At 55.2% G+C, this 66,431-nt stretch overlaps 6 protein-coding genes across 7 annotated transcripts; 4 read left to right on the top strand and 2 right to left on the bottom strand.

Moving 5' to 3' along the window:
- Positions 1-7,817: 7,817 nt before the first annotated feature.
- PLTP (phospholipid transfer protein) lies at positions 7,818-18,574 on the top strand. Of its 2 annotated transcripts, none has more exons than XM_032218890.1 (16): positions 7,818-7,841; positions 10,026-10,146; positions 10,381-10,480; positions 11,432-11,560; positions 13,197-13,352; positions 13,580-13,643; positions 14,136-14,199; positions 14,298-14,389; positions 15,990-16,166; positions 16,293-16,352; positions 17,229-17,393; positions 17,590-17,657; positions 17,765-17,807; positions 17,962-18,025; positions 18,201-18,277; positions 18,365-18,574. In XM_032218890.1, exons 2-16 carry the CDS (start codon positions 10,038-10,040, stop codon positions 18,470-18,472), a joined length of 1,476 nt encoding a protein of 491 aa, XP_032074781.1. In that variant the 5' UTR covers positions 7,818-7,841; positions 10,026-10,037; the 3' UTR covers positions 18,473-18,574. The 2 variants fall into 2 exon arrangements, with proteins under 2 accessions (XP_032074781.1, XP_032074780.1); XM_032218889.1 differs by lacking the exon at positions 7,818-7,841 and adding an exon at positions 8,674-9,044.
- A 1,359-nt stretch (positions 18,575-19,933) lies between these two features.
- On the bottom strand, positions 19,934-25,959 carry CTSA (cathepsin A). Its single transcript, XM_032219023.1, has 15 exons — positions 25,855-25,959; positions 25,554-25,723; positions 25,370-25,481; positions 25,054-25,104; positions 24,825-24,911; positions 24,583-24,738; positions 24,092-24,183; positions 23,910-23,994; positions 23,722-23,813; positions 23,514-23,592; positions 22,643-22,788; positions 22,483-22,558; positions 21,702-21,791; positions 20,841-20,945; positions 19,934-20,343 (listed from the first exon to the last, which is right to left on the bottom strand). The coding sequence occupies exons 2-15, from the start codon at positions 25,721-25,723 to the stop codon at positions 20,260-20,262; spliced, it is 1,425 nt and encodes a 474-aa protein (XP_032074914.1). The 5' UTR covers positions 25,855-25,959; the 3' UTR covers positions 19,934-20,259.
- Positions 25,960-26,074: 115 nt separating this feature from the next.
- On the top strand, positions 26,075-44,751 carry NEURL2 (neuralized E3 ubiquitin protein ligase 2). The gene is made up of 2 exons (XM_032217243.1): positions 26,075-27,324; positions 43,765-44,751. Exons 1-2 carry the CDS (start codon positions 26,652-26,654, stop codon positions 43,878-43,880), a joined length of 789 nt encoding a protein of 262 aa, XP_032073134.1. The 5' UTR covers positions 26,075-26,651; the 3' UTR covers positions 43,881-44,751.
- Positions 44,752-45,057: 306 nt separating this feature from the next.
- On the top strand, positions 45,058-47,188 carry SPATA25 (spermatogenesis associated 25). The gene is made up of 2 exons (XM_032218652.1): positions 45,058-45,118; positions 46,383-47,188. The coding sequence occupies exons 1-2, from the start codon at positions 45,058-45,060 to the stop codon at positions 47,186-47,188; spliced, it is 867 nt and encodes a 288-aa protein (XP_032074543.1).
- Positions 47,189-54,111: 6,923 nt separating this feature from the next.
- ACOT8 (acyl-CoA thioesterase 8) lies at positions 54,112-57,638 on the top strand. Its single transcript, XM_032218859.1, has 6 exons — positions 54,112-54,263; positions 54,888-55,024; positions 55,506-55,731; positions 56,111-56,268; positions 57,009-57,200; positions 57,294-57,638. Exons 1-6 carry the CDS (start codon positions 54,133-54,135, stop codon positions 57,413-57,415), a joined length of 966 nt encoding a protein of 321 aa, XP_032074750.1. The 5' UTR covers positions 54,112-54,132; the 3' UTR covers positions 57,416-57,638.
- Positions 57,639-57,726: 88 nt separating this feature from the next.
- On the bottom strand, positions 57,727-60,555 carry SNX21 (sorting nexin family member 21). Its single transcript, XM_032218857.1, has 3 exons — positions 59,845-60,555; positions 59,145-59,302; positions 57,727-58,744 (listed from the first exon to the last, which is right to left on the bottom strand). Exons 1-3 carry the CDS (start codon positions 60,113-60,115, stop codon positions 58,073-58,075), a joined length of 1,101 nt encoding a protein of 366 aa, XP_032074748.1. The 5' UTR covers positions 60,116-60,555; the 3' UTR covers positions 57,727-58,072.
- Positions 60,556-66,431: the final 5,876 nt, after the last annotated feature.

The following is a 66,431-nucleotide window of genomic DNA, read 5'->3' as shown; positions in this document are numbered from 1 at the left end:
ATGTGCCCTACCAATGACGCCCAGGATTTGACCATATATAGACAGAACTTCCCTGAGCAGTAGATTAGAAATTGTACTTTTACAGGCTGTTTTTAACCACATGCTATTATTGCTCCTCCTGCCTTTGTCCTATCTCAATAAAAGGGGCTCTCGGACCCCCAATCTGGGTCGTCCCATCCCGAGAAAGATCGTGTCCTGTCTTTTCTCCACATTGGCCTCATGGACGAACCACGGGAATGTTACGCTTTCCCCTTTCTGTTAGCCATTTTCTCTTGGACGCTGAAAAATTCCACTTTTAATTCTTTTTCTTCTCCCCCTTTCTCTATCTTTCTTTTTCCTATTTTGGTGGTTATTGTATCTTTTCTTCAGAGCTTTTACTTTAGTTATTATGGTAGCTTTCCCCAGGGATTTCCCTCTTCTCCCTTCCTGTTTTGTGGTTTCTTTTTGGGGAATTCTCCCCTTTGTCTGCTTTTCTTTTTGACTGTAAATCCCAATGAAATCTTCTATCTGCATTTTATTTTCAATTTTTCTTTTTCCCACTCTTTTATCTTCCTGTACCTCATTTGTGCAGCCTTTCACCCTTTTTCTTCTATTTCTTCTTCTGCGTGTTCCCTTTGTTTTTTTGCCTTTTTTTTAGCAATTAACACTTCACAGACACTTTTCAGCATCCCAAATAATTCATCATACATCCAACTCTCCATTATATAAGTTTATTGTGACAGATTTTTAATTTTTTGGATTATATCACATTTAACTACAAATTTAGGATCTTACAAATTCTACTGCTCAATTTTAGAATTAGTCCAGTCCAAATTGGAGTTTTCTTTCTCTTCCACAGCTATAGATAGTTGCATTCAAAACAATATTGTAGAAACAGATACCCCTTAAACAAATCTCAAGGTTTCAAAATATATTTTCTTGTGGCCAAGAAAATGAAGTGTGGCCAAAGTCACACTTCACAGCGGCAACTCTCCCCCCCCCCCCCTTTCATTTGCTGGTGTTGTGCTTTCTGCCGGCCGCTAGATGGCTCTTCCCAAACCGCAAATACAATCCAACAGCTGACTGTCAACGGGTGTCAAAAACGCATTAATTCCACATAAAATAAGGAGGAAAAAGACTCCCCTCCCCCGGGCTCTTTCTTTGGTTAATTGATTTCTTCCCTTCCAAACGGCAGAAGACAAAATCATCTGATGCTTTGGTGGTTTAATCTTCGCTGCCTCTTTTTTCTTCAATAAAATTCCCCGAAAGCCAGTTAACTGCTAATTTACACTCCGGGACTCTCTTGTTTTAAGATCAAAATCAATTTTTCTTTTTCTCTGTGAGTTGGTCGATCGCTCACCCGGCGTCCGTACTCTCTTCTAGCACCGCTCCAGCACAAGTAGCTTAGTCCGGATGCCCCAGGGATGTAGCTGTTGTTTAATCATGCCAGTTTGGAGGGCTTTTCTCTGACCCACCCGGGAACTACGCAGGAACTCTTGGTTGGCTGAGACGTCCCTCCTCCTCCCCCGTCCCTCCAGGACAGGTCTCAGTCCGAAGGCCTCTCGACAGCGGTTTCTCCGGCTGGGTTTCCGCAGGGCTTGAAAGAGCCACTTTTCCCCAGCTGGTCTTCCTGCGACGCCTCTGGCTTCCCCTCCAAGCACCTGAGTTTTGATCACATGACCATGGGGGGGGGGTGCTGCAACGGTCATAAGTATGAAAAAACCTGCCCCTTTTTCCCCAGTGCTGCTGTGATTTCAAACGGTCACTGAGTGAACTGTTGTAAGTCAAGAACCGTCTGTAGTGTGAATGCACAGGGACCGCGAAGGGCCCCCAAATAGCGGCCAGTTCAGAATCCGCATCCCAGTTGTGATCCTGCTGCTCGACTGGGGGCTCTTCCAGGCCAAGGAAAACAATCCGGGCGGAAGACTCTGCTCTCTGCTTCTTTCAAATAAATTCTGCAGCTCCAAGACGTTACAGCGGCTGACCTACAGTTGGGCCTTCTGAAGTGCCTGGCTGGGCGCTGAAGAACAAAGGCAGGAAAAGATGGTTTGTTTGCTACAGGAACCTCTCTTGCCTGTGCTTGTTCTGTGGATCTGGGGGGAGACAAATCAAAAGAGACCCACATGAAACAACCTCACAGAGGAACAAAGGAAGCCCCACAGGTGTTCCAGCCGATAAATTCCAAAGTCCTGAGTAAATATTACAACTTGTTGATGCAAAAAAATAATAATTGTATCTGGTATTTTTATTGCTTTGGGACATTTAAAAAAAACACAATGCAGGTAACACTTAATCCAGTAGATTTAAGGAATCTTGTCAGGAATGTTTTAATTTGGAACAATTTAGAAAGGGGGAATTTACCAAATTTGCGGATAATACTAAGCTGGCAGGAATAGCTAACAACACCCTAGAACAGTGTGTTTCTCAACCTTAGCAACTTGAAGATGTCCGGACTTCAACTCCCAGAATTCCCCAGCCAGCGATCGCTGGCTGGGGAATTCTGGGAGTTGAAGTCCAGACATCTTCAAGTTGCCAAGGTTGAGAAACACTGCCCTAGAAGATTGGCTGAAGATCCTGATGGATCTGGACAGACTTCAACACTGGGCTCTATCTAACAAAATGAAATTCAATGCAGAGAAAAGTCTTAACACTTAGACAAGAAAACCCAAAAGAACCCACATAGACTGGGTGGAACCAGGCTTAATAACAGTGAGTGTGAGAGGGATCTTGGAGTCTTAGTGGACAACCAGCTAAAGAGGAGCCAGCCGTGTGCATCAGCTGTCAAAAAAGCCAATGCAATCCTAAGTTGCATTAACAGAGGGATACAATAAAGATCAAGGGAGGTACTAAGACCACGCTATAAAGCCTTAGTAAGGCCACACCTAGAGTGGATCCAGTTTTGGTCCCCACACTATAAAAAAGATGTGGAGACTCTAGAAAGAGTGCGGAGGAGAACAACAAAGAGGATAAGTGGGCTCGAGACTAAAACATACAATGAAGGGTTGCAGGAACTGGGCCTGGCTGGTCTAATGAAGAGAAGGACCAGGGGAGACAAGAGAGCATCTTCCAAGACTTGAGGGGCTGCCACAGAGAGAAGGTGTGTGTGTGTGTGTCAAGCTATTCTCCAAGGCAAGGCCAAGCTATCTGCCCAGAACCCCAATGGGAGTGGGCGGCATACAAATTTCATTAAACTTTCATTTCACCCGAAGGCCAGACGAGGAATAATGGATGGAAACTGATTCAACCTAGAAATAAGGAACGTTTTTTTGACAGAACAAACAATGGAACAAAAGTTGCCTTCAGAACTTGTGGGGGGCTTCATCACTGGAGACTTTCAAGAAGAGACTGGACTGCCATCTGTCGGAAATGGTGTAGGGTCTCCTCCTTGGGTGAGGGGTTGGACTACGTGACCTCCAAGGTCCCTTCCATCTCTGATAATCTGTTAATTTAGGATGGAATCCTCCAGGTGGGGGGGTTGTCCTGGATGACCTCAAGGTCCCTTCTCACATGAGGCTAGGACATTGGCTGATGCACATATTGTTGCTCTGCGTCCTGTGCAGGGAACCAGGATGCTGGAGCCAATTTCTCCTCCTGGGAAAATGTCTCTCAAGGGTCCCGGTGGGGGGCTGATGTCCAGAGACAGGCTAGCTGTTCTTTTCAGGAGGAAACGTCTGACCTGACATAAAGCACATAAATGTATTTATGTATTTAAAATACATAAATGTACTTATGTAGTACATGAAAGTATCCGCTACAATGTCCAACCTGTCAATGGCTGCTTCAGCTTCAACCGCAACAACACAGGAGCTCCCAATAGATTACAAACTCAAGGTAAACTGCTCCAAATTTGACTGCAGAAAATATGGCTTCAGCCACAGAGTGGTCAGTGCCTCGAACGCTCTACCTGACTCTTCCCCAAATCCCCAAAACTTTAACCTTAGGCTGTCTACTGTTGAACCTCTCCCCCTTCCCCAGAGGTCTGTAAAAGGGGCCTGGATAAGCGCACCAGTGGGCCCACCGTCCCTGTCCTCCTTTCTCCATTTATTCGTACCCATTTACTGTGTTCATATTTGTGTTTATACTCATACTTGTTATCCTTTACATGTTTGACAAATTAAATAAAATAATAAATAAAGTAGAGATTGGGGGGGAGGGGGAAAATGGCCACCCTCCCCTCCAGAAGGCAGCAAGGTGGGATCCTCCCCCCCTGAGATGCCAGTCCTTGAGTAGCCCCCGAGACAACCGGCGTGTGTTGAAGGCGCCCTGCGCAAATCCGTTCCAATCTGGATATGGTTGGTGTGGTGTAACAGCCGCACAAGGCACCTGGTTAAAGCGCCCAGAGGTTGGTACTTGTGCCAAGGCTTCGACGGGGGGGGGGGTCAGGAGCCCCTTGAGATAGTCCTGCTCCAGCAGGCCACCCTCTGTATTTGAGAGGCTGCCCTGTGGTTGCAAACCCTTTCAGAGACTTCCTGAGGACTAGAAGCCCCAGCAGAGCCCAACTTGTGCAGGCAAGAGAGGCTCTTGTTGGCCCTGGTGCCTCTCTGTCTGAGATTCTCCCTCTTGCTTCCGTCCCGGGAGGCTGGGGTGAAGGTGCCAGGGATCAGGAGATTTCTCTTGTGCCAGGGCTGGGATTCAACCCAGAGCCCAAAGCAGAGTTCTTCCAATGTGCTTCAAACCACCTGGGGAAGGGGCGTTGGCTAATTCCCTCCAGAAGGGATCAATGAAAGCTCTGGGTGCTCCAGAAGATTCATCCTTTGGGGTGAGGAGCGACTTCCAAGCCAAGGACCGGGCAGGGGGTGGGCAAGTAGGCAGAGGGAGGGCACAGCTGGTAGGGAACCAGAGGCTTCCTGCTTGAACAGGGGTTGGACTAGAAGACCTCCAAGGCCCCTCCCAACGCCGTTAGTCTGTTTCTTCTGCTTGGGAAGGGCCTCAGGTCAGCTGAGGGTTCCCGTAGGGCTGTATCCTGAGGAGAGGCTCCGAAAGCACCCTGCTGGTCTTCCCTCCAAGGCCGGAGCCCCACAGCTGTTTCCTCCAGCAGAGCCCAGCCTGCCAACAGGAAAGGGCCAGGGGTGTGGCAGTGGGTGCAGGAAGGCCAGCCAAGGGGAAGGCTTGTCCCTCCAGGTGTTTGGGTGAAGCAGCCTCCTCCTCCTCCTCCTCCTCCTCCTCAGAAGCAAACTCACAGCTGCAAAAGATTGAGGGACCCTCCTGGAGGATTGCCAGGCCATGCATGAGGTGTGTTGGCCCCCCTTGGCATGCTCTGAGGGGCTCCCCACCATCGGGAAGCTGTTTTGGATTCCAGCAGCACATGGGAGAGGGGCTGACCCTGAAATCTGAGCAGTGCCTCAACCCCCCCACCCCCCGCCCCAGCCCCCCTGCCCTTGGCTCTGCCTGCCACTGTTGCAGGCAGTTCCCCCAGACGGGCCACGTGCTGTGGGGAGAGACTTCCACGTGCAGCGGCTTCCTGGGGGGCGAGAGCTCTGGTGTGGCCAGCACTGCTTGCTCTGAACCTGCTGAGGTCAGCTTGGCTGCCCAGGCTCTGCAGAAGGTCCGGCCGCTCAGCCCCGAGTAGCCTCCAGGCACGGAAAAGCCGGGCCTCCCTCCTGCCCGCAGCCCTGCGGTCTTCCTTTCCCAGAGGGGTCCAATATTCAGAGGGAAACTATTTTAACTAAAAGGCAGGATAGGTGTGTCATAATAACAACTGTGCAGCCCAGTGTGGTTATGCTGGGATGACAAGAGATTACAGGGAAGCTCCCTGAAAATAAAGGTTTGGTGCAGCAGCTGCAGCTTCTAAACTCCTGAAGTGGCAGAAACGGCTCCCCGGGCAGAGAGAAGCCGCGAAGGGTGTGCGAGGGAGGCCAGCCCGGCGGAGGGTGGCTGTGGCCCAGGACTCTGGCAAGACCCGGCCGTCCAGGCCTGGCATCCTTGGAGGTGGGAGCCAGGGGCCTGCAGGGAAAACCTTGGAAACGGAGCCTGTCCCGAGACATAATCCTCAACTTACAACAGTTCATCCATTTTCCTTTTCCTTTTCAACGTGCCCATCACATGTGGGTAATCTGTCCCTGGTCCCATATGTTAAAACAGCATACGGATTATAAGCCAGACGTATTTTTGTTAGACATAATAATAATGCCAGAAAAATATGAGAAAGGGAATTTATGTTTAATATTACATATATCGACAGCAGCAAGAATAGTATTTGCACAGTACTGGAAAAATGAGGAAAGGCCTACGGAAGAAGCAGTAATCAAAAAACAACATTAAGACTCTGCAGAAATGGACACAGAAGGGAAAAGAAAAGGAAGAACACGGAACTTCTTTTGCAAAAACAGCAGAACCTAGAAAAATAGTATTAGGGAAGCAAATTAACCCAGGCAACAGGCTGTTCACAAAGCACTTATGTAAAGGGAAAATGTACAAATAATAATAACTATAATAATTTCATTGCTGCCGTAACTTTTTATTATTATTATTATACAACAACTGGCCGCTGTGATACAATTGTATAATAATAATAATGAAAAGTTACGGCAGCAATGAAAAAAGAGACTCATGACCATTTTTCACACTTAACGACCATTGGAGCATCCCCACGGTCAAAATGTTGCAGCAGATTTGAGGTTTGCAATCTACTTACGAAAGACCAGGACTCGAGACCACGAAGGTGCGAGAGAAACAGGTTTATTTGATGCATCGAGTTCAGCATGTTCACACCCCAAAATCTGAACTGCCTGGGCTCTGCCCAGGATCCTACTTTTATGCCGTGTTCCACACTGTGCATTCTCAAGTCAAGTCAACATGAGACAAACAGGACATTTCAAAAAGGAGAAGTTCACTGTGGAATGTTACAGCGAAGTACATAGGAGAAATACAAAAAAGAGAAGTTCCTATAATGTCTTAAGCTGTCAGCTGTTTTACCTCTGTTCTGTCTCTCACCCACGCCTGGCTTCCTGTGCCCCTCCTTTACAGGGTCTTGCCTGTTCAGCCCTATTTTTAATACTTATGAGGACGTTGGAGAGAAAAGTTCACTCCAGCTAAATGTCAACTTTGGAACTCCAGGACACTAGAATGAAAAGCCAAGCTAATATGAATTTATAAGGTCCATTCTATTAAGGCCACCTAACCTGGCCAGCCACTGGTGGGTTTACCTGTGCACCCCCTCCTGCATCAAAATGATCAAACTTCAGGCACTTGGCAACTGACTCTTACTTATGACGGTCGCATGATCTCCTTTCATGACCTTCTAACAAGCAAAGTCAACGGGGGACGCCAGGTTCACTTAACAACCACGTTAGTCACCTAATTACTGCAATGATTCACTTAGCAACGGAGGTGAGAAAGGGGGCACACGGGGAAAAACCTAATGATTTCTCACTTAGCAACATAGATTTTGGGCTCAATGGTGGCCGTAGGTCGAGGGCTACCTGTAGCCCCCACTGTGGGTGGCTGAAGAGCTGCTGGGGATGAGGGCGAAGGGAATCCTCCCTCCTGCTCTTCCTCCCCAGCAGCTGCTCCTCCGAAAGTCAAGTGACCCCCCCTGGAGTTTGGGGGTTCCAAAGACCCAGCTTGACTGGAGTCACCGAAGGGCCCCTTCCTCCTCTCTGAAAACCGAGGAGCCTCCTGCCAGCCAGCCCCTCCGACGCAGGATTTCAATTCCCTTGCAGGGGATGGGAGCCACGTCCAGTCCCCTGTCCCGTTCCCCCCCCCCCGTCTGTTTCTCTGGAGATTTTGTGATTTAGTGCTGGGGGGGGGGCAGGAGAAACTCTGGGTCGCCCGTATCCTGTGGCTGCGGAGTGTCCTTGGGACAAAGAGGAAACCATCCAGCTCAGAACTGCTGAGTGGCAGAATTTGGAAGGAGGAAGTTGGTGAGTGAGAAAGCAGATGGAGATTCCCCCCCCCTTCAGCCATGAAGCCCCTTCCCATCCACCCTGTCTGCCCTCCCTGATAGAGTTGCGGAGGATAAAAGGGGGGGCTTTGGGCCTAGAAAAGGGTAGAGGTAGGAAGGGGTGGGAGGGAAGAGGACCTCTGGCAGGGCTCCCCCCCCGCCCATGTTGTGATGGGGGAGTCCAGGAGGGGGGGGACAGAGGGAGGCTTTGATTCTGCTTTCATCCTCCCCCCCCCATCAAACGGAGGTCTTGGCTCAGCCTACAATCCCCCCCCCCCCACCCACCTCAGGGCAACTGGATCCAAGCAGCTAACAAAACAGAGGGATTTCTAGCAACAGCCTCCTAGCAGGTGGGGAGGGGGTGGCACCATCTTGGTTTTCCGCACAGGAGCCCCCCACCCTCCCCTCTTGCAGGAAAGCGGATCTCTGGAGACAGGATGTGGAGCGCATTTCCTGGGGAGATCAAGGAAGGCGGCTCCTTCTAGGCCTGTAGCCAAGGGGGGTGCAGGGGCCCTGGAAGGGGGTGGAAGCCCACCACGGACGGTCAGGTTCTTCTGGCCCCCTGGCTGGGCTGCCCCCACCCTGGAGGGGGGCAGCTCCTCTCCTCCTTGTGGGTGAACAGGCCTTCTGCAACGAGTGTGGACCTTTCGCGGGGTTCCCTCCGTCCCCTGCAAAGGCCTGCAGCTCCCTTCTCCGGCCCACGGGTAGCCCCTTCTCAGCCCTCAGTGCGCAGGAGGCATCCCGCTTGGGGGGGGGGGGAGAGTCTGCCCCTCCCTTCCCAGCCACAGGACTGGACGGCAGCAATCCCACCGCGGCCCCCTCGCCATTCCCGGACAGAGGCCGGGACCCTCCGTGGGGGCGGGCGAGGCCAGGGCTCCCCTCGGCCACGAGGGGGGCGGCTTCTCCCTCCCTGCCAGACACAACCCCGGGCTGCCGTCCGCGCTCTCCTCGCGCCAACTTCGCCCCGGGTGCGGAGAGACGCCGCGGCTGCCAGCCCTTGCCCAGGCGGCCCAGCCCCGGCATCCCGGCTAGCGACGACGAAGCCCCGCGCGCCCCTGGACTCTCCCTCCCCTCCCTCCCCTCCCTCCGTCCGGCTGGGGCGGGCTCCGGAAAGCCGCCGGGAGGGAGTATAAAGGCGGCTGGCGGAGCGCGAGGGTCCGCAGAAGAGAAAGCGGGAATGCCGGCAAGTGGGCACGAGGCGAAGGCGGCTCTGGAGGGCGGGCTGGGGGGGATCCCCTTTCCTCGCGCCCCCCGCCCCAATTCCTGTCCCCGGCCCCGGAGAAGCCGCCCCCCTCGGCCGCCGCTCTGCCCTGCTCCGCTCCTTCGCGTCAAGCGCGTCTCCCGGCCGGAGCCAACCTCGCCTTCCACACTTGGGACCCCGCGGGAGCAACTTCGGCCGGCGCGCTGCCTCTGCCGCGGGCGCCTCTCGCGGGGTCGCTTAGGCGGGCGGGCTCCGAACTCCCAGAAGCGGCTGCTGGGACCCTCCCGGCCCCGCACTGAAGGCCCAGTCCCAGCCGCCCCCTTCCCCGCAGACGGGACCCGCGCAGCTCAGCTCCCTTCGGGCCGCGCAGCGCCTGGATGGGGGCGCCAAGGGAGCCAGTCCTGAGTCCTCCCGGGTGGCCGCGGCCTTTCGGGGAGGAGAGTCGGGCTGGGGGCCTGGAGCCGGAGCTGCTTTCTCCGGGGACCGGAGCGGATGAAGCTGCGGCTGCGAGGTCTTTGGGAGAAGCAGGCGCTGGGCCGTCTCTCTGCGCCAAGCTGCGATACTTTGCCTACCTCGCTTGGTCTCTGCCCACCGACTCCTTAAAGCTGTGGAAAGGAAATCCTGGCGAGGGTCCCCAGAGCCCCAGCAGAGAGACGCCCACCTGTGGCCTCACCTGCCCTGAGGACTGGCTCCCTTTGAAGCCCTGCACTGCCGCCCTTTGGCTCTGCCTGCCTGCCTGCCCCGCCTTCACATCTATCTACCTATAACTATATCTATCCATCCACCCATCTTTCTCTCTCTCTCCCTCCCTCCCTCCTTATTATGCTGCCCATCTCAGCTGGAGAGGGCCTTCCATCCCACCCAGATGCCCCAGGGGGTGCTTGCCAGATGCCATCAGGACTGGGCCAGCCTGAGGGGAGCCCCCTGTGGACCCTTCGGAGACTGACCTCTTGCCCCTTGCAGGAAAAAGCCGCCATGCCTCTGCACTGCCTCCTGTTGCTGCTGACCTGGCTGGGCACAGCCTCTGGGGCTGCCCACACCCCTGCCTGCAAGATGAGGATCACGGACAAGGGCCTCGCGCTGGGTAAGTGGCGGGGGAGGGGCTGTAGAGGGGGGGAGCCCAGGCTTGGGGATGCCTCCCCTTCTGGCTCCAGCAGAGGGATCCCCATTCCCCCCCACCCCCGCTGGTTTTGGCTGGCACTGCCCATTGCCCACCCAGGCAAGAGGGACGGCCTCCCTTCCCTGGTGGTTTGGGCTGGGGGTTCCTTGCCAGCAGAGGCGCTGGGGGTGATGCCTGTGTGGGGGGTGTCTCTTGCAGTGAAGGAGGAGGGTCTGCGCTTCGTGGAGCAGGAGCTGGAGAGCATCTCCATCCCCGACCTGCATGGCAAGCAGGCCCAGTTCCACTACAACATCAGCAAGTGAGTCAGCTGGGCAGGCTGCTTGCAGGCCTCAGGACCTGGCTCCCCGCAAGAGCCCTTCGGCCCCCCTCAGCCCGCCTGGCCTGCAGCTCCCCAGGGTCTGCTGGGCCCCTCAGCTGGCAGATCCATTCTGCAAACTGGGGGTGACCCAGACAGCCAGCGGGCCAGAATTCGCTTCGGCCATGGCAGCCCAGGGAGGCGCAGCCCCTCTCCCCCGTCTCCCACAGCCATTCCCACCTCCCACCAGAGGGGACCAGGGGAAGCAGCCGCAGCTGCTGATCAAGTTGGGTTAAGGCATTAATGCAGGGAAAGGGTGCTGCGGTCGTAGGAGTGTGTGTGTGTGTGTGTGTGTGTGTGTGTGTGTGTGTGCACGCACGTGTGCGTATGGAATTGTCTCTCCACCATCCTAAAATAAGGAGGCTTCTCCCAGGGATTTATCAGGGCCCGATCAAATCTGGATTGATTGCAGGAGCTCTTCAAATAAGGCAGGGAAGAGCAATGGAGTTTACCCCTCTGGCTCTCTGACAGCTTATGCAAGGGAAAAAAAGCACATGGGTTGTGTTGCATGACTGAAGAGATCAGCCTGTCCCTGCCCGGGGCTGGGCTGGGCTGGGCAGGGCAGGGCTGGGCAGGGCAGGGCTGGAACCTGGCCCAGGGTCGCCACAACAACGTTGGTGCCTGTGGAAGCGGCCAATCAGGAAAGGCTTCCAGGGTCTCCAAGCCCTTTCATTCCAGCCCCCCACCACCACCCAGACTCCCCATGTTCCTCTCCTTCCTCTCCCCCATGGCCCTCGATGCACGGTTCCCACACAGGCTGAGCCTGGGGGGGGGGGGGGGCTGGCACCAGGGGGGCCGATAGCAGGGGAGGAGCAGGGGGGAGGCAGGGTAGGGGGCAGGGGCCTGGCCCGAGAGGGGATTCCCCCATCCCCAGCTGACTGTCTCTCCCTGCAGCGTGAAGGTGACTCACCTGCAGCTGAACTTCTCGGAGCTCCGTTTCCAGCCGGAGCAATTCCTGGCCTTCCGGATCAACAACGGCTCCATCGGGGTGCGATTCCGGCGGCAGCTGCTCTACTGGTTCTTGTGAGTGGCTCCTTCGCTCGTCCGTCTAAAACGGTTATGTAGCCGCCCTTCTTATTCAGGTAGTCCTAGACTGGAAACGATTCATTTAGTGACCATTCGGAGTCACAACGTCCCTGAAAAAAAAGGGTCTTGTGACCGTTTTACGACCATCGCAGCATCCCCCTGGTTGGTCACGTGGTCATAATCCAGATCAGTGTTTCTCAACCTGGGCAACTTGAAGATGTCTGGACTTCAACTCCCAGAATTCCCCAGCCAGCATTCGCTGGCTGGGGGATTCTGGGAGTTGAAGTCCGGACATCTTCAAGTTGCCCAGGTTGAGAAACACTGATCCAGATGCTTGGCAATAGACTCGTATTTATAACGGTCACAGTGTCTCAGGGACACGTGATCCCCTTTTGCGACCTTCTGACAAACAGGGGAAGCCAGGTTCACTTAACGACCATGTTACTATCTTAACCACAGCAGTGGTTCACTTAACAACGGTGGCAAGAAAGGTCATAAAATGGGGCAAAACCTGTTTATTAAAACAGGTTAACTTTGCAACATGGATTTTGGACTCAATTGTGGTCGTAAGTTGAGGAATACCCGTAACAATCCCTGGGATAACAACAATAACAACAACAACATCATTGTCGGCTGTGACCAGGGGGGCATTTGCCCAGGTTCGCCTGGTACACCAGTTGCGTCCCTACCTGAACCGGGAGGCCCTCACAACAGTCACTCGGGCCCTTGTGACCTCTAGGCTGGAGTACTGCAATGTGCTCTACATGGGGCTGCCCTTGAAGAGCATCCGGCGACTTCAGCTAGTCCAGAATGCGGCCGCGCGAGCGATAGTGGGTGCACCTCGGTTCGCCCACGTAACACCTATCCTCCGCGAGCTGCGCTGGCTACCTGTTGATCTCCGGGTGCGCTTCAAGGTGCTACTTGTCACCCATAAAGCCCTTCATGGTAGTGGATCTGGATACTTGAGAGACCGCCTCCTGCCAATCACCTCCACCAGACCGATTCGATCGCATCGATTAGGCCTCCTCCGAATTCCATCTTCCAGCCAGTGCAGACTGGCAACTACCCGGAGGAGGGCCTTCTTGGTGGCTGCTCCGTCCCTTTGGAACGAACTCCCCGTGGAGATTCGGACCCTCACCACCCTCCAGGCCTTCCACGCTGCGTTAAAGATCTGGCTGTCCCGGCTGGCCTGGGGATAAGATTGTAGCCCCACTCGAATTGTGTGATTGTTGCGTTTTCTTTTTTAATATGCTGTATTGTCTATTGTTTGTCTTCTCCCCCTCCCTCTTTTGAATTGTGAGCCGCCCTGAGTCCCCCCAGGGAAAAGGGCGGCATACAAATAAAGGCAAAAAACAGAAAAAAAGACAAAAACAAACAAACAATACAGAGCGTATTAAAACCAACCGCATTAAAAACAAAAACCGGATGCCAATTCAGCCTCCTAATTATAATAGATTCCCCACGCCTGTCCGGCAGTCCAGCGTTTCGAACCCAGGGCTGGATGTGACCCTGGAGCCTTCTGTACAGTCTGCAGAGGGAGGGAGGGAGGGAGGGTGTGTATGTGAGGGAGGAAGAGGGGCGTCTGAAGCCCCCTCCCTCCCCCCCCCCGCTTCTTCCACCGCTTTCTGCCCAGCTATGACATCGGCTCCATCAAGGCGTGGGCCGAAGGGGTGAACATCCACACGCAGCTGAGGCTCTCCCGGGACCAGGGCGGCCGGCTCAAGATCGCCAACATGAGCTGCAACGCCTCCATCGCCCGGATGCACGCCGGATTCAGCGGCACCCTCCGGTAACCGGCCCCTCCCTCTCCGGGGGAGCCCATTTTGTCAAGGGGATTCCTAGGAAGGGCCTTGTGGCGGGGGTGGCATGCCAGGGCCCGGGGCTGCCAAGAGGGTGCCAAGCAGGCTGCCTTCCTCTGCCAAGGAAGAAAACGTTGAGATTGGCAGAAGCAGCAGCTGGGGAGGGGGAGACACTCCTAGCTCCCCCCCTTGACCAGCCTTTCCCGACTCTCTCTAGAAAGGTCTATGAATTCGTGGCCATACTCATCACCTCAGGGATGCGCTACATAATCAGTCAACAGGTGAGCAAAAAAGGCACAGGTGGGCCCTGCTGGGCCACGGCGAAGGGAGCGGCGCACAGGTGGCAGGTGTGCCAGTCTCCCCCGAGTCCAGGGTAGAGCAGGGAAACCCCGATTTTGGCCTAGAAACCCTTGAAGTTTCCCCCCTTCTGCTCCTCTGTCCCCGGTTTCTCTCAGTGGCTCCGCTGGGCTTCCGACCACAGAGGGAACTTTACTACTTGGAGTAGCCTTAGGGAATAGACTGGTGGGGGCACCCGGCAGCTGTGGGAGTTTGGAGCCAGCCTAGGTAAAGAACCCGCTTGGACGCCCCATATGTGGCGTTTCGTGGAATCATAGAGTTGGGAGGGACCTTAGAGGTCTTCTAGTCCAACCCCCCTACCTAAGGCCTTATACCAGGCTGTCCAGTCTCTCTGGGAAGAGCTCCAGCGACGGAGCCACCGCCACTCCCGGAGGGAGGCTGGTCTCCCCTTTTCCCACCAGCTCTCTGCCTTTCAGATCTGCCCTGCGCTCAACCACGCTGGGCTGGTGCTCCTCAACTCCCTGCTGGACACGGTGCCCGGTGAGTGGTGGGCAGCATGCCCTTTCCCTGCCAAAGAGGACGGAGGGAGGACTCTGGTGCGACGGGATTCCTCCTCACCCTTTCCTCCTCCTCTCCAGTGCGCAATCCCGTGGACGAGTACGTGGGCAGCGACTACTCCCTTCTCAACGACCCCCGTGTCACCCCAGAGAACATAGACCTGGATTTTAAGGTACCCGCCAGGTGCCCCTTGCGGAGGGCTCCCTTATGGCAGGGCTCCCCAACCCCAGGGGCCACGCGAGCGTCCATCCGCAGCTCCACTTCCTTGGCTGGCGGGGCGCCTGTGTGTGAGTGTGAAGCTCCGTCACACACACGGGAATGCTCATCGCTTGTGTGAATGGAGCTGTGCATGTGTGCACATCTGCCCCTCGCACAAAACTGTTTCCTCTCCCCACCCCTTGCTGGTCCGCAAAGCTGGAACGTTTGGGGAGCCTTTATGGGATGTGGGGGACCCAAGAGATTTTGAGACGGGCGGATTAAGTCACCCTCAGTGGTGCCAGAAGAGGAGGAGGAGGAGGAGGAGGAGGGCAGCCACGTTTGAGGGCCGGTGGGACAAACCCCTGCCTTGCTGTGGGCTGCCTTCCTTGCAAAAGGCTCAGAACAGAACATGGGTAGGGCCACACTGAGCACCCTTGAAACGTGGAGCCAGAGGCGGCCTCTCCTTGGCCCCCTCAAGCCCAGCGCTGCTGCTCTCCCAAAAGGCCCCTGGACTTCCTTGCCTTCCTGTGAAAACGTTTCCCTTCTCCTTCGAGGAGCTTCCTCGGCTGCCACTTACGGAGAACCAAAGAAGACGACAAAGGAACAAGGAAATCCAGTCGTCTTTTGGGAAAAGGGCCTTGAGCAGCCCCACAGGCCTCTGCGGGGAAAGAAAATGCAGACAGGCCTCGACTTACGACCCCCATCCAGCCCAGAATTTCTATCTCTAGCTGAGAAAGTTGCTAAGCGAATTTTGACCCCTTTTATGACTTAAGGGACGAGGGTGGCTCAGGGGCTCAGACGCTGAGCTTGTTGATCAGAAAGGTCAGCAGTTCAGCGGTTTGAATCCCCAGCGCCGCGTAGCGGAGGGAGCTCCCGTGGCTTGTCCCAGCTTCTGCCAACCGAGCAGTTCGAAAGGACGTAAGAAATACAAGTAGAAAAATAGGAGCCACCTTTGGTGGGAAGGGAAGAGCGTTCCGTGCGTTGAGTCATGCCGGCCACAGGACCACGGAGACGTCTTCGGACAGCTGTGCTGGCTCTTGGCCTTTGAAAGGGAGACGAGAGACGCCCCTCGGGAGACGGTGCTCGTCCCTTTCACGCAGACTAACGCACTCGAGCGAGGGGAACCTTGACCTCGTGACTTTTCTAGCCAGAGTTAAGTGAATCCCTGCAGGCGATAAGTGAGTAACTTGGTTGTTAAGTGAATCTGGCCTCCCCCATTGAGTTGAAGGTCGCAGAAAGGGGATCAGGTGACCCCAGGAGACGGCAACCGGCATAGGTCCCTGCTAGTGGCCAAGCCCTTGACTTGTGACCCCCTGGTGATGGGGCTCATGCAAAGGTTGGGTGGGTCATCAGTCCCTTTTTTTCAGTGCCTTTGTAACTTTGAACGGTCACTAAATGAAAAGTTGTAAGTTGAGGACTACCTGTACAGCAAACATCCACACACACACACACACACTGATCCTGACCCCTGGCGTGTATTCGTGGCCCGGCCTTGTCCCAAGGGGGCAGCCATGAGGGGAGGGGACCCCTCTTTCCCGGCGTGACCCGGGGTCTTTTTCTGCTGCTGCTGGCAGGGCATGTTCTTCCCTCTGCGGAACGAGAACGAGACCCTGCCCAACGCAGCCCCGGAGCCCCTCCTGAGGGAGACGGAGCGGATGGTCTACATGGGGCTCTCCGAGTACTTCTTTGACTCCGCCCTCTTCTCCTACTACCGGGCGGGGGTCCTGAACATGGAGTTTGCAGGGGACGAGGTAGGCCACGCTGGGCAGGGGTCTCTCTGGGGGGGGTGGAGAGAGAGAGGGCTGGCAGGGAAGGTGCGGGGAGGGGGGGGGAAGCTGCTGCCTTGCCCGTCTTATGCCTCCCCCCCCCCGTTGCAGGTGCCAAAGGATTTGCAGGTTTTGCTGAGAGCCTCTTTCTTCGGAAGCATCGTGCTGCTGGTAAGGGGGGGGGAGGGGGCAGCTTGGAAGGGGATTCTGCAGGAAGGACCCCATTGTCCCCCCCAGGAATCGTCTCCTTTGGAAACCAGATGGGGGGGGGGCAAATAAATTTCATCATTGCCAGTATAACGTCTGGCTGACTATGCAGCAGCCCATAATAATTAACAGATTTGGAAGGGACCTTGTGGGTCATCTAGTCCAACCCCCTACACCATTTCTGACCGATGGCAGTCCAGTCTCTTCTTGAAAGCCTCCAGGGACGAAGCTCCCACACCTTCCGAAGGCAACTTCTCTTCCATGGGTTGATTGTTCTCACTGTCAGGAAAGTTCCTCCTTATTTCCAGGTTGAATCTCTCCTTGGTCAGTTTCCATCCATGATTCCTTCTCCGGCCTTCAGGAGCTTTGGAAAACAGCTTGGCCCCCTTCTTCCTCTCTGGGGCAGCCCCCCAAATACTGGAAGATGCTCTCCTGTCTCCCCTGGTCCTTCTCTTCCCTAGACTAGCCAGGCCCAGTTCCTGCAACCGTTCTTCCTATGTTTTAGCCTCCAGTCATCATCCTGGTTGCTCTTCTCTGCACTTTTGAGCGTCATAAACTTCTCTCCAGATTTCTGTGCTAAATCTTGCCAGTTTTGCATCTTACAACCCCGATTTATCTTCATCCGCTTCCCCTTTACAGTCCTCTGAAGAAGCCCCCCCCCTCTGTCCCCCTCCCAAATGTGGGAGTCAAAACCAGAAGTTTTATTTTCAATTCCTTATTACGAGGGAGCCAAAAGTCACAAGGCCGTTTCCGGTTCCTTTTTAGCCAGACTTCTTCTCCAGAGAAACCCAGCAGGGCCTGCTTGCCCCCCCCCCAGCTGACCCTCTGTCCTCCCCCCAGAACCCCGATGTGGTGGACGCACCCCTGACCTTAAAGCTGCAGGTGACCGAAGCCCCCCGCTGCACCATCCGGACCTCCGGCACCTCCGTCTCCGTCTCCGCCCTGCTCAACATCTTCTTGGCCCCCCTGAACCAGCCCCCCGTTCTGCTTTCCAGCCTGACGATGGTGAGCCCCCCCCCAGGGACTCCCCCTGCCCTGGGGAGGGGTTTTCATCCTCCTGATGGCCTTGAGCAAGAGGCTTCCTTCCTCCTGGGCTGCTCCTGGGATCCGCAAGGTCTGATGGGGGGGGGGCAGAGCTGAGGGAGGGGTCTGCAGGCCATGCTCCAGCTGCCCCCCCATTGTGGCCTCTCCCCCCCCGCAGGAATCCCGCTTAAGCGCCAAGGTGGTCCTTCACGGCAAGGCTCTTCGGGTGCAGCTGGACCTCCGAAGGTAGAGCTGGGGGTCCCTGGGGTGCCCGTGTGTGTGGGGGGTGGGGGATGACCAGTGGCCTCAATTTGGTAGCACTTCTACCACCACCCCTCTCCCCCCCCATTCAGGTTCCGGATCTACTCCAACCAGTCAGCCCTTGAATCCTTGGCAGTAAGTCTAACTTTGGGGTCAGGCGAGGGAGGGGCAGAGGCAGGGGCCCAGGCCCTCCTGACTGATGGGGAGGGGGCTCCCGGTGCTTATCCCGCCCCAGCCAAACCCCTTCTCTGCAAGACCAGTCCCAACCCCTCCCCCTCTCCCCCTCCAGCTCCTCCCGCTGCAAGCCCCCCTGAAAACCCTCCTACAAATGACCATCATGCCCTTCATCAACGGTAGGCACGGGGGGGGGGGATCATGTGGGCAGCTCTGTGGGGGCAGGGAGCTGGATCCTTGGCCTTTGGGTGGGTGGGTGGGCTGCAGAAGAGTGGCCGGGTGACGCCCCCTTGCCCTGAGGATTCAGCCATGGGCCAGGCCAGCGAAGCCCCTCCCTCCTCCTCTCCCTTTCAGAGAAGACCATGAAAGGGGTCCGGATCCCCCTCCCCGAAGGCATGGACTTCACCAAGGAGACCATCCGGAGCCACTTGGTAAGTAGGAACCCTCCCACCGGGACCCCTGGCGCTGGGAGGCTCTGCCCCACAAGCCCCCCACCCTCCTCCTTGCCTCCTCCCCAGGGCTACCTCACCATCGGAGCAGACCTGCACTTCAGCAAAGGGCTACGAGAGGTCATCGAGAAGCTCCGGGCCACACCGGGCCCTTCTCTGGCCTCCAGGGCTGCCTAGGGCCCCGGATCCCGTCCCTCACCTGGCCCCAACCACACCCTGCCGGACACGAAGGTCCTTGTAAGCCTCTGGGGCAGCTGAATAAAGAGCTTCGCTGCCCGACTCTGGCTCCTGTCTTAAGGGAGGGGCTGCCGGTGGGGAGGGCTCCTCTCCCACCCCTACAACAGCCCTGCCAGGCGGGCCTGCCCAGGCCACATTGGGAAGAGGCTCCAGCTCTTTGTCTGCCTCTGAAGGCAGCTGATAACCGGCAGACGGCCCTGGCCCCCTCTCTGCCTCCGGCACGGAGCCCTCATCCAGGCCTCCCCAGACTCCAGGACTGGCCCATCCTCCTCCCCAACCTCCCCGCTGTCCGAATCAGCTCTGCTGACCGCTGGTGGGCCACACCGTGGACTCAGAGACCGCTCTCGGCCAACACCCTCCCCCCAGGGCTTTGAGCTGCCCCCCCAGCAAAGGGGAGCACCCCACATCGCACCGTAGCCCACCCCCTCCTGCCCAGCAAATGCAGATCGAGCCAAAGTCTTGGTTGTCCATCCAGGCTGGGCAAGAGGCTCAGTGCACCACCTGCACCACCTCTGGGTCTCAAGCCAAAAGGCCTCGGCCCTTCCTGGGCTCAGGAGCCTGGGGGGTGCTGAGCTCACCTTCCCCCCCCCCCCAAGTCAGGGAACTTCGGGATAGTTGCTCAGAGAGCCCAAACTGCTCTCGGACTGAACCAGGCTCCACCCTGGCACAAGCTCTTCACCCGCCTAGTTTGGGGGTTCACCTGACAGCAGCAGCCCAAAATCTGGAGCGACTCACTCCTTCCTCAGCCCTAAAGGGAGCCCTGAACCGTTGCCACAACTCGGCTGCAGTCCAGCCCCCTCCCTGTCTCCAGGGCTTAATTTAGGGAGAGGCAGCTGGCGGGTGGGTGGGGCACGCAGAGCGAAGGCCCCCCTCCCTGCTGCAGCTGCCTGGGCACCCCCTCCTCTTTCGGGAGGGGCAGGCTGCTGCAGAACCCTGGGTGCGGGAGCTGCAGGTCCCAGAGGTTGGCACCACTGCTGCCTCCCGGAGATGCTCAGCTCTGCAGAAAACACCTCCCGGCTGCTGTCCCCCCCCCCCACCAGCGGATTCTGGGGCAGCCCAGAGGACAGGGCTGGAGGGGGGAAGGACGGAAAGAGTATAATCACAGAAGAAGAGGGTTGGAAGGGACCTTGGAGGCCTTCTAGTCCAACCCTCGTTCAAGCGGGAGATCTGAGACCAGGGGCGCCCAATTTCGGCACTTTTAAGACTTGCAGACTACAACTCCCAGAATCCTCCAGCCGGCACAGCTGGGAGTCCACAAGGCTGACACTTTTACCATAGAGACCATTCTGGCCACAGGGCTGTCCGGTCTCTTCCTCCAAGCCTCCGGCTCTGCTTCAGGAAGACCCTCAACCCCCAGACCCAGCTCCAAGGCAGCCCCTTCTCCACAAATCACTCCGCTCCTTTTCCATTAGAAAAATAACCGTTTAATCGCTTGCTTGGACCAGAAAGGAGAAGGCGGCTGCTCGTGACCTCCACTTCCTCCTTCAACAGCAGCCAGGACAAGGCTGAGAAACGGCCCCCCACCCCCCACCCCCGGGGGAGGGCAGCGAGAGGACCTGCTTCCTCCCTGAGGACAGTGCAAATGTGCAGAGAAGGGTGGAGGGGAGACGGGGCCCTGCCAGAGGACCCACCCAGGGCCCGAGACCCTCCAGGCGTCTACCAAAGGCCAGTCAGGAGCGCCGCAGTGGGAGGGGGCCGGTCTCCCCAGGAAAGTGCTGTTCCTAGGCTTAGAAGGGCTGCCGGCTGAGGAACCGCTGTATCATGTGGAAGGCCGCCCGTGCCTGGTCAGTGGGCACCATGTGGCCGGCACCCTGCGGAAGGGAGAGACGAAGAAGCGATGGGAGCGTCACGGCTGACTCGCCACGCACCCCTCCCCCTCCTTGCAGCCAGAAACAGAAGCTGGGAGGGGGCAGGGAAAGCAATGGAATGCATGGGAGGACTTGGCCTGGGGGGGGGGGGGATTGGGGAATGCAAGGGAGCCGTCTGTAGCCCGGGAGAGTCCCAGCACCCCAAGGTCAAATGCTGGGGAGGGGCTCAGATTGTTCCCAAAACAAAATGAAGGCAATTGACTGGTGGGCAATGGACCATAAGGAGGTCTGGGGGAAAAAGGGGGTTTCACCTACACTGGTTTTCGCGCGAAAACCTTAGAACTGGCTTTGCTACAACTGTGCCTCTGTGGGATTATCAGTCAAGTGATTCTCTTGGTTGAATAACAACCCAGGAGTTCCAGTGGGACGGCTGACAGGTAGCCTCCCTGGGACTCTGGGAGGGCGAGCTTGGCTCCCGCAAGACCCCTCCCCACTCTTACCTTGACGGTGAGGAAGGCAATGTTGGTGAACTCCTTCACGAAGCCCCCGATCTGATCCTGGCCGTCCTCATCCGTGAAGATCCAGGCTCTCCGGGCCACCTCCACCTGCCAGCAAGAGGGCCCGTGGGGGCCAGCCGTGAGGGTCTCTGGGCTTCCGGAGGGGAAGCGTGATGAGGGGCAGGCAGCACCCAGCCCGGCCCAATGGGGAGGGTCACCGGAGGAGTTTGGCGAGGCAACCCCAGCGCTGGAGGCTGTGCCCCCCACAATCCCTGAGCCCCATCACCTTCCACACATCCCCCGACCCAGAGGGGGGAGGAGCTGCTGGGTGGAGAATCTGTTTATGCATCATTTATTAAGCATCTATGCTGCCTGTCTCCCTGCAAGGGGGCTCTACACACAGGTAGTCCTCGACGTGCAACAGTTCATTTAGTGACCATTCAAAAATTGCAAGAGCACTGAAAAAAGTGTGACTGCTTTTCACACTTATGACCGTTGCAGCATCCCCCGTGGTTATGTGGTCAAAATTTGGACACTCAGCAACTGGGTCCTATTTATGGCCTGGCTTCCCTTTTGACGACCAGAGTCCACGGGGAAGGCAGGTAGCAGCTTAACAACTGCATCGATTCACTTAACGACCGTGTCAAGGACGGCATAAAATGGGCCAAACCTCACTTAACAACTGTCTTGCTTAGCGACAGAAAATTGGGGCTCAACTGTGGTCGTAAGTCGAGGACTACCGGGAGGAGGTGGACCCGAGGGGCCCAGGAGACAGCGCAGGGGAGGCCAGCAGGGGCTGCCTGGAACCAGGGGTGCAGAGGGGAGGGGGGCTTTCCCCTCAAGAGCCTCCCCAGCTCAGCCCACCTTCTGCTGCAGGGACTCCACGAACCATTCGTCCCCCAGGAAGTTGCAGGCCATGTCGACGTCCCCGTTGTAGAGCAGGACGCGGTATTTCTGCAGGGGAGACCGGGGGGGGGGGGGAGTTAGTGCTGCTTCATAAAACCCTCCTGAGGCCCCACCTGGAATCCTGCAACCGATTTGGGTCAATCACAAAAGAGATGTTGGGACTTTGGGAAAAGGAGGAAGAGGAGAGCAGCTGAGGGCATCCAAGGCCTGGAGAGAAAACCACAGGAAGAGCGGCAGAAGGATTTGGGCGTGGCCAGCCTAAGGAAAAGAAGGACGGGGGGGGGGGGGACACACGGGGGGGGGGCAGCCTCCCAGTGTTGGAAGAGCTATCACAAAGAGGAGGCTCGGCCTCTTCTCCAAAGCGTCTGAGGGCAGGGCTGGGGAACCGAAACTAAGGAGAAACTCCCTCACAATTAGAACAACCAACCAGCGGAACAGCTTGCCACCAGAAATCGTGGTCACTCCATCGCTGGAGGTTTTTAAGGGGAGACTGGACAGGCACTTGTCCGAAGTGGAATAAGAGCTCCTGCTTGAGGGCTGGACTAGAAGACCTCCAGGGTCCCAGCTGTATCCTATTCTAGAAACCGCCCAGGATTACAAACTCCTGGAGGAAGGGCCAGCCTGGTTTCCCCTCCACTGGGGGTGGTGGGGGGGGGGCAGGGCAACAAGGAACGTTGTCATCCCCATCCCCTCTCCCTTCCCCCACCCAGCAACCCCACTGCTGAGCCCAGCAACTCACCCCAGTGCTGAGCAGCTTCAGGTATTGGTCGTTCATCTTGGAGTAGAGCCGCTTGTAGCCACGGCTGACGTTAAAGCTGCAAAAAGGGCCTCGATTAGGGGGTGGCCTGCAGAAGGCCCCCCCCCAATGCACCAGGAGCTGCCCTGTGCTCCCCCCTCACCTGCAGATCTCCCACGCGGGGGCCTCGTCCTGAATGTGCAGCGCTCGGCGCACTTGGGGGTCATTGAGGTAGCGGGTGAGGCCGGTGGTGTTGATGCAGGGGGGGTCCAGCTGCACATGCTTGGTCACCCCCAGGTTCAGCAGGTTCTGAGGGATTCCAAGCACAGTGGCTGCTCCAGGAGATTTCCAGCTTCATTCATTCATTCATTCACTTACCCATCCACCCATTCATTTATTTACTCATTCATTCATTCACTTCATTCATTCACTTACCCAACCATCCACCCATTCATTCATTTACTCATTCATTCATTCATTCATTCATTCATTCACTTACCCACCCACCCACACATCCACCCATTCATTCATTTACTCATTCATTCATTCACTTCATTCATTCACTTACCCATCCATCACTTACCCACCCATCCACCCATTCATTCATTTACTCATTCACTCACTCACTTATTCATTCATTCATTTATTCATTCATTCTTCCCTCCCTCCGTCAGCTGCTTTCAGGCCTTCAAAGGGCAGAGGAAAGCTGCTGAGATGCATGAAGAGCCTTCCCTCCCTCCCTCCCTCCCTTCCTCCTCCTCCTGCTCCTGAAGAACGGGCTGAAATCCATGGCTGCCTGAGTTGGGGGGCCCTGTGGGGGGAGGGGGCTGCACAGAAGCCCATGAAACCTTCGCTCTGCTTTCTCAGGCCGTTTCAGGTGGGCCTTTCTAGCAAGATGGCTCTTGTCCCCCGAAGAAGTCCCCCACCCTGAGGGAGGCCCCTCTTAGGGGTTTCCAGAGCCCCCCACCACCACCAGTATAGGGCCACCTTTGAGGCCCCCAGCGGGGCTCATGTCCCAAGCGGCCTCTGCTCACCTGCCTCCAGAGGCTGCGGAAGGGATGCCAGAGGAATCTGTTGCCCAGGTCGTGGGTCACGATGGTCCCGTCCAGGTAGCTGCCAGGGGGAGAACGGCTGAGCTGCCTTCCGGGGCCCCTCACCCGCTTCCTCCACCCAGGGGGATCCCTGCCCGCCACCACAGGGGGGAGGAGGAAAGGGGGCCACTGCAAAGCACCAGGCGCTCACCTGAACTTTCCCGGCACCCCCCCAGCACAGGGGGCATAGAGGTTATAGATGTTGAGCCCGGAGTCGTCCACAATGTGGATCATCTCCACCATCTGGAGGAACAACAAGAGAGCCGGATGACCTCAAGGGGTCCCCTCCACCCCATCCCCTATGGCCCTCCCCCCCTCCCGCCAGTTCCCCCCACTCACGGCAGCCGTGCAGTTCAAATTGGGGTTCTTGTGGAAGTCGCACTTCCCCCCAGAGCAGCAGAAGCGCTGCAGGTCTCCCCAGAGCCTGTGGAGGAGAAGCAGGGGGTCTTCATCAGCCGCCCCTGGGGCCGCAGCGCCAGCGCCCCTTCCCAGGATCCCCCCTCCCCCCGGCAGAGGCTCACCGGTTCCCCAGGAGGCCGTGGTAGTAGGCGAAGTAAACCAAGGAGTTGTCGTTGGTCTCGTAGGAGGAGAGTCCGTTGCCCACCGAGAGGCCCTGAAAGGCACGTCCTCCGGTGACCTCCGGCAGCCCCTCACCTCCATTCCCCTCCCACCCACCCCTAATGCCCCAGACAAGAGGAGTTGACTGGCTGTTGGCAGTCAGATCCTCCCCGGTGCTTCCCCCCACTGATGTCAGGGAAAGGGGGCAGGCGTTTGTCCCAGCCCTGGTTTTGCTTCCCCAAGAGAGCAGCTGGAGGGAGGCTCAGGGAGGGGCAGCTGCTGCTGGTGGGGGGGGGGGGGGATTCCGGTTTTGCCACTCTCTGCAGAGCTGTCCAGTGCCAGGGGCCATGCCCTGGGCACCCCTGTGGCCCCCACCCACCTCCGTACCTGCCCATTTAATGCCAGGCTCCCGGGAGTCTGCTCCGGGGCCACAGGGCCCTAACGACACACCCACCTTCAGGTTGAGGCTGGTGTCCTGCATGACCCATTCTGCCAGGGTTGGGATGTAGATGCCGCCATAGCTTTCCCCAGCCAGGTAAAGGTCCTTGGGCAGGTGCTCGGGAAAGAGCTTGAAGAACTCTTTCAAGGCCAGGTAGTTGACGCGGGCCACCTGCGGGGGGCAGAGAGGGCACATGCCAGGCACCAGCTGGCTGGGCAGGGCACGGGGGGGGGCAGGGGCCAAGGGTCAGCACCCACCTCTGTGTCATTGGTGTGGTAGTCTTGGCTGTCCGAGTAGGAGTAGCCGACGCCAACGGGGGACTCCAGGTAGAGGATGTGAGCGAGCTGGAGGGAGAGGAGGAGGAGTGAGGCTCCATGGGGGGGGCAGGAGGTGCTATCTTGCCCCCCTGCCTCTCCTGCCCTCTGAGTGGGGGTGGGCAGGAGATGCTCCAGCCAAGCTTTCAGGGCGGGGGGGTGGGGGAGTCACCTTATTCCAGGCATATTCGTTGTAGGTCAAGGTGGCCCCGTCTGGCTGGACCTGAAGGGAAAGAAGGGACCCTCCTCAGTGGAGACCCCGGGATGCCCACAGCCTCTCTGCCCCCCCCCCCGGCAGCTTGGAAGGCACAAGAGCCCCCCCCCCAAGGGAGGCAGCAGCTGCAGGGGTGGGTGTGACCTCACAAATGCCAGAGCCACAAGGGCCCCCAGCACAGCTGGAGGGAAGCTGCCCCAGGGGCACGGGGGAGGGGGCCCACGGCCTGCCTCCCACCCCCACAGGGGCCCCAGGCGAGGGGGGGGCTACTGACCCTGAAAGGCCCGTGCTCGGTCAAGAGGCCGGCGATGGAGCTGCAGCCGGGACCCCCGTTCAGCCAGAGCACCAGCGGCGTCTCCCCGTCCGCCTCCTGCGCCTCCACGAACCTGCGGAGAGGAAGCGGCGGTCGGAGGGGGGGCGTCCCGTCCCGCCACCCGCCCCGCCGGCCGCCAGCCTACCAGTAGTGCAGGTGCTTGTCGCCGTCCACGCTCAGGAAGCCCGTGTACTGCTCGAAGGACGCCTGCTTGCGCAGCCCCGGCAGGAAGTCGATGGCGAACTTGGACGACGGCGGGCCGGACCAGGCGGCGGCGGCGGCGCCCAGCAGCACCAGTGTCGGCAGCAGCGGCATCTGCGGGGAAGGCAGCGCAGGGCGGGCGGTCAGAGCGGAGGCTCCGGCGGGGGCTCCGGCGGGGGGAGGCGGCCCCCAACCCTCCCCCGCGGGGTCCCGGCAGCGTCCCTCGCGCGCCCGCCGGAGCTCACTTGGCCACGGGGGGCGGGCGGGCGGCGGCGGCGGCTCCTGGGGCTCCGGCGGCGGCAACAGCAACAGCGGCAGCAGCGGCGACCGGGCGCACGTGACTGCCGCTCCCCGCCGGGCCCTGGTCACTTGACGGGCGGGGCGGGGCCCGGAGCGAGCAGCGGCCAATGGGGGGGCGCGCCGCCTCGCCCCGCCCCGCTGCAGAGGCGGAGGGGGGAGCGGCGCCCGGGCGGCGGCTGGGCTGAGTTGAACGCCGGCCGGGATTCCCCCGAGCGAAGCGCCCGCAGAGCCCGCCGCCGCCCCCGCCTGCCCCCTCCCGCCCGGGCCCTGCGGAGCGCCCCTCCCACGCGGCTCCCCCGGCCCCCGCCTGGCTCCGGGCAGCCGCTGCCCCGGTGCGCCCCGCAGGCGCCGCGGGATGGCGGGCGGGCCGCTCTCTCTCTCTCAAGGGGGCGGCTGCCTCGCGGGTCTGGCCGAGGAAAACGGGGAGGGGGGCTGCATAGGGAGGGGGAGGCCGGGCGGATCAGCTCTGAGCGTCGGGAAGTGTCCGAGCCGCACCTGCTGGCGATGCCCGGGCAGAGCGGGATGCCGAGGTTCCGGCTGCTTTCGCCGGCCCACCTTGGCGGGGGACTCTTGCCCACCTGGGAAGGCGGGGGGGGGAGGCTCTGACCCCGGCGGGAGCGGCGGGCGCTAGGACCCGGCCCCCCGCCGGCCGCTCTCCCTATTTGGAGCCGGGCGTCCCGGGAGCGCGTCCGCCCCCTGGCAGCCCCTTAAAATAGCCCCGGCCGGGCAGCCGGGATCAGTCATGGCGGGCCCGCGCCACCCCCCCACGCGCTTCCACGGGGTGCACGGGGCGCACGTGCGCCTGGACGCCTCCCGCACGCAGGCCACCCGCGTGGAGAGCTTCGCCCACGGGCTGTGCTTCAGCCACCGCCCGCTGGAGCCCGGGCAGCTCTTCCTGGTGGAGATCGAGGAGAAGGAGGCGGGCTGGTGCGGCCACCTGCGCGTGGGGCTGACCGCCCACGACCCCCGCCGCCTGCCCGCCGTGCCCGAGTACTCGCTGCCGGACCTGGTCAACCTGGGCGACAGCTGGGTCTTCGCCATCACCCGCCACCACAACCGCGTGGGCGAGGAGGCGCCGCCCGGCGGACTGGGGCCCCTCGGCGGGCCCCACCTGACCATCGAGCAGGTCCGCATCCCCCGTGACAGGCTGGTGGGCCGGAGCCGGCCGGGCCGCTACAGCCACATCCTGGACGAGCTCTACAAGGCCAACGTGCTGCCGCCCACGGCCCGCAAGAGCCGCATCGGGGTGCTGTTCACGCCGCAGCCGGACGGGACGGCCCACATGCACATCGTCATCAATGGGGAAGACATGGGGCCCAGCGCCAGGGGGCTGCCCGGCTCCCGACCCCTCTATGCCGTGGTTGACGTCTTCGCCTCCACCAAGAGCGTCCGGATCATCCAGGTGGAATACGGCTGTAGGTATTGCCCAGTCTGCCCCCCCCAACCCTCTGCCCCCCCCTCCCTATGCCAGCCCACAGTGGGGCTGCTGGTTGGCTAGAAGTAGGGGAGGCCTGTGGGGCCAGCCTCGGCTGTTCGACCCCATGTTGAGGTTGCAGGAAGTGGGCAGGTCTAGTTTAATGAAAAGGACGACCAGGGGTGAAAGCAGAAGGGCAGTATTTGAGGGGCTGCCACAAGGAAGAAGGGGGGGGGATTCATGCTATTCTCCAGAGCCCCCCGAAGGCAGGACAAGGAACAATGGATGGAAACTAACCAAGGAGAGAAGCGACCTGGAACCAAGGAGAAACTTCCTGACAATGAGGACAATTCACCAGTGGAACCGCTTGCCACCAGAAGCTGTGTTTGCCCCATCCCTGGAGGTTTTTTAAGGGGCTGGAGAGCCACTTAACAAATTAATCAAAATAAATAGAAAAATGTTACAGGGTCTCCTGCTTGAGTAGAGGGAGGGAGTTGGACTAGAAGACCTCCAAGGTCCCTCCCAACTCTTTTATTCTGACTTAGCCCAGGGGAGGAGGGGAGGAGGGTGCCTTGCAGGAGAGGGAGCCCAGCCAGCAGCCCTCGGCATTCTCTCATCCTGGAGGGAGGAGTCCTGGTTCTCAAACTCCTGTTAGGAAGAGGAAGTCAGAGGGTTGGGGCCCATCATGGTGTAACTCTGTGAAGGGGAGCCCTCCGTGACGCCCAGACACCCACCACAACAACATAACCACAACGGAAGCCGGAAGTTCTGTGCTCATCAGGCAAATTGGAGGGAGCCAGATTTGAACGATGGTCCCGAAGGGCTTTGATGGGGAGACTGCAAGTGCAGGGCTAGGCCCCTAACATATGGGGTGCCTCAGGGTTCGGTCTTATCCCCCCTACTATTTAACATCTACATGAAACCGCTGGGAGAGATCATCCGCAGGCACGGGATCAGATACCATCAATATGCGGACGATACTCAACTGTATCTGTCCGCCCCGTGCCAACTCAATGAAGCGGCAGACGTGATGAACCGGGGTCTGGAGGCGGTTATGGACTGGATGAGGGTTGACAAGCTTGTGCTCAACCCAGAAAAGACCGAGTGGCTGTTGTGTTTCCCTCCCAAGGATTCCACCAATATTCCATCTCTCAGGCTGGGGGGTCAAATTTTATACCCCTCAGAGAGGGTCCGCAACTTGGGAGTCCTCCTAGATCCACAGCTATCGTTCGACCACCATTTGACGGCTGTGGCTAGGGGGGCATTCGCCCAGGTTCGCCTGGTGCGCCAGTTGCGACCCTACCTGAATCGGGAGGCACTCACAACAGTCACTCGGGCCCTCGTGACCTCTAGGCTGGAATACTGCAATGTGCTCTACATGGGGCTGCCCTTGAAGAGCATCCGGCGTCTTCAGCTGGTACAGAACGCAGCCGTGCGAGCGATTGTGGGTGCACCGCGGTTCACCCACATTACACCTATCCTCCGCGAGCTGCGCTGGCTACCTGTCGATTTCCGGATGCGCTTCAAGGTGCTGTTAATCACCCATAAAGCCCTACATGGTAGTGGATCTGGATACTTGAGAGACCGCCTTCTGCCAATCACCTCCCTGCGACCAATAAGATCACACAGATTGGGCCTCCTCCGAATTCCATCGGCCAGCCAGTGTCGGCTGGCAACTACAAGGAGGAGGGCCTTCTCGGTAGTCGCCCCGACCCTTTGGAACGAACTCCCCGTGGAGATTCGTACCCTCGCCACCGTCCAGGCCTTCCGCACAGCCTTGAAGAACTGGCTAGCCCGTCAGGCCTGGGGATGAAGATAGTTGCCCCTCCCGAATGATGAATGCATGTTGGTTACTGTTTTTATTATATGTGTCTTTGTTATTGTCTGCATTTCCCCTTCCCTGATTTTATGTGAGCCGCCCTGAGTCCCCTCTGGGAAAAGGGCGGCCTACAAATGTCAATAAAATCAAAATCAAATCAAATCAAAAAAAATCAAGGGCTGGTCCAGGGGCTTCATCCAGAGGGCTGAAAGGGGATCCAGGAACCCCTCTGGGGATTGACAGGGTCCCCCCCCCCCACCTGAGGATCAAACTTTGAAAGTTTGATTAAACTTTGAAACTTTGATCTTCTGGCATCTTGCAGATTAAAACATGGACGATGATGGAAAGTTTTATGGATCCCAATCTGGCTATGAACCTCAAAGAATTACTGGGACAATAAACTGGTTGACCTTTAAGGTGCCAGAAGCCTCTGTGTCCTGCAAAAGCTTAGTGCAGCTTTGACCCCTGTGGAGATTTTGAAAACAGGGTTGGAATAAAAATATCAAAATAATAATATTTTTTTAAAAAAAGGAATAGGTGGGGCCTGGGGATGGTGACTGCAAAAGGGCTTAACGGTCAGGGGGTCCCCATGCCTGTCTGGGAAAGGACAGCCAAGCCAGGAGAGAAGCCCCTCCCTTCGGATTTCTCCCCTCTGAGCCAGGACGGGGGAAGGGGCGGCTGGAATAGCCAAGAGTGAAGGATTCTGGGAGATGAAGTTCAGCAACCTTTGTTGTGCCATGCAGGTATTCCTCGCCTTACGACCATTTTTCTCTCTTACGATGGTTGTAGCACACCCCCCCCCCATGGTCACATGATCAAAATTCAGACGCTTGGCAACTGACTCATATTTATGACGGTCGCAGTGTCCCGGGGTCACGCCTTCCCCTTTTGTGACCTTCTGACAAGCAAAGTCCAGATTTGCTTAATGACTGAATTATTCACCTAACAACTGCAGTGGTTCGCTTAACAACTGTAGCAAGAAAGGTCATAAAATGGGTCCTTGGTGCTTTCTAAGCTTGGTAGTTTCTTGGCAGATGTTTCATGACCCAGCTAGGGAACATTATCAGTGCTAGAAGGGGGGGGTGGTGGTTTGTGGAGTCGAGGCGGAAAAGAGGGAAAGGGAGGAGGAGGAGGAGGAGGAGGAGGAGGAAGGTTTCATGACCCAATTAGGGAACATCCTCAGAAGAGGCGGAGCCAATCAGACGCCCTCCCTGCACTGATGACGTAGCCCAGTTGCCCAATAAAACCCCTACAAGGAAGCCGCCAAGCTCAGAGAGCCCCAAGGACCCCACAGTCATTCTTCCTCCTCCTCCTCTTCCTCCTCCTCTCTGCAACCTCCCCTTCCTACCATTCAGGCCATGAAACGTCTGCAAAAGAATCACCAAGCCCCCCAGAGGACCCCCCAGTGCAACCCCAGAGAGCCAGAGGGGGATTCCATGTAGCCTCACAGAACATTTTATTCAGGGGTCTTCAGAAGTTATCTCACATTTTGTTTAAATCCAAATCCACTCATTAAAACGTCTCACATTCATTTCTCCATCCCCCACCCCGAAAGAGCAGAAACCTGGCCTGCCTGCTTCTTGCCTGGGGGGGGGGGGGGGCTGATGGGGCCTGGCAGGCACCCCCCAGATTTTCCTCCCTGGTTGGGGCCTCTGGTAGCCTTTTGCTCGCAGTTCAGCCAAACCTTTTCCCAGAGACGGGAGTCCCTTGCCCTCCAAAGGCCGGGAGGGTTTCAGAGCTCCTGGAGGGAGGGGGGGCAGCTTTTTCTTCCTGCTCTGCAGCTTTCTTCACCCCCCCCTCTTTCCCTTAAACCTTTTTCCCAGGAAGCCCCTTCCAGATCCCTCTGCAGCCCCTCTGCGGAAGGGGGATTTCCTGTCTCTGAGCAGCTTCCGTGGTCGTCTTCCTGACTCTTGTTCCCGTTTATTAGATTGGGTCTTCTAGTCCTCGACTTACAACGGTTCATTTAGTGACCGTTCCAAGTTACAACGGCACTGAATTAAAATAACATGACCGTTTTTCACACTTACGACCTTTGTGGCCTTCCCCAAGGTCTCGTGTTCAAAATTCAGACACTTGGCAACTGACTCGTACTTATGACCGTTGCTATGTCCTGGAGGGTCACCTGATCCCCTTTTGCGACCTTTTGACAAGCAAACTCAATGGAGAAACCAGATTCACTCAACCATTTATCATCTGCAGCGATTCACTTAAGGACCGTGGCACGAAAAATCGTAAAATTGGGAGGGGGAGGAGAAATCACTTCCCATGTGACTCGTCTAAAGACAGAAATGTTGTGGTCTTAAGGCAAGGACAACCTGTGCTGCTTCCGGCAGAACTCGTAGCTTCTTTTCCAATCCTGTTTTCATTTCTTTTCCTTCCCAAAATCCCCCTCCCGTTCGGAGCCTCCGATCCCGCTTCCCTCCGCCACGCATCCTCTTTCATGGGGAACAGCCAGATGAATCATCCCCCTTTCAGATTGACGGCCCTTCCGATGCCATGCGCAGGCAGGAATCGCCCGATGAATCTCGGGAGCCGGCCTTTTTCCTCGGAGATGCCCATCATCCACAGCCTTCTCGTGCGTTCCTGGGTCTTGGAAGGGCTCAGCTGCTTTTTCGGCCTTCTCTCCCCTCCTCCCCACCCAGCCGCTCAGGCCCTGCGCCAGAAGAGAGCCCCCTCCCCAAATCTCCTTCCTTCAGAGCGTTTCAGAGCTTCCTCCAGACTCTCCTTTCTGGCTCTCCCGTCGTCACCACTCGGTTGTGGGTAACCTGCAACCAACAACCAGAACAGAAACCTTCCTGGATTCCTTCCGACTTCGACTCGCACCCATAGCAACCCATAACAGCTCCCTCCTCCTGACGCACGTTTTGGTCCTTGGGACTGATCAGTCCTAATCTGAACAACAGAATAACAGAGATGGAAGGGACCTCAGAGGTCTTCTAGTCCAATCCCCTGCTGAAGGAGGTCCTACATCATTTCAGAGAAATGGCTGTCCGGTCTCTTCTTAAAAGCCTCCAATGATGGAGCATCCAAGCTTCTGGTGGCAAGCTGTTCCACTGATCAATTGTTGCCACTGCTGGAAGTTCCTCCTTAGTTCCAGGTGCTTCTCTCAATTAGTTTCCATTTGCTGCTTCTCGTCCTGCGTTTGGGTGATTTGGAGAACAGGTTAACCCCCCACCCCTCTTTGTGGCAGCCCCTCAAATAGAAGACTGCTATCATGTCACCCCCTAGCCCTTCTTTTATTAAGTTTTAATTTCTTTTAATTAAACCTAAAAAAATAAATGTGTGTTGTCTGGGTACAATTAATTTTAAGAAGTAGTAGTAACGTTATTATATATAATATAATAACAACAATATTCATAACATTCATAATGATCACATAATACTAATAATAGTATTTGCTTATCCGTTTCAGTAAACCTTTAGCAAAACTTATGTAAGCCCTTCTTTTCTCTAGACTAGACCTAACTCCCAATTCCTGCAACCGTTCTTCCTCTCTTTTCGCCTCCAGCCCCCTAAGCATCTTTGGGGGCCTTCTCTGCACTCTTTCCAGAGTCTCCACATCTTTTTTATATTGTGGTGACCAAAACTGGATGCAATATGGTCTCACCAAGGCCTTATGAAGCGGTACTAACATGTAACCTTGAATCTATCCCTCTGTTAATGCAGCAAGATATTTGAGGTCTTGCATCTTGCTGCATTCTTGCCCCTCCTTTCCCCTCCCCAAGGAAACCTTTCTCCCCCTCAGACAGCCTGTCCAATATCTTCCCTTGGACTTTCATTTCATTTCATTTCATTTATTGAATGTATAGGCTGCCCAATCCCGAAGGACTCAGGGCGTCTTACAGAAATGAAAAATATTAAAAAAGGATTAAAACAATAAGATACAACAAGATTAAGAAGAAACACAACATGCACCCAATCAAAGGGGGGCTGGACCTCAATCCAGAGGTCAACAGCCCAAGCCTGCCGGAATAGCCCGGTCTTAATAGCTTTTCGGAAGGCCATGAGAGTGGGTAGGGTCCGGATCTCTGGGGGTAGCTCATTCCATAGGGCCGGAGCGGCAACAGAGAAGGCCCTGCTCCGAGGCGTCGCCAGCCGGCATTGTCCAATGCCGTTCAATGGCCGTGGAGCAATGGGGCTGAAGCAGTGATGTGCGGTGAGGTTTATGGCTGGTGAGGCACAGACACACGGGTTTCAAATTTTTTTAGACGTGTGGACTTCAACTCCCAGAATTCCACAGCCAGGCATGCTCATTTCCGATTTAAAGCAACAGCATTTGTTTTTCTCCTTTGCGAAAAAGTTTTCCATCATTCTTTTTCTTCTCCCTTCCCCTCCTTCCTCCCTCTTTCCCTCCCTCCCTCCTCTCTGAAACAGACGCACGCACATACACAGAGAAGTTGGATCCCTCTCTCACTCACTCAATCTCAAACAAACACAAACACAGAAGTTGGATTGGATATATTTTCCAATGGCTTGAAAGCAGCTCCTCTTCCATAGGGAAGAGCAATTCCCCTGCTGCCTTCCGATCCGAGCCTTTGATTGCAGGTGGAGCCACGTTGCCTTTTCAAACTTGTAATCAGTGAAGCTGGCCTTATATACTTTTATCCAGGTGTGTGTGTGAAAAGGCAATGTGGCTCTGCCTGCAATCAAACTACACTTGGGGAGGGATCTACACTTGGTTTGGTTTGGTTTGGTTTATTAACATTTATAGGCCGCCCTTTTCCCTGAGGGGACTCAGGGCGGCTTACATAAGATCGGGGAAGGGAAAATACAAACAGTGACGTAGACAAACATAGAGTAAAATAATGAGCAACATTCATTCATCATTCGGGAGGGGCGATTATCTTTGTCCCCAGGCCTGACGGGCTAGCTAGGTCTTAAGGGCTATGCGGAAGGCCTGGACGGTGGTGAGAGTACGAATCTCCACGGGGAGCTCGTTCCAAAGGGTCGGAGCTACTACCGAAAAGGCTCTCCTCCTTGTAGTTGCCAGCCGGCACTGGCTGGCAGATGGAATTCGGAGGAGGCCCAGTCTGTGAGATCTAATTGGTCGCAGGGAGGTAATTGGCAGAAGGCGGTCTCTCAAGTACGCAGATCCACTACCATGAAGGGCTTTATGGGTGACTAGTAGCACCTTGAAGCGCACCCGGAGATCGACAGGTAGCCAGCGCAGCTCGCGGAGGATAGGTGTTATGTAGGTGAACCGAGGTGCACCCACGATCACTCGCGCGGCCGTGTTCTGGACTAGCTGAAGTCGCCGGATGCTCTTCAAGGGCAGCCCCATGTAGAGCACATTGCAGTATTCCAGCCTAGAGGTCACAAGGGCCCGAGTGAATTGTTGTGAGAGCCTCCCGATTCAGGTAGGGTCGCAACTGGCGCACCAGGCGAACCTGGGCAAATGCCCCCCTGGTCACAGCCATCAGGTGGTGGTCAAAGGATAGCTGTGGGTCCAGGAGGACTCCCAAGTTGCGAACCCTCTCTGAGGGGTGTAGAATTTGACCCCCCAGCCTGAGAGATGGAATATTGGTGGAATCCTTGGGAGGGAAACACAACAGCCACTCGGTCTTTTCTGGGTTGAGTACAAGCTTGTTAGCCCTCATCCAGTCCATAACGGCCTCAAGGCCTCGGTTCATCACGTCCGCCGCTTCATTGAGTTGGCACGGGGCGGACAGATACAACTGGGTATCGTCCGCATATTGATGGTATCTTATCCCGTGCCTGCGAATGATCTCTCCCAGCGGTTTCATGTAGATGTTGAATAGTAGGGGGGATAAGACCGAACCCTGAGGCACCCCATATGTTAGGGGCCTAGGGGTCGATCTCTGCCCCCCCACTAACACCGACTGCGACCTGTCCGAGAGGTAGGAGGAGAACCACCGCAGCACAGTGCCTCCCACTCCCACCTCCCGCAGTCGTCGCAGAAGGATACCATGGTCGATGGTATCGAAAGCCGCTGAGAGGTCAAGGAGAACCAGGATGGAGGGATGTCCTCCATCTCTGGCTCTCCAAAGATCATCGGTCAATGCGACCAAAGCGGTTTCTGTGCTGTAACCGGGTCTGAAGCCTGACTGGAAGGGGTCAAGGTAGTTTGCTTCCTCCAAGGACCGCTGGAGCTGGAAGGCCACCACCTTCTCAACAACCTTCCCAAGAAAGGGAAGGTTGGAGACTGGACGATAGTTATTAAGAACAGCTGGATCCAAGGATGGCTTCTTCAGGAGGGGTCTCACCACCGCCGCTTTTAGCGCGGCGGGGAAGTTCCCCTCCCGAAGAGAGGCGGTAACAACCGCCTGGATCCAGCCTCGTGTCACCTCACTGCTGTTAGTAACCAGCCATGAGGGACACAGGTCCAGTACACAGGTGGAGGCACTTACAGCCCTCATGGCCTTGTCCACATCCCCAGGGGCAACATCCTGAAACTCAACCCAGAGGTGGTCTACTTCATCCTCTTGTGCCTCGGCTGGAACTGTAGAGATGGAGTCCAAGTCCGACCGAAACCGAGCAATTTTGTCCGCTAAGAATTGGGCATAATCCTCAGCTCTGCCCTGCAGGGGTTCCCCCGTTTCCCTCCTATTCAGTAGGGAGCGGGTTATCCTAAACAGGGCGGCTGGGCGGGACTCAGCGGACGCAACCAAGGTGGCTATATAAGATCTTTTCGCTGCCCTAAGTGCCCTGGTGTATTCCTTGGTGCTGGTGGTTACCATTGCTCGGTTCGATTCGGACTTATCGGACCTCCATAGGTGCTCTAGGCGTCTCCTCCGGCGCTTCATCTCCCGGAGTTCCTCGGTGAACTTGAGGATGAAGTTTGAATTCCTCCCCCTCCCTCCGACCCACACGTACCTTTTCCAGCTGTTTCAGAGAGGATTTCAACTCTGCTCTTGCCTGCCATCACGAAAAGGAAAAAAATGTAAAAGGAGAAAGGCAAGAGCTCTGAGGTCAGGCTGGGGTAGCTGCTGCCAGAGTCACCGTGTGGATGACTCTTCTTAACTGTTTAAAAAAGCCTCTAAAAAAATGCCCTCTGCAGGAGGAGGCAGGATTACAATGTGCCTCATTATGTCAGGAATTTTTCAGCTTTTCACCCCTGCTTAGTTCTGCTCATAAAGTCAGACTAGATGAGGCACCTCGTTCTCCCACCTCCTCCTGTAGTTTTTTAGAGGCTTTTTTAACCAGTTAAGCACTAAGCAGAGTCATCCACTGTGACTCTCGCAGCAACTAGCTCAGCCTTTTTCCTTTTACATATTTTTTCCTTTCCATTAGGGCAGTGGTGAGGCTCTGCCTCCCCTGCCTGCACGTCCCTGGGCTGAAGGTGTGTCACACCTGCCCCGACCTGGCTCCTTAGGAAAGAAAGACTCTCGATTCCATTTGTGTGAAAGGTATACTTTTACTAAAGACCAAGTGGCTGCAATAAAGCAAAGGCAGAACTAAAATTCACGTCTGAATGTTCCTTAGTTAACTTTCTCTTTCCCCCACTCTTCCCCCTTGTTGTATGTCTATTGTCCAATTACATTCTAAGGATTTGTTTTGGTAACGGTCCCTGTGCTGGCGGGCTGGGGGGGGGGGTGAGCCTTGTGCTTCCCCTTTCAGGCCTCTGGCTTTGGGTCGATGGGTTGATGTCTCAGGAAGGCACGATGCACAGTTTCGGTTCCCCCCATTCTCCTTGAGCACAGCAATCCCCCCCCCCCCCAGTTTATGGCCAGCTGGCATCTAATAAAGGGAGGCTGGGGCTCAAGCTGGCAGTTCTGACAAGGGTTTGGGCTGGGACTGGGGGAGTCCAGGATCCGTGGTCACTCCGTGCCAGGCCTTCCTCCCTTCAAAACTTAAGGAAGAAAACCCCCAGCTCCACTGATTTAGAGAAGAGGCACTTTTACTAACTTTGAACTTTGAAGTGATAACAGCGGAAGCAAGGCCAGATCTCATTCCAAGCGCACGAAAGTTACAGATTGAAAGTCATCCCTAATCTTTCGTCCCACCGTCCAGCACTGAGAGTCCAATCAACGTCCAGGATGATGGTGTGGGAAGGGTCCTCTTCATGTGTTTCTCCCACCTGGAGTCTCAGGACGGTTGGCTTTAAACAGCTCCACTCAGTAGTGCCATAATTCATGGCAAAAAACCTTCCTTTCAGTTCTCATGGGACTATATACCTGCTCACTTCCCCAGCCCAAATACCTGAGCTCCCCTCCCCGTTACAATGGCAGCCGATAGCAAGCACGTGGAAGAAACACCCGTGGCTGGAGATCCGGCTGACCCTCGGCCACAGAAACTTCCCAAGGACTGTGGATGAGCCCATATGCCTCACACAGGCCGTTGCGTGGAGGGAGTTAGGGAGGGAGAGAGCCACGTCATAACGCCCTTGGCTATTTGGGTTTGCAATGATTTTACTAACCCAGTGTTTCTCAACCTTGGCAACTTGAAGATGTCCGGACTTCAACTCCCAGAATTCCCCAGCCAGCATTTGCTGGCTGGGGAATTCTGGGAGTTGAAGTCCAGACATCTTCAAGTTGCCAAGGTTGAGAAACACTGTACTAACCGTATTGGCTTTAATTTCAAACGATGTGATTGATGGATAAAACAATAATTAGAAAGGAGGACATACGTTTATCTCTAATTGCCTAGTATTTCTCAAAACGCGATGACTCCCTTATTGCTTCATTTTCCCATTCCAGAGTAATTGCTGCAGAACCACTCAAATCCCAGGGAAGGAGAAGGACAGAGTGTCCCAGTTTAAGGGTGTGGGTTGCTTCCCTTAAAATGCAGGTGGCAGCCAGGAGCAGCATTGCCCGGTCTGCCTTCCTCCTCCTCCTCCTCCTCCTCCTCCACCTCCGCCTCCTCCTCCTCCTCCTCCTCCTCCTTTTCGGCACAGCCCCATTGCAGCCCCAACGTTTTACCTGTTTTAGTTTAAAGTGGTTTTAATATTTAATATTGAGAAGTACATTTCTTTTAGTAGGGCTCCCAAAGGAATCTTAGCAAGGGCCTTCATGGCTCATCACTGGCTGGGCCTTAAGGGGAGAGAGTTAAAGGGAGCCATTTATCCCAGAGGTACTTTTTCAAGAGGCAGAAACTGGACTTTCTGCCTTTTTCTTTGAAGACGTTTCCCTTCTCATCCAAGAAGCTTCTTCAGCTCTGACTGGATGGTGGGGAAGGGAAGGAGTGATACTTGAAAAAGCACTTTTGGGATAACCGTGACCTGGATGGCTGAGAATCTCCATAGGCATTTAGCAAGCCATTTGCCGCATATTCCGTGAGCGAGTCAGGCAATGGGACTCCTAAGAGGAGATAATGGTAAGCAGCATGGACTAGAAGTGGAAGGAAGAAAGTGGCTACCTTGGGGGGAGCGGTGGCTAGTAAATGGAGAGGAAGGAGGAACCAAGTACTTCTGCTACTGAGGAATTGACGTTCCATATGTACTTGGGAAGTGAAGACGTAGATTGGGACATGGGGTATGTCTAGTCCAGTGTTTCTCAACCTTGGCAACTTGAAGATGTCTGGACTTCAATTCCCAGAATTCCCCAGCCAGCGAATGGAATTGAAGTCCAGACATCTTCAAGTTGCCAAGGTTGAGAAACACTGGACTAGTCTAACTCAAAGGACTAAGGGGGACGTATCCCAGTGATTGCCACAAAGACCATAGAATGGCACATTTGGAAAGGACTTCACGGGTCTTCTAGCCCAACCCCCTGCTTGAGCAGGAGACCCTACACCCCGCCAGGCAAACGATTGTCCAGTCTCCTCCAGTGAGGCAGCACCCACAACCTCTGAACGGAAGCTGCTCCACCAATGAATTGTCCTCACCGTCAGGAAGTTCCTCCTCGGTTCCAAGTTGCTTCTCTCCTTGATTAGTTTCCATCCGTTGCTTCCTGTCCTGCCTTTTGACGCTTTGGAACATAGTTTGACACCCCCCCCCAACTTTGTAGGAACCCCACAGATATAAGAAACAGGGTCAACCTATTCTCCAAAGCACCTGAGGGCAGAATAATAAGCAATTTTCATTCATTCATTTTCATTTATTATATTTATATGCCGCCCTTTCCCCCCGAAGGGGACTCAGGGCGGCTGACAAATCAAATCTGGGAAGGGGGGGGGGTACAGACAAAAAAATAAAAAGATGAAACATAACAATACATAATTTAAAAACACACAACAACCATACCATTCGAGAGGGGGGGCAACAGCTCTTTAGCCCCAGGCCTGTCGGAACAGCCAGGTTTTAAGGGCTTTGCGGAAGGCCTGGAGGGTGGTGAGGGTTCGAATCTCCACGGGGAGCTCGTTCCAGAGGGTCGGAGCAGCCACAGAGAAGGCTCTCCTCCGGGTACTCGCCAGTCGACACTGGCCGGCAGATGGAATTCGGAGGAGGCCTAATGTGTGGGATCTGATCGGTCTGGTGGAGGTAATTGGCAGCAGGCGGTCTCTCAAGTACCCAGGTCCAATACCATGAAGGGCTTTATAAGTGACGACTAGCGCCTTGAAGCGTATCCGAAGACCAATAGGCAGCCAGTGCAGCTCGCGGAGGATAGGTGTTACGTGGGTGAACCGAGGTGCACCCATGATCGCTTGCGCGGCTGCATTCTGGACAAGCTGAAGTCTCCGAATGCTCTTCAAGGGCTGGAAACTAATCAGGGAGAGAAATCCAGCCTGTAATTTCCCGATAGAACAATTAATCAGTGCAACTAGAAGCCTCTAGAAGCTGTGGGTGCTCCACCACCGGAGGTTTTCAAGAACAGAATAGACAAGACGTTTCTCTGAAATGGTATAAGTGTCCTGCCTGAGCAGGGGCTTAGACTAGATGACCTCCGAGGTCCCTTCCAACTCTGATCTACTCTTCCTCCGTTATCCCCAGGGTTAGCCTGAAAGATTTCGAGCAAAAGCAAAAGGCCAAATCCCAGCTCTTTGTAGCAGTGGCAAGAAAGAATCCAGACAAACAGTTTCGTGTCATCTTAACATCCAGGAGATTTACTGTGGCGCAGAGAGTTTCATGGAAAGGCTTCCAGCGCATCCGGGATTTGCTCCCTTTCCCAGGCGCCACAATCCTGTCGATGTTGCTGTTACCACAACAGATTAACAAAACTATTTTTGAAGTGATTCCCGAGGGATAAAGTTACACAGGATGAACAGGACTAACACGGCAGCTGCGTGGCGTTTTTCAATATCCAGGGGAATTTCTGGGAGAGGGGTTGATTTTGTGTCCTCAGACTGAGTTTGAAAGGATCCCCTTGGACCCCCCAGGAGACCAAGAGGAAGGAAGGGAAGGAGGAGCATATCAGCAGCCAGAGATCACAATTACCCAATCAGAATAGAGCTGGAAGAGACCTTGGAGGTCTTCTAGTCCAACCCCCTGCTCAACCAGGACCAATCCTATACTATGTCAGACAAGTGGCTGTCCGGTCTCTTCTTGAAAGCCTCCAGTGTTGGAGCACCCACAACCTCTGGAGGCAAGCAGTTCCACTGGTTAATTGTCCTCACTATTAGGAAGTTTCTCCTTCATTCCAGGTTACTTCTCTCCTTGGTTAGTTTCCATCCATTGTTGCTTTGGAGAACAGGTTGACTCCCTCTTCTCTGTGGCAGTCCCCCAAATACTAGAAAACTGCTCTCAGGTACCGTCCTCCCTCCCTCCAGGCCCTTAATCCTTTTCTCTCGACTGGCCATTCCCAATTCTTGCAACTGTTCTTCCTATGTTTTAATCTCCAGGCCTTTAAAACATCTTAGTTGCTCTTCTTTGCACTTCTTCCAAAATCTCAGCATCTTTATGGTGACCAAAATTGGGTGCAGGATTCCAGGCGTGGTCTTATACTAAGGCTTTATAAAACAGTGCTAATATTTTGGTTCTGTCCCTCTGTTTGGACAACTAAGGGTTGTATTAGCCTTCTTGGCTACTGCTGCAGACTGCTGGCTCATTTTCCCATGGATATTCAACCCCCTGCTCAAGCAGGAGATCCTGTGCTGCGCCAGTCTTGTCTTAAATTCCTCCAGAGTTGGAGCACCCACAACTCTTGATGGCAACCAGTTCCACTGGTTAATTGTTAATTGTTGTCCTCCCTGTTAGGAGGTTAATTCCTTAATTCCAGGTTGCGTCTCTCCTTAACCAACTCTGGATATGGAGGCTGGTGAGGAGGGAAAGGGCTGGGCTCCAGCTGTCAAGGAGGGCCTTTCTCCCTAGAGACCGTCTCTTGAAGGTCTTTGGCATCCCCCCACCCACCCGCCCACAGCATCCTACCGTGGTGACCCCACCTGCCTAGGAGCACCAGCTGCTCTGAATGGAAGGTGTCATGACGGAGACACACCTGCTCCCACAGGTAACCCTCATCCATGCGGAGGGCTCCAGCTGAGTCACCCTGGAGGCGTTGCACTCCTGCAACCTCTGAAGGACTCCCTGGCCCATGGTGCTGGGCCAGGCAACGCGTCTGCCCGGCAGCAGCCTTCACTCTGCAAAGTGATGTCTTTCACCAGGGGAGGGGGTAAGACCCTGGGACCCCAGGAGGGCCACTGCAACACCAGCGGTGTGTCAAGGGCGTGAGGGAAGGAGGGACGGGAGCCATTAACCTGAAGCCGGATGACTGCTGGGTAGCCGGGGAGCCCCCCCAAGGCTACGTTTGTGCTTCTGGGTATTAGCCAGCCCCCCTGCCCCCCCCCATGCACTCTGCCTTCTGGCTGGATCCACCCAGGCCAACCTGATGGCCCACCCGCTTTTGCTCTGTGTCCAATCTTGGCAACTTCAACTCCCAGAATTCCCCAGGCAGCACGCTCTGAAGGTTTGGCAGGCAGCCCCTTGGCCCAGGGCCATGGAATCTCAGAGTGAACCTTCTTCTCAGAGGGGCACCCACTCACCCCCCATTTTCTTTGATGAAGCCCCATTTCTTTTGTGCCCCATTGACTCTGTACCCCTTTAGAGTAGAACAGTGGTTCCCAAACTTGGCAACTTTAAGACTTGTGGACTTCAACTCCCAGAATTCTCCAGCCAAGTTTGGGAACCACTGGAGTAGAATAACAGAGTTGGAAGGGACCGTGGAGGTCTTCTAGTCCAACCCCTCCTGCTCAAGCAGGAGACCCTATACCATTCCGGACAAATGCCTGTCCAGCCTCTTCTTGAAAACCTCCGGTTATGGATCCCCCACAACTTCTGGAGGCAAGGAGTTCCAGTGAGTGATTCTTCTCGCATTCAGGACCCTTCTATTTTGTGGCAGCCCCTCAGATATTGGAAGACTGCTATCATGTCACCCCTAGTCCTTCTCTTGGTTAGACCCCCCCAGACCCACCTACTTCCCTTAACCATTCATCATACAGTTTAACTTGAGCATCTTTGTTGCTCTTCTCGGCCCTCTTTCTAAAGTCTCCACATCATCTTTTTTTTTTACTGTTTGAAAACTCTCTTCTTGATTCATTTTGTCGGGGATGGTAATTAGAGAACGAAAAATAGCCAGAGCTTCTAGCTTTCTATCACACAAAAACCAGCTGCTTGAGAATAATAAGCCTCAAAGATGCATTTTACAATTCCTGCAACTCAGAACAGCTTGGTTTGCACAAAAGAGACACTTCTTGTCAGCATCACTCCATTACATAATTAGGAAAGAAAGACTAAGAGACTCCATGGATTGGAAATCCAAAGTACTTTTACTAATTATAAATGGTAAGCAAGCAGTTGCGAAGCAAAGTCTACTTAATTAGGCGCGAAAGCGATTGATATATAGAATAGCCCATTCCCCACCCCTTAGGCATCACAGTTACAGTCCAATCATAATTCTCCTAAGTGTCAGGTGTGAGATAACTTCAAACAGGCATCACGAAGATGGAATGTCGAGGCCGTTAATCTACGCGCATGCGCTATCCGAGTATCTCGAACATCCTAGAAGACTCCTCCAGCACATCCATTAACCCCTCCCAAATACCAGCCCTCCCTCCCCGTTTCATGGCAGCTGAAGCAACAGCAAGGCAGAAGCTGACACTTATCTTGGTTTAATCGTGTCTTAACCTGGTTTAGCTGGATTTGCAAAGTGCACATTTATGTGGGTTTAATTCATGTATCAAAGGTAAATATAAAGCAGTGTTTCTCAACCTTGGCGACTAAGTCCCGTGGACTTCAACTCCCAGAATTCTGGGAGTTGAAGTCCACGGGACTTAAAGTCGCCAAGGTTGAGAAACACTGATGTAAAGGTTCCGCTCGCATATATGTGCTAGCTGTTCCCGACTCTAGGGGGTGTTGCTCGTCACAGTTTCAAAGCCGAAGAGCCAGCGCTGTCCAAAGACGTCTACGTGGTCATGTGGCCGGCATGACTAGACGCCAAAGGCGCACGGAACGCTGTTCCCTTCCCACCAAAGGAGGCTCCTATTTTTCTACTTGCATTTTTACGTGCTTTCAAACTGCTCGGTTGGCAGAAGCTGGGACAAGCCACGGGAGCTCACTCTGTTATGCGGTGCTAGCGATTCAAACCACCGAACTGCCAACCTTTCTGATTGACAAGCTCAGCGTCTTAGCCACTGAGCCACCTTGTCCCTTAATTCATGTATCAAGCTGCTTTAACTAGACCTGCACAAAGGACACACTTTTGTTGGTGTAACCCTCGTTTCTAAAGCTGGTTTAAGAGAAACTGAATCTCTGCTTGTTTACCCTCTAACCCTCACCTTTCTCCTCCCCCCCAGTGCCCTCCCTGCAGACTCTCTGCTGCTCGGCCATCCAGAAGCACATCAGCCACCGCCTGGCCATCGATGGGCTGGACCTGCCTCCACTGCTGAAGAACCTTTGCAAGTACGAATAAAGCACCTGGCCGGGCACACCTGCCTCTCCTGCCCGACGGGCCTTTCCAGACAGGGCCGGTTCTGTAAGTGGCTGGGAAGAAGCAGACGATTCTGTGGATGTCAAGCAAAGGGAAGCCTCCGTTGGGGCGCTCCCAAATGCACCTGGGGAAACCTCCGTGCCCCGGGAGCAGCCCAGGTGCCAGGAGGGCAGTGCCCCATTGTGGTCAGGACGAGAATCTCCTGCATATAAACCTGAAGACGATCCGGGGCAGCCACGAGAGCTCAATAAAAGCCGTCTCAAGGAAGGGCTCTTTGCTCTGGTTGGGAGGATATTTCTGTTCCAGGCGTTGGTACCCCAGTTTCTCTAACGCACGAGGGAGGACCCTGCCTGGGCTCACCCTGACAGGCCGGGACCAGGTGTGGCAGAGTCCAGGTGCTCTCTTAGCCACACGCTTATTCAGTGCTGGACAAAAGTGGGATCCCCCATAAGGCTGGGAGGACCCCAAATGCAATTTTAAGCAAGCATATATGAAATGAACAAAATGATAAAAGGTTACGATATTTATGTAGTTACTTAGCCAAGCACATGATATTAAAGTAACCAAAGTATTTTTACAATCCCCAAGGCACCTCACAACTTTTGAGCACCCTTAATGCTTGGAAATTGAAAGTTTAAAAACCTGACATGTCCTAAATTGGTTTCTGGATTACATGAGAGGAGCACGGCTTTCAGGCATTACAAAAATACTTCCACACGCACGTTGTGGTTATGCTCACATGTTCAGCTAGAAGTTTGTGATTCCCGTATCAAGGTCTCCGCAACTCTGAACACTCGCTAAGGCCTGAATTTTATCGCTGTCACTTCCACCTGTGAATCTTTAGACCAATCATGAGATTTACCAAATCCTGATCAATTCAATTCAATTTATTTTATTAAATTTATATGCCGTCCTTTTCCCCCGAAGGGGACTCAACACTACCTCTTGAGGAAGGTTTGGGCTGAGGGAGGGGGGCAGAGGTCCCAGTCACTTCAGGCCACCTGACCACCAGAGCAGAGACCCACCGGTGGCCACTCAGTGGCTCTGTGTGACATAAGGCCCACACCCTGTGATGCTGGTTCTAGAATGGGGGGGGCGCTGGGGGTGGCCAGAGGACAGCACTGGCGCTGCAGCGCTGACCAGGATTTCAGCATAGATGATGGCCTTTTGTGGGGGCCTGGAAAAAGCTTCCTCTGCCTCCTTTGCACCTTCCCATCAAGGTATTACACCCCCCCCCAAATAGTTTGAATGCGTGCTGGAAGGGTCTAGAAATGGGGATCCCCAGCTGAGCGTGGGGCGCTGCAGAGAGACAGGCCCAGCCATTTCCAGTTGCATGATCAGGACCATGGAGCCAAATCGCACAGACGACCAGGCTGGTTTGAGGGCATGGAGCCCCCTGTGCCAGGCTGGGCTCTGCAGTGGGTTTTGACCTCTGACTAGAACCAAAGGGGAGACCTCTTTCCAAGTCTCTCTAGCCAGGCGGATTAAGAAGGGGGGGAGCAGAAGAAACAGCCACCCACCCACCACATTCCCCCCTCCATGACAACCACAGCTTTATGAGGGGGGTGTTACTGTTCTCTTTCCCAAATCCTTATCAGCCTGGGGAGCCCCCTTCGCAGACCCAGAGAAACTGGGGAGGGTTAGAAGAGAACTCTGTGTGTGTGTGTGTCTGTGTGTGTCTGTGTGTGTTGGGGAATTGGCAGCCCACATATATCTAAAAGATGGACTGGTGAGGAGGAGGAGGAGGAGGACCAGTGGGTCAAAATGAAAATAAAGGAGAATGAATATTAAAGAGATATTTGACAGCTGTGGGAGAGACTAATCCTGCCTAAAATAGAGGTGGATTCAGGAGGGACCAGTTGACTAGGTATGGGGGATAGATTACATGGTTTCTAAAGGTCCCTTCTCCATATGATCCATCCCCCAGAGAAAGCAGCTGTTCTCCAATTGCCCAAGATCCGGCTTCCAAGGCAGCTGGGGAGCAGAATCTGCTCAGATGCCCACATAAGATCCCTCGGTGTTCCTTCTAGGCAGAAATAAATCCCTTCTGGGGCCCAGCTGTGCTGGCTATGCCCCTCCAACATCACCCGGGAGGCGGGCATTCTGTGCTGCTCTTCCTGGGCTCACAGGCTGGGGTGTAATGGCTGTTTCAATGGGGCACCCCACGCCGAGCCTCGCGCTCTTTGCCAGCTCCCGAGGTGGGCAACTATTTGGGTGCCAAGGAAAAGGCCCCTGGTGCCTCCTGGCCCCTCCCTCTGGGGAAGGGGGTCTGAGCGACAGAAGTTGCAGGCAGCGGAAACTCTGCTTGTACCCTGAAGCGCCCAGGAGTGCCCCCCCTTCTGGCCTGACCTGCTGAAAGGGGTGTGTGTGTGTGTTATCCTTCAGCTGCCTGCCCCCCCCCCCTTTGGTTGGTTGCATCCTCCTGGCAGGGAGGAAGCCAGAAAGAGGGCAGGGTCTCTAATGGGCATGTTGTCCTCTGAACAGGAGAACCGGCCGCCGGTGGCAACAGCAGCAGCAGCAGCAGCAGCATCGAGTCCAAGGAGGCCCCACGGAGTCGGCTGAGCTCCTTTGCCTGGGTGCCCCACGAGGCCCCTCCTTCGGCTGGCATCCCCTGCTGCCCCGTGGGGCTTCTGCGAAGGAAACCCCAGGCCAAGCAGACTCCTCCTCTGCAGGGCGGAGCCACTCAGCTTCCCATGGGGCCCAGCCTCGCCCACTCATGCCCGGCTCTGGGGGCCCTCCAGCAGGGGAGCACCGACCCTTGGGATCCGTCGCGGGGTTCCTGCTGCAGGCGCCCCCTCCAGAACGTGGCCCAGGAGTTCCCGCTGGAGCACCCGGCCGACCGGTGGCTCTACCTCCCCTCGGGGCCCCCGCAGCCCCCGCAGCAGCAGCAGCCGCAGCCCCCGAGCTCCGGCGGGGACTTTGCCCTGGCCCAGTGGGGCTTCCTGCCCAGCGGGGGGGTCTTCGTGATGTCAGCCAAGCTGAACAGAGAGAGGGACGCCCAGCCCCGGCTGCCCTGGCCCCCCAACATCTGCATCCTGAGCCTGGCCATGATGATCGCGGGCATCCCCACCGTCCCCGTGCCTGGGGTGCGTGAGGAAGACATGATCCATGCCGCCCAGTGCTTCATGGCAGAGAACCTGGAGCCTGGCGAGGGCCCGGCGGAAGGGGCCCCGAGGAGGCAGTGGGCAGCCTTCCAGCGCCTCGGCTCCTCCTTCAAGAGGGACCGTCAGCGCAGGCGAGCGACCCACCGGAGTCTGCTGCCCCTGTTCCTGGCCCAGCTGGAGAAGTAGCCGCCGGAGACTCCCTTGGGGGGGGAGGCGGGGGGGCTGAGAAGCCGACATAAAGGAATGGAGAAACCTTTGCTGCCCTTCGTGTGCCTGACTCTGCGCCCCAATTCGGCTGCTCACGCCGGCCCTTCCCAGCTGGCTTGGCCTGACCTCCCCGCAGCTGTTCCTGCCCCTGTGCCGAGGTGGCGCAGTGGTTAGGGTGCAGTACTGCAGCCACTTCAGCTGACTGCAGTTCTGCAGTTCGGCTGTTCAAATCTCACCGGCTCAGGGTTGACTCAGCCTTCCATCCTTCCGAGGTGGGTGAAATGAGGACCCAGATTGTTGTTGGGGGCGATATGCTGACTCTGTAAACCGCTTAGAGAGGGCTGAAAGCCCTATGAAGCGGTATATAAGTCTAACTGCTATTGCTATTGTCCTTCATAGCAAGCCCGCTCCCCATGCAGGGCTGCTGGGAACCCCCATCTTCTGACAGGCATCAGAATCAGCAGGCAGGGACTGGTCAGGGAGGCTCTTATCAAGGGCTCCTCAGCATGAAAGGCCCCACTCAGGGGGTGCGAGCAGGTGGGGAAGGCCCAGGCGGAGGTGCTCTGACCCAGAGACGAGGGGGGAGCCTCCTGCCCTGAGGCCCCAGACCGTCCTTGACGACCGGCGGCTGCTCCCCCTTCTCCCCACCAGGGACAGACTGATGGCCTCCCATGGAGTCCCATGACTTTCTCCAAAGGAACACGCTTCTGCGAGGGGCCCCCACCAGAACCTAAGGCCCAGTCCGTCCGTCAGCCAGCCCAGCCACGGGTGAAACTCTCTGCGGCTGCCCTGGCTCAGAAAACACGCTAAAATAGTCCTCCACTTACAACTGGGATCAGAAGTCACATCACTAAGAAAAGTGAACCACGCCTGATTTTATGAGCCTTCTTGCCATGATAAGTGAATGAGTCCAGTTGTTAAGTGAACCAGTGGTCATTAAGCGAATCAGGCTTCCCCTGTTGACGTTGCTTGTCATAAGCCGGCTGGGAAGGTCACGTGACTGCAGGATGCTTCAACTGTCCTACCTCCCTGCCAGTTCCCAGACCACCCAAAGATTTATGACTGGTCCACGGGGATTCTGTCGTAACAGTCACAAGTGTGAGGACAGAACATAAGCAACTTTTTTCAGTGCCGTTGTAACTTTGAACAGTCATTAAGCCAGTGTTTCTCAACCGTGTCAACTTGGAGATGTCCGGACTTCAACTCCCAGAATTCTGGGAGTTGAAGTCCGGACATCTTCAAGTTGACAAGGTTGAGAAACACTGCATTAAGCAAATGCGTGTGAGTTGAGGATGATCTGTATCGGATATTTATCATCCTGGAAACTTCTCAAGACTTCTGGCAGGCCATCAGGATCAGCCCCCCCCGCCGCTGAAAGCCCCCCCCCCTTGTCCTCTGGATCCCTCCTCCCTGCTGCAGATCCTTCTGACCCAAAGGGCAACTGGACTTTCTGGTTTTTCTTTGAAGGGGTTTTGCCTCTCATCCAAGAAGCTTCTTCCGCTCTGACCAGATGGGGGAAAGGGAAGGATTGATACTCCTGGCAGACAGTTGCATATAAATCCTTCCATCCTCCACCATCCAAAGCACCTTTGGGACAACCATGAGCTGGACGAGGGAGAAGCTCCAGAGACCTTTCCTTCCGACTTCAGCCCCTGGTCTGGTTGCCCAGCAGCTGGAAGTCTGGTTGAAAGGGCAGGTGGAAGCAGAATAAGAGAGTTGGAAGGGACCTCAGAGGTCTTCCAGCCCTACTTCCCCCTACTCAAATAAGAAACTCTCTGCTATTTCAGGCGAATGGCTGTGCCATCTTCTTCAAAACCAGCCCCTGGAACCTCTGAAGGCAGCCCCTCCCCCTGATTCATTATTCTGTCTGGGTGTCTCCTTAGTTGCTTCTCTCCTTGATGAGTTTCCGCCTGTTGCGTCTTCTGGTCCTGCCCCCAGGTGCTTGGAAGAATAACTCGACTCCCTCTTCTTTGGGGCAGCCCCTCAGATGCTGAAAGGCTGCTGTCAGGTCCCCCCCCCCCCTTGTCCTCCTTTTCTTTAGACTGGCTAAACCCAATTCCTGCAGCCGTTCTTCTTCTTCTTCGCATGTGTTGGTCTCGGGGCCTTTAATCATCTTGGTTCCTTTTCTCTGCGTTGTTTCCAAATTCCCAACATTCATTTAGCAAATGCTCGAAGTTACAACAGCGCTGAAAAAAGTGACTTATGACTGTTTTTCATACTTATGACCATTGCACCATCCCTGGGGTCAGGTGATCAGAATTGGGACGCTTGTCAACTGGCTCATTTTAGGAGGGTTTCAAGGGTCATGTGATCCCCCTTTGTGACTTCTGGCAGGGGAAGACAATGGGGGAAGCCAGATTCGCTTAACAACCGTGTGACTCACTTAACAACTGCAGAGATTCACTGTAACTGTGGCACAAAAGGTCAATTTTTTGGCCTGGGTTGTGACAGTAAGTGCTGGCTGCCTCCCAGGGAGGCTGGGGAGGAGGGAGGGGCATCAGAAGGGTTTCACAAAAACATCCCTTGCGTCGGGGAGTGTGTGTGTGTGTGTGTGTGTGTGTGTGTGTGTGTGTGTGTGTGTGTGTGTGTGGGCACACCTGGCATTCCTCAGGTGCCCAGAACCACTTTTCCCTGTGGGATGCCAGGGAGGCACAGGAGATCTCCGCCCAGCAGCAAGTCTCCCGCGGATGCTCGGAGCAGCCGCCCATCTCGGTCCCCATCATCCCCGGGCTGAGTCCGGGCCTTCAGGAAGCAGCAGCGTCTCTCACTCCTCCCCGCGGCCTCACCTGAGTCCTCCCCTCCCCCTTAGACGGGCAAACTCCAGCAGGCGGGATTGGCAGGCGGCGCTGGTCGCCAGCGAGACGGGAGGGCGCGGGGGGTGAGCTTCGCGCGACCTTCTGCCTCGGCCGCGTGTTCGGACCGGGGCTCCGCGGGGCTCCGGGACGGCTGGGAGAATTCGGGGCCGAGAGACGCGTCGGCCTTGGACCGCTGCCCCCTCCTCCCGGTCTCTGCGCCAAGGCACGGCCGGGTCCCCGAAGGGCGTCCGGCGCAGCTGCTGCCTCGCCCACCGCTGGCCAGGAGAGGCGGCGGGAGGAGCCGGAGCCGGGGCTGCGCGATCCTCCGCTTGTTATGGAGCGAATGAAGAGAAAGAGAAATCGGGCGAGGAAGCAGGGCGGCCAACACGGGGCAGCATCTGCGGGACAGAGCCGCGGGGGTGGGGGGGGAATCATGGCACTGTGAAAAGTGACTTACGGCCGTTTTTCACACGACGGTTTTAGTATCCCCCCCATGGCCACGTGATCAAAATCCAGATGCTTGGCAACTGACTCACCTTTAAGACCGTCGTGGTGTCCTGGGGTCATATGATCCCCTTTTGTGCCTTTCTTACAAGCAAAGTCAATGGGGAAACCCTGTTACCAACTGCAGGGATTCGCTTAACAGCTGGGTCACAAAAGATCCAAAAAGGAGGCAAAATTCACTTAACAAATGTTTGACTTAGCAACAAAAATCTGGGGGTCAATTGTGGTTGTACATCGAGGACAACCGGCACAATCTTTGGTTCGTAGACTGGGAAACCCCCCAACCACCCCCATTCCTGCCAGAAAAGGATTGTATCTGGCTGTGAAGTCCTCCAGAGCTAAGAGTGACACAGAGCAGACTCTCTTTATTTCATAACAACAATAGCAGCAGTAGCAATACCTGCGACCAATTAGATCTCACAGACTGGGCCTCCTCCGAATTCCATCCACCAGTCAGTGCCGGCTGGCGACTACGCGGAGGAGAGCCTTCTCAGTTGCAGCTCCGACCCTCTGCAACGATCTCCCCGTGGAGATTCGTACTCTCACCACCGTCCAGACCTTCCGCACAGCCCTCAAGACCTGGCTATCCTGTCAGGCCTGGGGACAAAGATAATCTGTCCCCACCCGAATGATGAATGAATGTTGCTCATTATTTTACTCTATGTTTGTCTACGTCACTGTTTGTATTTTCCCTTCCCCGATCTTATGTAAGCCGCCCTGAGTCCCCTCAGGGAAAGGGGCGGCCTATAAATGTTAATAAACCATTTAAACCATTTAATAATAATGGTAATAATAACAGAATAACAGAGTTGGAAGGGACCTTGTAGGTCATCTAGTCCAACCTTCAATAGACCGATTAGATCCCACAGATTAGGCCTCCTCCGAATTCCATCCGCCGGCCAGTGTCGACTGGCGACTACCCGGAGGAGAGCCTTCTCTGTGGCTGCTCCGGCCCTCTGGAACGAACTCCCCGTGGAGATTCGAACCCTCACCACCCTCCAGGCCTTCCGCAAAGCCCTTAAAACCTGGCTGTTCCGACAGGCCTGGGGCTAAAGAGCTGTTGCCCCCCCTCGAATGGTATGACTGTTGTGTGTTTTTAAATTGTGGTATTGTTTTGTTCGTGTTTTTTTCCTTATTTGTACACCACCACCACCCTTGACTTGGGTTGGGAGCCACCCTGAGTCCCCTTCGGGGAAAAGGGCAGCATAGAAATATAATAAATTCAATTCAATTCAATTCAACCCCCCACCCAAGCAGGAGACCCTACACCCTTTCTGACAGACGGCAGTCCAGTCTCTTCTTGAAAGCCTCCAGGGATGAAGCTCCCACAACCTCCAAAGGCAACTTCTCTTCCATAGATTGATTGTTTTCACTGTCAGGAAATTCCTCCTTAATTCCAGGGTGAATCTCTCCTTGGTCAGTTTCCACCCATTCTTCCTTATTTGGACTAAGTGACCTATAGGGTCCCTTCCAACTCTGTTATTGTTACCCAGACTGGGGTTGGAACTCTGGGCAAGCGAGGATTGCCTCTCACCATTACACCCGTTCAGGGGGAGGGAACTGGTGCTGCCACCTCTTCAGAAAGCTGATAACCATCCCAAGTCAGCTGCCAAGGGCCAGGCTACCTCCCTTGCTGGGTTTGGCAGGCTGGGAAGACTATGTGAAATCACAGCAGCTGGGACTCGCCCTAATGGGGGAAACAGGCCTCCTGAACAGGACAATGAGCGTGAGCAAGATCATACTAAGATTATTACGGGACGCTATGAAATGTAACATATTAAAGTTGCTGAGCATGCATGTTGCATCAAAGATGTGTCAAATGATGCTAACCAATGAAAAGTTATTCCAAACACCAGATGTTTGAACTGTATATAAAGTGATTCTCTACCTCGCTCTCTTCTTTGAGTATTGGGGATAAGGAAGTTTTGAATCAGTGGCTCCCAGCCTTTTTGATTCTGTGGGATTTTTTTCCTGAGGGTGCACTGCCCAGAGCCCACGCGTGTGCAGAAGAGGCTTCGCTCGCTTGTGTAGCCCAGTTCCTGGCAGGACATGGACCACTGCTGATCCATAGCCTGGAGGTCAGGACTCCTATGTTAATCTATCAGTAGGGTTCTATTTGTGGAAGGCATATTAGGCTAATGGATCTTACTGGCATTTATGGTTAACAGCCAGCTAACATTGTGCTCCCCAAATCATCTCTTTGGCTACTGCAACCTGGAAGCCCAAACTCCCCAAGGAATCCTGTTCTGCAAACACATCATGGAATGTGGTAGATTCTCCAGGTAGATTGGAAGAAGGTGGCAAGAGGGAGGCCAGCTTAAGAGCCCTTCCCCTGCAGACCCCGGAGAATCCTTGAAGCCTTATCTGATAGTTCCCAGGGGAATGCAGTCACTCCAGTGAAATTCTTGTAACATAGGTGATTTAACGATAAAGCTCCCCTTGAGACTATTCACAAGTGGTTCTGCTTGCTTGCACCTGACACTGAGCGAGATCTGAAGGCGGTGCTGCTTCTGGCATCTGCACCCAGCAAAGCCTCAGGCCAAAGCTCTCCTTAAGACAAGCCAATAAGGAGAAAAGCTGGGAAAGGATGTCTGAACCAAGCGCAGGGGACCAGATTTGACAAACGCTTGTCATGCTTCTTCCCAGAACTGAAGATCCCACATTGCTTTCTATACACTGCAACCCTCTGTGCTGTCACATCCTGCCTTATTAAGGTGATGCCTAGTGAATGGAGAGGTACTGCGAAATGTCATGTAATTTCTCTCCTATGCAGGCCAGGTCGCCTCCTGTGGCTTGTCAGACTTCCTGAACTGTATGAACTGCCGGGGACAGAGGAAGAATACAGTTTTATTGCTCAGAAGCTGGAGAGGAACCTGGGAGCCCTCTGGCACTCTGGGGATTAATAATCTTGTAAACAGAGGAACAGGGACGCCGACATCCATCCTAGCTTGGTAACGAAACGTTCAGAAGCTCCCACAAGCTCCGAGAACAAACCTTCCCCCCCTCCCCATTAAGACCCTTCCCAGCGACTTTCCCTCCTCCTGCAGGTCACAGTCCAAACATTAACGATTGTCTTAAGGGAGGAGGAGCTGGGCTCTTTTTCTCTCCTCCATTTTTCTGCAGAAACAGACTGTGCATCGGAGAGCCCGTTGCTCCCGGTCCCCCGAGGTGCCTGGGGAAAAGGGAGACAGAGAAAAAGAAAAAAAGGGAGAAAGAAAGAGAAAGGGGAAGAAAAGGAGGAAAAGGAGGAGAAGGAAAAAAGGAGAAAGAAAAGCAAGGGAAGAGAAGGAGGGAGCGAAAGAAAATGAATGAAAGAGGGAAAGAAAGAAGAAAGAAAAGAAAAAAGGGAGAAAGAAAGAGAAAGGGGAAGGAAAGGAGGAGAAGGAAAAAAGGAGAAAGAAAAGCAAGGGAAGAGAAGGAGGGAGCGAAAGAAAATGAATGAAAGAGGGAAAGAAAGAAAAGGAAAAAGGGAGAAAGAAAGAAAATAGCAGCTTCCTTCATGAGAGCCAAAGCCTTTGAAGGCATTTGGACGAACTTCCTCCTCCTCTGGCCGGAAGCGGAAGTGCGGGAGCCGACCGAGGGGAGAGCGCTTCCGCACCGGTCCCGGCCACGTGACCGTCCAAGATGGCGTCCTCCAGTGGAGAAACCGGCGAGCCGCCCGTGTGCGAGCAGAGGCCGGAGCCGGCGGGGGACCTGCGCAGCGTCCTGCTGACCAGCGTCCTGCAGCTGGAGCCTCTGGACGTCGACCTCTTCCGGTCAGCCGGGCCGGAGCCGAAGTGGCTGGGACGGAGCTCCTCCTCCACCCTGGCCCCTTGAAGACGGGGGCTGGCTGGGGTTTTGGGGGGAACTCAACCCCTCTTCAAGCGGCCAGGGTCGAGAAACGCTGGGCTGGGAGGAGGAGGAGGAGGAGGAGGCTCGACCTGTTGAATGTCCACGGAAATTCCCCATCACCCGGGCTGTCCTTGTCCCAAAGGTGCTTTTTCAAGAGGCAACTGCACTTTCCTTAAAGTTTCCTTAGAAAACCCAACGAGAAAGCAACTTTGGGGCTCCACCTGTTGAGTTTCTGCCTGCCTGTAGCCGTGGACGTCGCCTTGCCGAGAGGCTTCCCCGTTTAGTGTTGGAGGTGGCCGCTCTGTGCCTGCCTCGGGAACCAACAGTGGGGTAGCTGCCACGAAGGGCAAGCAGCCGGTCTGGTCCCTGGCCCTGAAGGTTGCCACAGAGGCCCCAACGGAGGGCTGAACATTGGGGTTCAGCCTTGGATCTTGGCCCCGGAGAGGAGAGCTTGGGGGCAGCTACTCGCCTCCCTGGCCTGCATCACCCCCAAAGCTTCCCCCAAGAGGCAGCCATTGCCATCCATAACTCTCCCCTTTTCTTCTTAGGGGAAGGCACTACTGGGTGCCGGTCACGCAGCGTCTCTTTGGAGGGCAGATAGTGGGCCAGGCGCTGGTGGCCGCAGCAAAGGCCGTGACGGACGACCTGGAAGTCCATTCGCTCCATTGCTACTTTGTGAGGGCAGGTAATTTACAGCGCCTGGAGAGGGAGGAGTGGGAGGCCCAGCCAGTGTGCCCATCAGAGCTAAAGGAGGGTGCTGTGAGCTGCTCTGCTTACAATTTATTTATTTGTTAAATTTATTTCTCATCTGTCTCGTCCTGGGGGCTCCCTAGGTAGCTTACCATAATGAAAAGAAAAATGAAAGGAACGTCAACAGAAGTAAAATATTGGAACCATAAAATTAACAGTGATGAAGAAATGCTGATAATAATACAATAATATGATATTCAAAAAGAAATGAGGCAGATTTTCTTATTGTGAGACCAAACGGTGGAACACTCTTCCTCCTGAAGCTGCCCAAAGTTTGTTGCCCAAAGTTTTTAAGGGAAGATTGAGCAGCTGTTTTCTGGGATGTAATGGTTGGATTAGCGTTATTCTCACAGCAATCGGGGTGTCTCCTTGCCTGGGACAACTGGGGGCTCACGGCAGGCTCTTTTGGCTTCCAGGGGACCCCACTGTGCCTGTTCTGTATCAGGTGGAACGCACCCGTACCGGGAGGAGCTTCTCGGTGCGCTCGGTCAAGGCCATCCAGCACGGGAAGCCCATCTTTATATGCCAGGCTTCCTTCCAACGGGGGCAGCCCAGCCCGATGCAGCACCAGTTCCAAATGCCGGCTGTGCCGCTCCCAGAGGAACTGTTGACCCAGGAGCAGCTGATCCAGAAGTACCTGCGGTGAGTGGCTGGGAGAGGGCTGCAGCGCTGAGCCAACGGCACACCTGGCGCGTGGAGAATAAACCCCAGTGGGAGACGCCCCCAGCCGCTCCTTCCTGGAATGAATGAAAGGGCCCCGGAGAGAATTTAGCTCCGTCTCTGTGAAATTCCTTGGAGATTCTTGTATCTCTGGCAGCAGGGAGCATATAAAGTTCGTGGCTTTGTCCTGGCAGCAGTACAGAATCCGGGGCCTCAGAGGTGCCACTGGTGTGTCCAGCTGAGGCTGCTGCAGCTGAGACTGAGGCACACTCTCCACTCTGCTCCCCTCCACTTTTCTCCGCGTTGGCAGAGCCTCCCTGGTTTCTGGCATCTCACGCTGGCACCTGCCTTTTTTCCAAAGGGACCCCAACCTTCTGGAGAGATACCGGCAGGGACTCCGGAGAATGCTGGCCCAGGAGGTTCCGATCGAGATGAAGCCGGTGAACCCGCCTGACTTTTTCCACCAGAACTCCCAGGAACCCAAGCAGCTCTTCTGGGTGCGTGCCAGGGGCTACATCGGTAAGACCCGCACCCTGACCCCAGCCTGCTTTCCAAGAGCATCTTTATCATGCCCTGCGCTTGGTCAGCTCCCGGGGGAGGGGGGGAGAACTGGCTGGAGAAAGCAGAGCCCTCCGTTGGGCAGCCGAAGGTTCTGTGGGGTGTGGAAGTCTTTCTGTCTCCTTCAGAAGGGCTGCCCCTCTCTTGCCTCCTGCTGGTGGGTCAGTTGGGGCCATCCCTGTAGGAAGGAGGAAACCACCCTGGAAGGACAGCCCCACCCCTTCAGGATTTGCATGAGTGGGGTTCTGAGTACAAGTGCCGGTTGTGGGGCTGGGCTTGGGGACCGCCCTCTTCAAAGCAAATCTGCCTCCCTCCTTCAAGGCCCATTCAAGAGGACTGAGAGTGGCTGCCTCCCCCTCTGCTCCCCCCCCCCCACCAGTTCCTTCAGTATGGCCGTCTGACCAGCCTGGGGCTGTTTTGCCCACGTTTTCTATGCTGCAGATGATTTTGTGAAATTTATAGCTTTGGCTGGTTTACTGGTTTTTAATTAACGTGCTCAATTCTGCCCTTGGGATGATTGCAAACACGGCAGGAGATGTGTGTCAAAGACCCCCTCCTGGGCAGAAGGGGGCTTGGCCTGTTCAGTAGGGCTGCCTTGCCTCTTCCTGTATAGCCCAACCTACTCTCCCCCCCCACTCCCCCCACCTGCTCCCCCCCACCCCAGTTTGCCTTCAGGCGTAGTGTCGGCCTCTCCGTTTCAGGCGAATGCGACATGAAGCTGCACTGCTGCGTGGCTGCATACATCTCGGACTATGCGTTCCTGCGGACGGCCCTGTTGCCGCACCAGCACCACACCGTGAAGTTCATGGTCTCGCTCGATCACACCATGTGGTTCCATGCGCCCTTCCGAGCCGACCAGTGGATGCTGTACGAGTGCGAGAGCCCCTGGGCCGGTAAGCCCCTCTGCCAGCCTGCGAGCGGGGGTGGGGGGCAGGCAGGGCAGGGGAGACACCGAAGCAGCTTCTCCATCCTCCTCCCTTCCACAGGTGGCAGCCGGGGCTTGGTGCAGGGCCGCCTGTGGCGCAGAGATGGTGTGTTGGCGGTCAGCTGTGCCCAGGAAGGAGTAATCCGCGTGCAGGAAGAGCAGCCGGCCTCCAGCAAACTGTAGCCCTGTTTATCTTCCCCCATCGGTTCTCCTCTCCTAAGGGGAGCCCCTCCTCCCTCCTCCCCTCTTGCACTGGCTGAGTCTTCGGTGGCTGACGGTCGCTTACAAGGACCCCCATAACCCCTGGAGACGGCACTTACAGATGGGAGCACTTCCCTTGGGCGCATATTAATTTATTAGAGACTGACTTCCATTCCCCAGCGGTTAATAAAGGGAGTAAAGTGTCCCACGCAGCTCTGGTTTCTGAAGGGGAGGAAGACGTTCCAGTGGCTCCCCCCGAATCAATGCCGGAGGGGAGATCTGCCCACTGCTTAGTCCCACCTTTGGCAGTGCCTAACGGCCTCCCCCATCTGGCGAGAAGAGCCTGTGGGGAGCCTCTCAGGAGGGGCCCCTGCCGCCCCTCTGCCAGCCCCCCCCTGCAGATGCTTTTGTCACCCCAACACAGCCGTCGGCATTGCCTCACTTTCTTGGATGGATTTGGGGGATTGTGGGTCTGCGTCCCAGAAGCCTCTTCCGAACGGGCCGGCCAGCTGCATCCGGCTGCTGGGCCAGAAGAGGCGCAGAGCTCACAAGGGTAGGATGGCCCTGACTTTTGCTGCAGGCCTCGGGGACGCGCCCCCCCCTGCTTCTCACCTGGTGCCCCCACTTGCTGGCAGGCCCTCAGGGCAGCGTCTGTTTGAGCAGCAGCTGCTTCAAAGGGGAGGTTGGATCTCGGCCCTCCGCTGATTCCTGCAGGCCACGCAGACGGGTCTCCGCCTGCTGCGTGTCCTTGCCCAGCACCCAGGCCAGGTGGACGTGGGTCTGCAGGAGGGCAGCCAGGAGGGGGTGGCTGTCCTGGCCCTCCAGCTGCTGCAGGGCCTGCTGGCAGGCCTCGTGGGCCTCCCCCCACTGCTCCAGCTCTTGATGGCAGACGGTCAGGCCGGCCAGCGTCAGCAGGAAATGCCCCGAGCGGCAGGCGCCCAGCTTCTCCTGCAGCCGCTGCGAGGCTGTCCAGGCAGCCAAGGCCTGGGGGTAGAGGCCCCTAGCAGTCAAGTCCTGCGCCCCCCGCAGGCTGTCCAGGAAGAAGAATTCCAGGAAGGCGGCCGAGCGGCGGATCTCGGGCGAGGCATGCAGGCGGGAGAGAAACTGTTCGAAGGCTCGGCTGCGCTTGGCGATGGTCGCAGGGGTGAAGTTGCGCCACAGCTGCTTCCGGGGGAAGGAGACCCCCACCATGTCTGTGCTGAAGTGGCGACGCAGGCGTCGGTTCAGCCGCTCAAAGTCAGAGTAGCAGCGGGCGACGGTGGCAGGGGTGTGGTCAAACTGCCCTGCCCGGATCAGGTAGATGGTGTAGAGCTGGGTGGCAAGGGAGAAACGGGTGAGGGGGGAGCAAGAAGCAGCTGCCCAGCTCAGCCTGCTCTCCCCCCCCCCCCCCCGCAGCAAAGCCTGTTGGCCCTCCCACTGGCAGGCCTCCTGCAGAGAGTCCTGGGGGCAGGTGGAGCAGCGCCCACCCCTGGAAGAGAATTACCTTTTCTGAGTGCCCAGTGCAGCAGAAGAAGGAAAGAGACAACAGTCAAAGTCAGCTGCCCCCCAGCCCCACTGGAAGGTGTGGGGAAGCCCCTTTGGGGAGAAGAGACAGCTGGGACCACGGGGGTCCTGCATCTTCCTTTGGCCCGGCCTTCCTTGGGGAAAGCAGGAGCAACCTGGGGGCCCTTTCCCGGTCCCCTTCTTTGCGCCCCCCCCCTCACTCACTCACCACGTGCTTGGAGTTGCGCTCGCTGACCACGCTTGCACTGGTGACCTCGAACAGGAGGCGTTGGGGCACAAAGCTTCCCCGCGATTTCCGCCAGAACTCCTGCAACTGGCGGGTGAGCAGGTGGCTGCCCCTTTGCTCGGCCAGGGGGGAGTCGGACTCTGAACCAGAGGGGGGGGAGGGGAAGGGGGAGCAACAGGTGAGTCGAGGCCGAGGGGGGAGAGGGGGGGTTGGTCCATGGAGCCCCTGGGCCCCTACTCCAAGGATCTGGAGGGGAGGAAGCCCTTCCCTCCCCAGGACAAGGGGTGGGGGGGAGGGTCTCATCCAGAACTGAAACTTCCTATCAGTGAGAACAATTGACCAGTGGAACTCCTTCCCTCCAGAAGTTGTGGGGGCTCGGTCACTGGAAGAAGGGACTGGAGAACCACTCTGGAGTGGTGTAGGGTATCCTGCTTGGGCAGAGGGCTGGACTAGAAGACCTCCAAGGTCCCTCCCAGCTCTATTTCTACTGGAGTCCAGATTCCGCGCCAGGAAGGGAAGCCGCTTGGATCTCTCCTTCCAAACCGGGAACTGGGAATTTTGACCTAATTTCAGGCTGTCCGATTTATGGCCAGGTTGCCCTCCACGCGTGAGCCCTGGTCATGGGCGAGTATTGGACGAGCTCATTCCCCAGCTGCGCCCCCGCCCCGCTTTCGCGCCCTACCTCCCATCTCGGCCGCGTCTCCGGGCAGGTGCAGATCCAGGAGGGCTCCCGGCTGGCAGCCCCCTCCTTCCTCCTCCTCCTCCTCCTCCTCGTCCTCATTGCTGCTGAAGCTGAGGGTGCCGCTGAGGCGCGTGGCCAGGCCCTCCGTGTCGTCGTCCAGCTCCGAGCTCTCCGGACAGTCCTCGGCCCCGGCGCAGCCCCCGGCCGGCCCCTCCGCCTCGCCGCTCCCGGCCAGCGCGTGCCGCAGGCGGTGCAGAAGGCGGGAGGCCATCGTGGGGCCCGGCAAGGGCGGCTGGCGGCTTCGCGGGCTCTCTGGGCTCCCGCGGGGCTTTGGGGGTGAAGGCACAGCGCCGCCCCGCCGCCCGCCCGCCCTTCTCCCCGAGGGGCTCCCCGGTCGGCGGTCCCGCCGCTCACCTGCCGCGGGGAGCCGATGGGCGCTTGCCGGCGGGGCTCTGCTCACCTGCGAGGGGCCGCCTTGCTCGCCTCGGCCCCGGCGACGACGGCCAGCGCTCCCCGGGGACGGCGCCGCCCGCCTCCTCCTCCTCCTCCTCCTCCGTTATCCCGGCCAAGCGCCGCCCCGCTCCTCCTCCTCCTCCCCGCGCCAACGCGGCTCCGGCCACGGCCGCCTGCACGTAGCCGGGCAGGATCAGGGGCCGGGCCTTCCCGGGAAGCGGCCTCCCCGCCGGGCGGGCTCCGGGACAGAAGTCCGGCCGTCTTCCCCGGAGCCTGGAAGCCGCCTCTCCCCGCCCGCTACGCCGCCCTTCCTTAACCCCGCGCCCTGCTGCGGAGATGCTCGGCACCGGAGCGCCCCGGTTCCCGCTTTGCCTTGAATGGAAGAAGCCGCTCCCGGTGGGAAAGGGGGGGGGCGCCTTCTCCGGCCCGGGGGCTCCTCTGCCCGAGGCAGATCGGCTGGGCTGCCGCGCGGCTCCTTGGAGCTTGCAGCTTCCCACCCCGCGCGGTGCTCGACCTTGGCAGCTTTATTTTATTTATTTAATTACGGGTAGTCCCCGACTTGCAATGGTTCATTTAGTGACGATCAAAAGTTACAATGGAAAAAGAGATGACAATTTTTTCACACTTAGAACCTTCCTAGCATCTCCCTGCGCTGAAGTGATCCAAATTCAGGTGCAACTGATTCATGCTTATGACGGTTGCAGAGTCCCCAGTTCACGTGATCCCCTTTTGCGACCTTTTGACAAGCAAAGCAAAGGCGGAAGCCAGATTCATTTAACAACCGGGTTATTCGCTTAACGATTTAAGTGATTTGATTCACAATTGACAATAAATGTCATAAAATGGGGTAAAAGCCCACTTAACTGTCTCTCTTAGCAACAAAACCTTTGGGCTCAATTGAAGGGATTTATCTGTAGAATTTATTAGCCGCCCATCTTGCCAGTGGTGATTCTTATTTTATCCCTTCATTCTGTTAATCCAATGGATAATCTCATTCAATCCCACCCAGCACAAACTTCCTCCATCTTCAAGCTGCCAAGGTAGGAGCAATTTATTGAAATGTATCTGGCTGCCCAGTTCATGCTCAGTGGCTCCAGGCAGCTTGCAAAGAAACGGGGCTCAGTTGCAGCCTGAAGGGTCCCTTCGGGCTCCCACGTGACCATCGATTGAGACGTTGGAAAAAGTGCAGAGAAGAGCAACTAAGACAGTGTTTCTCAACCTTGGGAACTTGAAGATGTCTGGACTTCAACTCCCAGAATTCCCCAGCCAGCGAATGCTACTGCCTGAAACTGCATTTGCTTTTTGTCAGTTATATCTTGCTGTTAACGTCTATTGAGTCAGATATTATTCCAAGTAATAGAATAACAGAACAGAATAACAGAGTTGGAAGGGACCTTTGAGGTCTTCTAGTCCAACCCCTTGCCCAAGCAAGAGACCTTGAGGAAGTGGTTGCCAAATCTCTTCTTTAAAATCTCCACTTTTGGAGGAACATCCACAACTTCTGGTGGCAAGCTGGTTAATTGTTGTAATTAGTGCTGTTACTAAGCCAGGCATCCCCCACCCCATTCCTGTGGGGGTTCAGCTTTTGTTTCCCAAGTTAAGCCTTTTGTGCTTGTTTCTGTGAAATTCCATTCTGCTATAGCAGCCCAGTTTCCCAAGCTGTTGGGATCACGTGGAATAATATTTCTGCCTTCCAGAGGGTTGGTGTCCTTCCCAATTTTGTGCCCTCTTTACACCCCAATAAGCTTTCCTTCTTTATCCAAACTCTTAAGGAAAAATCTGAAGAGCAGAAGGCCAAATATGAGGGACCTCATACAAAAGCTTCCAGCAGAGCAATGGTTGATTTATCTTTAAACATTTTTGCCAATCTTTCCGGTGACAATATATGCCAACATTTTATACAAATTCTCTTTATATGCTGTTGCCGTTGTTAATTTATAATTCCTTTCCCATAATTGCTGCCACTTCTCTATTGTATATCCATTTTTTTTGCCCATGCTAGCATTGTCTTTGACTTTTTCCTCTAACTTAATACAAAGTAAATTATATATATGTATGTATATATGTATGTATATGTATGTATGTATGTATGTGTATATATATAGCAATAGCAATAGCAGTTAGACTTATATACCGCTTCATAGGGCTTTCAGCCCTCTCTAAGCGGTTTACAGAGTCAGCATATCACCCCCACAGTCTGGGTCCTCATTTCACCCACCTCGGAAGGATGGAAGGCTGAGTCAACCTTGAGCCGGTGAGATTTGAACAGCCGAATGCAGAACTGCAGTGCTGCATTTAACCACTGCGCCACCTCGGCTCTTATATGTATGTATATATATATATATATGTATATATATATAAATCATTTGCTCTTCATTCCTGTATTTTATCCAATTCTGTCAACTCCAAATAAAAACCAGAAAGCTTTGAATCTTTTCCATATCTCGATTGTATTTGCAACTTTGAATACCAAACCATATCTATCCCTTGTTCTTCTAACTCTCGTTTCCCTTTTAATTCTCCTTTTTCTGATAGTTCCTTTATATCTAGTAATATTTTCCAGCTTAATAAAAGTTTGAGTGTATCAATGCTTCCATTGTCAAAAGCCGCATTGGAATCTTCTAATGATGTTTTCCTCTCGCTCTTTCCCAAACTAAATAGGGTGTTTCTTACGTAATGCCTTTGAAAATAACTCTGTCCCTTGTTTTTCCCATGCCACAAAAACGCAGCCAACTTAGTTTTAGATCATGTCCCTCCAGTGTCAATAACCTTGTTTTCCTCAATGTAATCCAGTCTTTCATCCATGACAGTTGCCGCTGCTTGGTAATATATCCCCCAATTTGGGAGTCCGAACCGTCCTATAATTCTTGCATCCTGTAGCGTTTTAATGTTAATTCTCACTTTTTTCCCATATAAATTTCACAATCTTATTGGAGGGTTGGCAATGACATACGTGGGAAAAAGGAACAGAAAGAAAATACAAAACTAGAAGGAACAAGAGTGCAAAAGATTAGCGTACATTCAAAGTGACAATAAAGTTGGTCTATCATTCTATCTGCCACGCCGTGCAATTGCATTTATTAATTTAAATTTATTGGCCACCCAGCTCCAACGGACTCTAGTCACACTTCTAAGGAAAAACGTGTCAAATGTTTTGTTGAAACCGAGAAAACATCTTATGCCTGCGGCACACCCGCCCTCAGGACAAAGAGATAACAGAGGAAGCGGCCATTCAGCCCTTCTGGTAAGACCGGTTTTTCCAGGTGATTTCCAGGCAGGTGAGACTCAAAGGTTACGGCAATTGGCTTCCCAGAGAATGTCTCCACTTGGCCTTTTCTGTCTGGCTTCGAAGTCAGTGGAAGTTGGGCTTCAACACGTGTGTGTGTGTGTGTGTGTGTGTGTGTGTGTGTGAAGCCTGGAGGCCAGTGGGTTTTCCTTGCTCCCCACCCCACAGCCCACTTTGCTTGGCAGAGTGTCAGGGAGCCGTGCAGCAAATGTTCGAATGAAGTCAGAGACAGAAACGTATAGCTTGATATAAATAAATATGTTTAACATTTATTATATTTACAGCAGACAAGATACCCGGTTTCCCCGAAAATAAGCCCTCACCAAAAATATTGCAACACAGCCGCACACACCCCCTCACCCCCTCCTGCACCTCAAAAATAAGAAGACCTCCCCGAAAAGAGGGCCAAGCGCTTATTTCAGGGGTCAAAAGAAAATGAGGCCCTGTCTTACTTGCGGGAAAACACGGACGTCAAGCACATGAGGTTAAATCAAATACAGGTAGTTCCTCAACTTACGACCGCAATTGAGTTCAAAATTTATATTGCTAAGTGAGACATTTGTTGTGAGTTTTGCCACATTTTACGGCTTTTCTTGCCATGGTTATTATGTGAATCATTGTACTTGTTACATTAGTAAGGTTGTTAAGTGAATCTGGCTTCCCCATTGACTTTGCTTGTCAGGAGGTCCCAAAAGAGCATCACATGAATCCCCCCCCCTCCCCGGGACACTGCAACAGTCGTGAGTCCATGCCAGTTGCCAAGCCTCTGAATTTTGATCACATGACCTCAGGAGGTACTGCAACGATCGTAATGCAATACAATCGCAGAGTTGGAAGGGACCTTGGAGGTCTTCTAGTCCAACCCTCTGCCTAGGCAGGAAACCCTACACCACCTCAGACAATTGATTATCCAACATCTTCTTAAAGACTTCCAATGTTGGGGCATTCACAACTTCTAGAGGCAACTTCTGTTCCACTGGTTAATTGTTCTAACTGTCAGGAAATTCCTCCTCAGTTCTAAGTTGCTTCTCTCCTTGATTAGTTTCCACCCATTGCTTCTTGTTCTGCCCTCAGGTGCCTTGGAGAATAGTTTGACTCCCTCTTCTTTGGGGCAACCCCTGAGATATTGGAAGACTCCCATCATGTCTCCCCTGGTCCTTCTTTTCATTAAACTAGACATACCCAGTTCCTCCAACCGTTCTTCATATGTTTTAGCCTCCAGTCCCCTAATCCTCTTTCTTGCTCTTCTCTGCACTCTTTCCAGAGTCTCCACATCTTTTCTACATCATGGCGACCAAAACTGAATGCCGTATTCCAAGTGTGGCCTTCCCAAGGCCTTGTAAAGTGGTATTAACCCTTCACGTGATCTTGATTATCTCCCTCTGTTGATGCAGCCTAGAACTATGATGGCTTTTTTGGCAGCTGCTGCACACGGCTGGCTCCTATTTAAATGGTTGTCCACTAGGACTCCAAGATCCCTTTCACAGTTACTACAGTTGAGCAAGGCACCACCTGTACTGTCCCTGTGCATTTCGTTTTTGTTGCCTAAATGTAGAACCTTACTCTTTTCACCATTGAATTTCATTTTGTTAGATAGTGCCCAATGTTCAAGTTTGTCCAGATCCTTCTGTATCTTGAGCCTTTCTTCTGGAGTGTTTGGCTATTCCTGCCAGCTTGGTGTCATCTGCAAATTTGATGAGTTCCCCATTTATTCCCTCATCCAAATCACTGATGAAGATGTTGAAGAGTCCTGAACAGAGCCTTGGGTTACTCCACTGCATACTTCCCTCCATGTAGATGCAGTTCCATTGAGGACTCCACGTTGAGTGCGGTTGGTCAGCCAGTTACGAATCCATCTGGTGGTGATGCTGTCCAACCCACATTCTTCTACTTTGTCTAGTAGTAGGTTATGGTCTACTTTGTCAATAGCAATAGCAATAGCAGTTAGACTTATATACCGCTTCATAGGGCTTTCAGCCCTCTCTAAGCGGTTTACAGAGTCAGCATATGGCCCCCAACAATCCGATAGATACATAGATAGATAGATAGATAGATAGATAGATAGATAGATAGATAGATAGATAGATAGATAGCAATAGCAGTTAGACTTATATACCGCTTCATAGGGCTTTCAGCCCTCTCTAAGCGGTTTACAGAGTCAGCATATTTGCCCCCAACAACAATCCGGGTCCTCATTTCACCCACCTCGGAAGGACGGAAGGCTGAGTCAACCCTGAGCCGGTGAGATTAGAACCGCCGAACTGCAGATAGCAGTCAGCTGAAGTGGCCTGCAGTGCTGCACCCTAACCACTGGGCCACCTCGGCTCTCTTCTGGCTCTGCTGCTCCCCGTGCAGCACCCTGGCCTGTGGCGCCCTCCCCCCCGGCAGCCTGCTGTCCCTGCACTTGCCCTCCCCAGCACAGCCGGCACAGGCCAAACCTCTTCGGAGGAGCCCCAGAGGAGAGCAGAGGAGGAGGGCAGCTTTTTGGATGTAAGCAGCTGCCTGCCAGCCCCTCCCGTCGGAGCACGGAAGATAGGAAAGTGCAGGGGGATCTGAGCATGGGCAGAGTTCCCTCACCAGGATGGGGAGAGTGCTTTGCTGTGGCCCGACTTGAATCGGACCTCCTGGTCCTTCCTTGCCTGGCCCTGGGCGGCCCATGGAAGGAATGGAAAAGGAGAGAATGACAGAGTTGGAAGGGAGGACGGAATGGGGTGGAGCTGGAAGGGACCTTGGAGGTCTTCTAGTCTGACCCCCTCTGCCATTCCAGAGAAGTCCAGCCTCTTCCTAAGGACTTTGGGCAGAAAACATGGCCTTGAACCTGGAGTCACTTTCGGTGCCAGGGCGGTGC

This window comes from Thamnophis elegans, chromosome 5, assembly GCF_009769535.1.
Source record: "Thamnophis elegans isolate rThaEle1 chromosome 5, rThaEle1.pri, whole genome shotgun sequence".
In the NCBI taxonomy this organism is placed as follows: Eukaryota; Metazoa; Chordata; class Lepidosauria; order Squamata; family Colubridae; genus Thamnophis; species Thamnophis elegans.
This window is presented reverse-complemented; position numbering and strand designations above follow the sequence as displayed.

Excerpts from the sequence above, each read along its gene's own strand:
- NEURL2 (XM_032217243.1), top strand. The coding sequence starts at position 26,652 with ATGGCGGGCCCGCGCCACCCCCCCACGCGCTTCCACGGGGTGCACGGG. Across the intron at positions 27,325-43,764 it reads CATCCAGGTGGAATACGGCT|TGCCCTCCCTGCAGACTCTC; the intron begins GTAGGTATTGCC and ends CCTCCCCCCCAG.
- PLTP (XM_032218889.1), top strand. Across the intron at positions 10,147-10,380 it reads GGACAAGGGCCTCGCGCTGG|TGAAGGAGGAGGGTCTGCGC; the intron begins GTAAGTGGCGGG and ends TGTCTCTTGCAG. Across the intron at positions 18,026-18,200 it reads CATCATGCCCTTCATCAACG|AGAAGACCATGAAAGGGGTC; the intron begins GTAGGCACGGGG and ends TCTCCCTTTCAG.
- SNX21 (XM_032218857.1), bottom strand. The coding sequence starts at position 60,115 with ATGGCCTCCCGCCTTCTGCACCGCCTGCGGCACGCGCTGGCCGGGAGC. Across the intron at positions 59,303-59,844 it reads AGACGCGGCCGAGATGGGAG|AGTCCGACTCCCCCCTGGCC; the intron begins GTAGGGCGCGAA and ends CCTCTGGTTCAG. Across the intron at positions 58,745-59,144 it reads AGCGCAACTCCAAGCACGTG|CTCTACACCATCTACCTGAT; the intron begins GTGAGTGAGTGA and ends CTTGCCACCCAG.
- ACOT8 (XM_032218859.1), top strand. The coding sequence starts at position 54,133 with ATGGCGTCCTCCAGTGGAGAAACCGGCGAGCCGCCCGTGTGCGAGCAG. Across the intron at positions 55,025-55,505 it reads TTGCTACTTTGTGAGGGCAG|GGGACCCCACTGTGCCTGTT; the intron begins GTAATTTACAGC and ends TTTGGCTTCCAG. Across the intron at positions 57,201-57,293 it reads GTGCGAGAGCCCCTGGGCCG|GTGGCAGCCGGGGCTTGGTG; the intron begins GTAAGCCCCTCT and ends TCCCTTCCACAG.
- CTSA (XM_032219023.1), bottom strand. The coding sequence starts at position 25,723 with ATGCCGCTGCTGCCGACACTGGTGCTGCTGGGCGCCGCCGCCGCCGCC. Across the intron at positions 23,814-23,909 it reads ATTTGAACTGCACGGCTGCC|ATGGTGGAGATGATCCACAT; the intron begins GTGAGTGGGGGG and ends TTGTTCCTCCAG. Across the intron at positions 20,344-20,840 it reads TTGCCTTCCTCACCGTCAAG|GGTGCCGGCCACATGGTGCC; the intron begins GTAAGAGTGGGG and ends TCCCTTCCGCAG.
- SPATA25 (XM_032218652.1), top strand. The coding sequence starts at position 45,058 with ATGGCCTTTTGTGGGGGCCTGGAAAAAGCTTCCTCTGCCTCCTTTGCA. Across the intron at positions 45,119-46,382 it reads CTTTGCACCTTCCCATCAAG|GAGAACCGGCCGCCGGTGGC; the intron begins GTATTACACCCC and ends TCCTCTGAACAG.